Source organism: Strix aluco, chromosome 3 (genome assembly GCF_031877795.1).
Source record: "Strix aluco isolate bStrAlu1 chromosome 3, bStrAlu1.hap1, whole genome shotgun sequence".
Lineage (NCBI taxonomy): Eukaryota > Metazoa > Chordata > Aves > Strigiformes > Strigidae > Strix > Strix aluco.
Genome location: NC_133933.1, coordinates 21,693,780 through 21,764,861, shown reverse-complemented (window position 1 = coordinate 21,764,861; position 71,082 = coordinate 21,693,780). Strand labels below are relative to the sequence as shown.

Sequence of the window (71,082 nt, the reverse complement as noted above, 5' to 3'; positions counted from 1 at the left end):
GGCATTGCTTCTACACTTTGGAAAGCCATTTTAACACCTGCAGCAGGCTTTCCTACGTTTCCTCCTCAGCAACCTTGCAGGGCTCCGGCACTACCTACCATTTTGTAGGTTCGCACAAGGCTCTGCTGCTCAGAGACAAAGCACCAAAGACTACATTTTTCTGAACAAGGAAGCGTGGATACTGCAGCACCAGAAGCGACGAGCAGTCCTAAGGTAGAGCGGCCTAGCATGTATGTTTAAAAAAAAAAAAAAGAAAAAAACCACAAACCCACAACCAACAATAAGATCCTTAAGAAATAGCTTATTCTATACAGATATGTGCTCTGTTTTTTACTTAACTGGGGGATTATCAGTATTTATTTTAACCCCTAAGCCCTCATGGAGCCGTTCGAAGGGCACCACTGGACGTGACCTAACCACGATGTATCACCGGCTCCCAGCTTGCCGAGAGGGGACGGCTGGAGGGATCTGTGGCCGCCTGCCCGCGGCGGGGACAGAAAACACCCCCCCGCCCCCTTCTCTCCTGAGGGAAAGGAGGCGCAGGGCCCTGCGGCCGCAAGGCCTGGGCTGAGAGAGGCCTCGGGGCCGGCCGCCCCCGGGGAGGCCTTCCCACCGCCCCAGCCCTCTGAAGATCAGCGCCGGGGGCGGGGAGCCCCGAACCGGGAGAGAAGCCGCCTTTGCTCCCCCGGCCCGTGTGTCACCGTGCAAACACGCCCGGGAGGTTCCCCCCATGACTAACAGTTTCTCCACGGCGGCGGGGGCGGCCGCCACCCCCCGGCTCCCCGACGACGCCCCCTCCTCCCCGCGACGGCCCCGTCCCGCCGCCCCTCCAGCGCGGGCGGGATGGTTTCACAGACCCTCTCCCGGGACCGACCACACCTCGGGGCGCCCCTGACCCCCCCAGCCCTGCGGAAGAGGCTATATTTGGGCCGGGAGGGGAGCGCGGACCCGCCCTGCCCCATCCAGTTTCGCCCAGGTGCGGGGGGAGGGGGTGGTTTAGCAGCGCGCCCGGCCGGCCCGGGAGGAGGAGCCGCCACCGCCACCGCTGCGCGTCCCAGGTGTAACCGGAGCCGGGAGGGCGCGGCGCAGCCACCAACACCTGCGGAACCTGTCGAGCGGCTCACTTGGGCTCGCCGCCGCGCACGCACCGCTCCCTCTCCTCCGCCCCGCGTCTCAGAGGACTCTTCTCCGGCCTCTCCGCGCCCCGCCGCCGGCCCCAGCCATGAAGCCGCTCTGTAGGGCAGCGCTGCTGCTCCTGCTGCTCTGCGCCGCCGTCTGCGCTCAGCAGAGCTGTGAGTGTCCGCACCCGTCTGTCCGCCCCGCGCTCTCCCCCTGAACTGCCCCCCCCGCCCCCCCCCCGCGACCCCTCCTGCAGCTCCCCTCGCCCTCCGCCACCCGCGGAGCCGCCCCGGTGGGCACCCCGCTCCGTGCCCCGCCACAAAATGGCGCCCCCTCTCCGCCGGGGGCGCGGGGCCGCGGGCGGGCGGGGAGGGGCCGCCCCGCGGGCGGGAGGGTGAGGAGGGGGCCGGGGCGTCTGCCCGCTGCGCCCCCGTCCCCGTCCCGGTAGCCCGCGGCGAGCCCGAGCGCTCGAGGGAAGTCCTCGCCCTCCTCCGGGGAAGGGCGGGCGGGTGGCGAGGTGGGAAGCTGGCTCCGTCCGGTCAGGGGCGGCTTTGTCTCCTCCCCGCCCGTGAAGCGGCGGTGCCCGGCGGCGGCCGCGCTCACGGCCGCGCTTCTCTTCCAGCCTGCATCTGCGAGAAGAACAAGCGTGTCATCAACTGCAGGGTGGTCAACGGCGTCTGCTGGTGCGACTCGGTGGGATCCCGCGTGTCCGTGAACTGCGAAACTTGTGAGTAAAGGCCGCGTGTGGGCTGCGGCGTGGCCGGGGTGCGCTCCCTGGTGCGGGGCAGCAGGCGAGGTGCTGGCTGAGCTCAAGGGAGTGCGTGAAAACGGCCAGCGGCTTCCCAGCAAGTAATGGTAGCCAAGGAGGGAAACCTTTGTAGTCTTCCAGGTCAACTGGCGGTGGAAGATAAGCGTTTAGGATTCCTCCTGTGTAACTTGTGTGGATGTGCGTAGGCTTATTGATGCAGACTCCTCTATCCTCCTTAATATTCGGTCTCTACTGGCAAAGGTTTCTCCCAGATTAATTTTTAGCTTCCTCGTAAGCACACATGGTGACTTTTCCTACAAATCTGGAGGTGAAAGAGCCTTGTCTCAGGATCTTACTCTTAGTTTGGGCTCAGCTAAGCTGTAAATGATTCTCTCACTGTAAGACATGGAAGGTGGCTGAACTTCGTACGCATTTGCCTTGGGAAGCTGTACCCCAGCTGTGTTGACTTCCTGCACCACCTACACGTTAGGCACCTGTTCTTCCTTGTAAAGGCTTTAAGTGTAGTTGCTTGTGATGTAACCTTGTGTTTTTACAGACTAAGAGATCTCTTTTGAATGATGCTGCATAACATGACTTCCTGGTTATTTCTAGTGACTTCAAAATGCCTGTTGATGAAAGCAGAAATGACAAGCTCCAAGTCAGGTCGTCGTGAGAAACCAAAAGATGCATTTGAAGATACTGATGGCCTTTATGATCCTGAGTGTGAAAATACTGGTGTTTTCAAGGCGAAGCAGTGCAATGGAACTACCTGTTGGTGTGTGAATACGGCTGGTGTTAGAAGAACCGACAAGCATGACGAAGACTTGAAGTGCAATCAGTTAGTCAGAACGACGTAAGTCTTTCAGCAGGGTGTGCTGTGACATGAAAACGTTCCTGTAATAGGTTCTGTGTGGTAGAGGATTTATCTCCATGAATGATGCACTAGGGATGAATGAAGATGGAGCAATAAACGCTTGATTACAGCTTTTTTTTTTTCCTTCAGAAACCAGGAGGTGTGGAAGGGATTCGGAGGGGGATTTATTTTTGGTCTCACTGCTCTGTTTTTTTCCCCTGGGATTAGATTTTTAGTATGCATTATTATGTGTACGTGCTTTAAGAATATTCAATGTACTTGCCTTATTGCTTCAGGTGGATCATCATTGAAATGAAACATGCTGAAAGAAATTCTCCTCTGGACACCGAATCTTTAAAGAAGTAAGTGATGATAGTAAGGTGTCACAACATGCACTGCTGGATATCTAGTGTATCTCTAAACAGTTGCTTAAAAGCATTGTCAAACCTGTGAACTCGTTTGTAAGACCTCAGAAGTGACCTACAGATCCTTCAAGAATTGCTTTAATTTTTATTGGAAATAAATTAACTGGTAATAAGATTCACTTCCATTTAAAATTGATCGCTACTTTTTTTTAATCAAGTCAATATATTGAAGTAAATGGAAGGTAGAAAGGTGAAACTGCCCAAAAAGTAAACTAACAAAGATGGCAGAGGGACTGCATAGAAGCAGCAGGAGAAAAACAAGAGTTTAGCTGGTTTTTGGGTAGAATAAAATCCTACTCCTCTCTGTCAGAGGTCATGCAAGAAGAAAAATGTGCTTGTAGCTATTAGATTCCCCCCTGCCCCTGGAACAAAAGCTGCTACTCTCTAGCTCCTCTTCTGAACTCTCAAAACTGTTCAGACTTCAGTAAGTGCACCTTCACTGTTGGGAATTAACAGAGCTCTGGTATAATTGAGTAATAGGATTGTACTGTGTGTGGTTGGGATGGTAGCAGTCGGTATGGTTTTGGACTGGTGACCACAACAGTGTCGATAAGTCACCGATGTTTTAGCTGTTGGTAAAACATGGCATAGTTGCTTAGTGTTGAGGCTTTCTCAGATTCTCTCACTCTGCTGCCCTAGTGAGTAGGTTGGGGGTGGGCAAGAGGTTGGGAAGGGGACATGACAGAGGCAGCTGCCCTGAATTGACCAAAGAGATATCCCATATTATATAATGTCATGCTTAGCAATAGATCTCAGGGGAAGTTTTTCCTGAGTAGCCATTGCTCAGAGATTGGCTGGGCATCAGTCTGCTAGTGGCAAGTGATTGCTTTTGCATCCTTTGGGGTTATTTCCCCCACCCAACCCTTTCACATTAGACTTTTTATCTTGGTCCGTGAGGGTTTTTTTCTTGCTTTTGCCCTTCTGATTGTTTTCCTAATCTTGCTAGGGGGAAGTGAGAGACTAGGTGAGGGTTTAGCTGCCAGCTAGGGACAACCTGCCACAGAGAGACTGCAGGAAAAATACCTAATTATACGTCTCCCCTGCTTCTGAAAATAGATGTGTAAAATGGCACTGTTTTTAACAACTATTGCTTTAATACCCTTACAGGTTCTTCAAGGACACAATTACCAGTCGTTACATGCTGGATGGACGCTATATAACTGGTGTTGTGGTAAGAGGCAGATAAGTTTTAATAAAGTATTGGAATTTTATTTTGCTGTGGATAACTTTTAACACTCTTGTTTGACTAATGCAGTACAGCACGGATCTTATTAGAAGCTCTCAAAATAGTGACATCAAGCAGCTAGCAAATAGCTGTATCTGAACTGAAATACTGAGGAATTACATACTGCTCTCCTCAGTCTGTAGAAGAATTCTTTGCTTCACTAAAAATTGAATTTGAATTGTATTGTAAGCAGTTGACTTGAGAACAAGTACATAAACTTGATTGGGGATGTGAGTTCACAAGTTGGATCATAATATTTTGCTGTGTATTTGATAGTGGGATTTGTACTAGACCCTTCTTAATATACCATACTATATTTTTTTCAGTACGAAAACCCTTACATTACTATTGATTTGAAGCAAAATTCCTCAGACAAATCTCCTGGAGATGTGGATATAGCTGATGTGGCCTACTACTTTGAAAAAGATGTAAGTGTGTCATGGGTAAAGTCTGCCAAAGGCATAAGTGTGTACATTGCATTGCATTTAGTAGTCTTACTGTGTACTGGCTAAAGCAGGATGAATTATTGCAGTGCCTAGATGAATGCCTATTACAACATGAAATAGCAAGTCTCTTTTTCTCCTGTCTGTTCTTAGGTAAAAGGTGACTCCATCTTTCATAATAACATACTAAACGTCAGCATTGATAATGAAGCGCTGAAGTTTGAAAAGACAGTGGTCTACTATGTTGATGAAATAGCACCAGAGTTTTCCATGAAGTCTCTGGCTCCCGGCCTCATTGCTGTCATTGTAGTAGTAATAGTAGCAATAGTTGCTGCCATTGTTGTTCTGGTAAGTTCTAAAAAAGCTTTGAAGCAGAATGGGTAACTAATTTGGCAGAAAGCAACATACCAGGCTAATTGGACTCTGATAGAAACAGTCTTCTGAGATTTGGGAGGTGGGAAAGAACTGTTGTACTGTCACTGTTCAGGTTATGACTGAAGGGTGTTGCATGGAAAATGAAAGTATTAAGAGAAATTGAGGTGAAGAAAGGACCTGTCTTGCCTCCTGGTTTAAAGTGGTCGACAGGGATAGGCAGCCTCTTGTGTACCTCACTTTGTAAGGATGGGGAAGGGACCGCTTCAAGTTTGGAGTTTTAAAGTCACAACATGTAAGGTCAAGACTTAAATAAAAATTCACAATTATTCTGTCCTCTTGCAGGTCTTCACAAGGAGGAGAAAAGGGAAGTACATGAAAGCAGAAGTAATTAATTTCTATTTATGGTATATGTGTGGGGAGGGGGTTGGCCAGAATGCAGGAACTTATAAATTTGCTGTAGGTTAAAAACTTGCTTTGGGTGCTTCAGATCTGTTCAAGGAATCTGAAAGTATTGAAATTCTGTAACTAGCTTTCATCTCTGTGTAGTTCACCATGCTCATCCTGCACTAATTTCAAAGGCAACTGGTGATCTGCTGCATTCCCCAGGGTGGGAGGCGGTGCTGCCAGCAAGTGCTATTTTTACATATCTATAGCAAGGGCTATACAATCCACAGGAAATACTGATAGTCTTGTTCTGTCGGGAAGACCTTTACTTGAGGTATTTGCATGGAGCTTGCAGTTTCTATTGAAGAGCTGCTTTCCAATGGAAGAGTAACAAATGGTACTAGTGCATGGTGCTTCACCCCCAGTGTAGAACTTTGTAAAGAAATCCGAAGGGTGTTGTAGCTAAATAATAAAGTGTGTTCCCTGGACACACCCCAGAGTGCTGTGGGTTTTTTTAAAAAAAAAAAAAAAAAAGCTGAAGAGTTACAGTTGGACTTGGCATGTTTGATTCTTTTAGTGTTACATCAAATCCCTTTGCTAATGAAAATTTGGATTGTTAAACCCTATTGACCACTTGAGTTTCATGTTGAAAAGTAGCACAAAATGTTGATTTCCTCCTGCTTCTTCCCCTCCAGGTAAAGGAAATGAACGAAATGCATAGAGGACTGAATGCATAACTAAATCGGCTGAAGACAGAGTAAGATTCAAACACAAACATAATGGAAACATTGGAGGCATGGATCTTAACTCTTAAAGATTCCTCCTGAAAGAGAGGCAATTGTGCTCACTAATGATTGTTAATAACAGCCAAGACTGGTAACCATGCTACTACTTTTACTATTTGTTGAGAGTTAAATCTTAAACGCCCCATCTTACACAAGTCAAACTTAACTATTGCTCCCTGATTTTATGTTTTTTATTATGATGAAATGAGTTGACAACTGCTGTTACTAGGGTTTTGCAGCATACATGCTTAAATGGTTATTTTACCCTTGTGGGAGGTCTATTGAAAGTAATGATTTTTGTAGCCATGTTTTAACGAGACTATCTCCTGTATAACTGAACGTGATGTTTTTATGGCTGTTTGTACATATTTGAAGTTGCTGTAACTTTTTTTATAACTTGAATTAATAGAACTTTGAAATGGGCTTCTACTTCTTTCATGTTGAAATGATGAAGATCTGCTAAGCTACTGTGCTTAAAAGATTCAGCAGTGTAGTATTTCCTTAAAACACCAGCCTCAGCGTAGGTGAAAATAATTCTAGAACTGTAACAAAGTTTGTATTGAGTTTGTATCTCACTAGCATGATATTTTTCTTAAAGCTGTGAAAAGTATGCTTTATCCTATTTTCCACTCTTAATGTGCAACAGGAGTAAAATAAAATATGGATTGTTTGTATAAAAAATAAACATGCTGTGAATGTAGTAATTTCAGGAATGCATAGACTGCTCTTTCGAATGCTAGGTAAGTATTTATAATAAAAGAAGCCTCTAATCTAGAACATCTCGTGCAGGGTTGGGGGTGGGTAGCCTTGACATCTGACTGGAGCTGGGGAAGAGCTATTGCACCATTACCCTGATTTACATAACTATTCATTGCAAAGGTGTTGCACGGGGAGAATCTGTTTCTGCTGCTTTTACTGTGACTGTTACGGAGGTTGATGAAACTTAGCCTCTCTACCTCCCAGAACTTTGGTTAAAAGAGCTTGCTTTGGCAGTCAGTAACCTATGTAATGTATATTGACTAGCAAGTAAATACGTGCTGGACAGGGATGCAACTCTGTTGCCAAAGAAATACTGAGATACAAGATAAGGAACTGAATGACAAATCTTACTACTAATGTGGTGTTGGTTTTGATCCACCTGCCTAAATCAGGCAAAGTAGGATAAACAGTTAACTGAGAGGATATCCTGCATGTGGTGTTAATAAAATTGAATGTGAAACATAGTCCATGAGAGAGCTTGTATGTGTCTGCTGCGTGCAACAGGGAAGTGAATGGACTGCATTGAATGTACCTCTGATGTCAGAGATCGCCAGTACCCCTTTCCTCTTTGAACGAGGTGGTAGCTGACATACATGTGTTGCTGTATTGGATGTTGAAATGTAGGCTGCGACTGTTCGCTTGGGTCTTCCAGCATCTGGTGCTACGACCTTAAGGGTGTGTGTGTGTGCTGAGCTGCTGCAGCGCCCAGGTTCTGTAGACTCAGGAGAAATTTAGTAAGCTTTGGGAAGCAGAGACATACACATCGATTTGCACTGTCAAGTTGCTGTTCTTGTTAAGCACAAAAATCCTGAAGTGGGGAATTCACTGGAGTGCTTTGCAGCCTTTTCAGGTGGATTTGTCAGTGACAACTGTAGGGCAGTCTCTCCCTCTGTCAATATATGCCACTCCCTTTCTCCCCAGGTATGCAGGCAGTCTGCTGAGGTATACTGAATTTCATACAATTCTGTAAGCTGTTAAACAAGGCCTAGTTTTCAGGAAGGTTGTCTTCTGCTGAGTTGTGTATTACGGTCTTCCCCAATTCTTCACGCTCCATATCCTATACTTTCTTAAACATCTGCAATGTGGTATCCTTGCCACTACTTTCTTCTCCCCAGAAACATAATGCTATTGTTTCTTCTCCTCCTCCTCCTCTTCCTACCCTCCCCATCTCCATTTCATACCTTATGAAAGAGGTGTTGTGTGCTGTGGCTGGGCTGGAGCTACACATGTGCTGACTTGACCGGCTGGTACATACCTGCTGTGTGGCCTGGACCTTGTCCCAGTCGATTTGTTTGAACGTCGTTTTCTCCCTAGTTTTCCCACAGGAGAGGAAGGCATTTACATACTTTTCAATTTTTTTACCTAATGGAACTTTTCATGTTAGATACTTGCAAAAGTTTAGTGTCTCTAATTCCACCTTATCCCTTGTCAAATTTGACTGAAACTAGCCGAGGAGTTAGGAAACTACAAAGTTTACAGAAATTAACTAAAAAATAGAAGACACTTTAACTATATCCACAACTTGAGGGGATTGTACTTTTTCTAAACTCATTTACTATGGTATAAACATGCTGCTCAGCTCTCAAAGTGGTGGTCAATAATAGTTTTTTCCCTAAGTTTCCTTTTCTAAGTAGTTTAATTGACTTTTATTGGGTTTTGGTTTTGTTTACAAAACACTGCACTTGTGCAGCTGCATAAAAGTGTGTATTTATGGGGAAAAGGAAAAAGATGAGGGGGACAAGAGTTAAGAAACTAGTGTATCGGCCTCCTGCAGCTTTATTGTGTTTTATATGGTTTTTTATAGCTAGAGGAGACTAATGTACTGAAATTAAAAAAAAAAAACCAACACTATGAGATAGTGTCAACTTTCCACATACGCATGTGATGTTTCTTCTCATATATAGAGCAGATTTGAACTACTGGCAAAAATGATTGCTGATGAAAAATAATATGGTATTAGATAGCAAAATACTAAGTGTTCTCTATTTTAATACTTTGGAAGTATTCAGCAAAGTTAAAAAACAAGTTTCCTGTAAAAGAAACAAACCAATAGAACTTAATAAAAGAGTATTAGTCACTGCATGAATTTTTGACAAGGTAAATATTTTAATGCTTCCATTTGCCTAATTCATTAACTTCCTTCTGTGAAGGAGCATGTTTTTTAAATCTAAAGTTCTACATAAAGTTGTGATACCATGTTCTCTCTCTTTTAATGTAGAGTAACGTCAATTGTGATAAAGGATATGAAGGGCAGACTGAAGATTGATTAAAGAATTTGAGACTGAATAAATATTTTTTACAGAGAGGGGATGGACACAAACTACAACTAACCCTAGTAATAATATCTGTCTTGATGCCTGTGTACAACATGGAAAAATAGTGTTTGTACAGGCAAGTGGAAATCTATCACTCCCTTATGAGTTATTAGTTAATTTTGCTCAGCAGTAATAATAAATGTTTATGCAAACATGAGAGACTTTTTAGAAAAGGATATGCAAATAACACATTTGAGAAAGCATGACCAAAAAAGTCTATAAAGCTTTCTTCCAAAGATCTAAGTAATCCCTAAGTGTAGTTTCCACAAAACTACAAAAGGGAAGGTTGGAGTGTTGCATACATAGGGTCTTTTGACACTGGCATGCTCATTACGCTCCTGAACAATCATAGTAAGTTCGGTAAGAGAAATAACATTGTTTATGAACCATGTTTATTTATATCCTTACCTGCTGGACTTTGCTGTAATATACAGTGACTTTGGATTACAGACTGCTTGAAATAACCCGAAAAATATTCTAGGAATCTAAAAATACTTGCAACTCTGCTGCCCTAAGTTTACAACTGCTAGTTACTGAATTTTAGCAACTCCCAGGAGAGGCTGTGGTCTCATATTAATTACAAAGGTCCATTGCTGGGCATACAGGCAGTCAGGCACGCTATAGGGGTGGCTTGTATGTAAGGGATAGTCGGGCCCATCCCTGCAGAATTTTATGAACTTTGCTAAAAACTTTTTCCTCCTTGTCTTAGCAGTGACATGCAATGGCAGACGTATGCAAGGGAGAGGGTGGTAGTTAAAAAGGAGGTGGTGTGTAATGTTAGAGGCAACACTTCCCCAGATCATAGCATGTAAAAACTTGATACAGGTAAGAAGTGTTTTTTCTCTAACAGCACAATCCTTGTGCATTCAGAAGTAAAGCATGGCTGTGCCAAATTGATCTGAGTGAAAAAAGTGCATACAAGAAAGCGAAAAGGTCCTTTACAAGCCAATAGCCACATTTTCTGATTTCAAACTTACATTAACTAAATATTCTTATCTTGTTAATATTATCTTAAGTCTCTGCTGCGTTATACACACAGACCAGTCTAATGCAAAATTTTCTGGGGGCATTCCCCAAAAGTGTTAGAGCTGCCGCTGATCACACTTGAATGCTAAGTAAACTTTGGTGAAAAAGGATTTTTTTCTTTTTTTTTCCTGTAGAGTGGTTAAAGGACACCATTTTCTTAACTGAAAAGGCATTGCAACTTTTCTGTGTATGCTAGTTATCCATAAAAAGGCAACAAAATTAATTAAAGTCTAGATTAGCATCCACTTCCCGTCTGCCATGTGTGTAGCAATTACAGCCATCTTCTCATTCCAGACACTCCCGGTAGGCAAGGGAGACAGCCAGAAGTGCTCTGTTAGCAAGGGCATGGTGAAGCAACCAAGCCTGGCAACTGGGAGCTGGTCCCCACGCAGAGTTGGACCTGTGCGGATCAGCTGGGACACCGAGCTGCCCTGGAAGAACAGATGGGGGCGGGGGGGGGGCAGAGAAAACTGCAGAAGCTCAGAGGAAAGGAGATCGATCCCGTGGTATTTTGTACAAGAGATGTCACAACATAAACATTTTTTGTGGACTGTGGTCACCATGTTAAGAGTGGTGGTGGCTTTCTGTAAATGGGAGCCTGCAGCTCAGCAGAGCTGCCTTGAGCAAACTGCTGAGTGAAGAGGTGTAACCAGCCCGGAGGAGAGAGAAGGAAGCACTACAACATGCAGCAATTACAGCTTAGCAGGCCTTATTTTATTTCTTTTGAAGGTGGTAATGAGGTCCCTGGAGCCCACCTCTGCTGTAGCTGTTTGTACAGGACACTTTTTTCCTTTCCTATCCTTTGCCTTATCTGTAGTCATTGGTATGTACAAAGACAAGCACTCCCAGTTATTCATAATGTGTATTTTGGGCTCACCTGGTATTATCACCTCTTGGCAAGGTTGCCTGACATTATGAGTGCCTCCAGAAGGTTATGTATTTGCTAAAGGACAATTATTTAGGCTGGATTTTCCTACGTGAGTACTGCCACAAGCAAAGACTTTTGGTGGAGGGAAGTGTCAGACCAGATAGTTTAGCCACTTCCAAAAATAAAGTTAGGAAAAGTACACTTATTGATACTGAAAATAAGTCCAACTGCCCTGCTGATACAATTTTTACAACTGTTATGGAGGTAAGAGGAAGATTTGGGGTAGCTACAAAGCTGTCAAAGCTGTAATGACCTTATGCTTTGCTTCATCCTTACTAAGTCAAATGAAGGCAGGTTGGACTTTCTCTTCTCCGTGAGAACTGCCTGTGGTCCTTCAGCGAGCGTATTTGCAAAAGGGCTTTGAAGGCCTTTTCTGGAAAAGCTGTGTTACCTCAGGGGTACAGGAGTGGGGTTTGGGTGGGGAAGGCTGAGGTGGGGACAGGCAGCCCAAGGTGACACTGGGCAGGAATAGGGCATAGGTGGGACACCAAAACATTCCCTGTGGAGGGACAGCCAGCACATGGCAAGGCCTTCAAACAGAGGTATCAGGGTGGCCCTAGTGGTAAAAGGATAGTTTAGTGTGAAAACCTGAAACAGTCCTTATGTGGGCCTCTGAGGGCCTTTTGGGAAGTACCTGCTGAGACCAAAAAATATTAAAGATGAACACATTGATTCACTGAGTGGAAAGAAGACAGAAGACAGGTGAGAAATCTAGGGAAGGAGATCCCAAAAGCTTTCCATAGCTGGAACTAGGGGTGGGCCAGGAGAAAGAAGGCAAGGGTGGGAGATGAGGTTGAAGAAGCTAAGAGAGAGAGCAATGGGATGCAGACAAGGGGATGTTCTGAAGCAGCAAGGTACACAAACCCAAAGAAGGGATAAGCATTTATGTAAGAAATGCTAAGGCATGTAAAATCTAAGATATGTTTTGTCTGTAGGTGATAGGGTGCAGGCAGCTGAACTGGGGTACAAGAATCATGATTTAGAACTGACTGGAAAAAAGAAAAATGTCATGAGACAAGAGAAGCTCCCAAGACGACTTGATTTAGCTGATGAAATCTGGGATTTCCCATTATACTTAAACAATAATCACTAAATGCAAGATTGTCAGCTATGCTGTTTCTATTCCTTTGCATCTTTACAGCAGAAGGAAAAACAAAAAAATGGAAAATGCTTAGGGCAGTGAAAGAAAAAATGACAAATCAAAAAACCGAAGCACTCTGAGCATGGGCAGCACCCTGTAACCAGGGCTCAGGATCCCTCTGAGCACTGCAGGGCAGTCAGTGTCCTTTCTGTCCCTGAGCTGGGTGACCCCAGTGTGTAAATGGGGATCAGCTCTTGATTTTTTTAGCCATTTGCCATGTGCTGCCTGGGAGGAGTGACCCCCCCCTTGTAAGGAGGATGAGAGCTGCTTTCTCTTTGCCCGAGGGAGCGCATGGGGTGTCTGGACACCATTCCCTCTGTAATCAGAGGAGGGCCCGTTACCCCACAGTCCTCTGCCTCCCGGCAGTCCGAGCACGGTGACAGGCCTGTACTCAGGCTGCGTTACAGCATTTGCCTTCTGGCAGCCTGTGAAGCTCCTCGGCACCCCGAGCCCGGCGGCCCTCCGTGCTCCTGCGCACACGCTGCGCCCTCTCCGCCTCATGGCGTTAAGTGCAGCGACCCCCTCAGCATGGCTGCCTGGGGCACCCTTCCCCTTCTGGGAAGCCCTTTGACGGCCGTGCTGCCTCTGTGAGCGGGCCCTGCGCGCCTCGGCTGCCCCGGGGGCTGTACGCACACACACGCTATTACCATGGCCTGGAGCTCAGCGCTGAGGTTCGGGCAGCACCGAGCGCTGGCGCTGCGCCCCCGGGGAGCCCCTGCGGGTGGGGGTCAGCCCGGCGGGCCGCTCTGCGCGCAGGGCTGTGCCTCCCGCCGGCCCCAGGCTCTGCCCGCCTCACCGGCGACCACCGGCTGCGAGCAGCGAGCGGCGCCGGGGCCCGCCGGCAGGCAGGAAGCAGCGGCGGCCCCCCCGCCCCGGCATCGCCATGGCAGCGTACGGCGCGCGGAAAGGCCCAGCCTAGCCCGCCCCGCTCCCGCAGCGCGGGAGGCCGCGCGCCGTGTAGGGGCGGGACGGGCGTGACGCGCCGCGCAGGCCCCGCGGCGATTGGGTGCCGCCGCTGGTGCGCGTGCGCCGTGGGCGGGCCGGTCGGTGCGCGCGCGCGCGCGCGGCGGCTGTTGGCGGGAGGCGGCGGCAGCATCGTCCGCATCGTCAGCATGGCGGTGGAGCCGCCGCGGGAGGCCGTGTGGCCTGAGGGCGCGGGGGCCGAGGCGGGCTTCGTGCGCGCCGTGCTCTCGCTGCCTGAGAAGCCCGACACCACCGTGCGCTTCTTCGAGCGCGGCGACTACTACACGGCGCACGGGGCGGACGCGCGGCTGGCCGCCCGCGAGCTCTTCCGCACCCGCGCCGTCATCCGCCAGCTGGCGGGAGCACCGGGTGGGTGCGGCGGCGGCGGCGGTGGAGGCCGGGCCCGGCGGCCTGAGGGGCAGCGGGGGGGGCCCGGCGGCGGGTTGGACTCGTGTCGTGTGTGTGTCTCCCCCGTCCCGGCCTGGGGCGGGCGGTGTCGGCCTGAGGGGGGAGCGGGGAAGGAGGGAGCGGGAGGGCCGCCCGCGGCGAGGCGGCGGCGGGTGCCGGCGGCAGCGGCTGCCCCTGGTCGCCGGTGCAGCAGCGAGGTGTGCTCAAGGGCGAAGTCGCCGAGGCGTGTTTTCGCGTCCAGTCGTGGTGTTTCGTGGCTGCCTTGGACTTAAGCTCTCCGTGGCGTCGTTTTTCAAAGAGCGGGACCTCGCCAGGGCGAGAGAGCGGGAGGGGCCGGTGCTTGCTGCCCGCGCTGGGTCAGGGCCTGGCTGCTGGCGGGCAGCGGGCTGCTGGAGCCTGCAGCACCCCGGGCGTTGCCGAGGGGGCAGCTCGTCTCGGTGCTGATGAATGTGGGAAGGGAGATACTAAGAGGTCTCTGGATTTTAATGCCCGCTCTGATTCATTGCGGCTTGGGAGCAAGCATAACTGAATGCAAATCTTCAGCCTCTCACAGCTTTGAAATGATAATTAGTAGCCGTTCTGAGTAGGATGTGTGTGACAGATGTAGGTGTACAAACGTAGGAAGGTATCTACAGCAGAAAGCACGGTTCTCAGTATATACTTCTCGTCACATAAGCTCATACTACAGGACTGTCGGATGTGGCTAGTTAATTGAACACAACACGTTGCATAGGCTAACAGCAGCTAGTAACGTTTTCCCAGTGCATTGGTAGATTTCCATTTGTGAAAATGACTGTATGATGTTTTCTGTGATAACTGAGGGTGGGAATCATACCATTCTATAGTGCAGGTGATAGGTAAACAATGGTAACGTCATGCTTGATTAATGATGGCTGCAGAAGTAAATAACATATAATTATGTCTTGCATAAGATTTTCTCTTCCATCCACCCCATTGCTTTTTATTTATCTCTTGGTATAAGATGGTGGAGCTTGCAGACGTCAGATGCAAGAGCATTGAGATAAACTATCTTGTCAGAAGAGGCAAACCTTAGTATTATCCTTAATCTCGAGGAACATAAGGTTGCGAACTAATTGGCTCATACTTAGCAAAATAAACCTGTTTGTTATGAATTAATTTTTTGAGTGTGTGCAATGGCATTAAAAGAGAATGCCATTCTCATATACTTTTCACTTTCTATTGCAAGTGATGAGCTAATATGTAAAAAAACCCCCCAAAACCTCAACCCCTCCCTAAAACCACAAAAAACCCAACTCGTGGAAAAGTTCTAGAGCTTCATAGTTTCAAGTGTAGAATTTGATACGTCTTCCAGACTAGAAACATGTGCATCAGTATTTTTGTGCCTATGACTGTCAGCTGTGGTTTTAATAAAGCCTTATCTAGCATATCCCACTAAAAGTAAGCATAAAACTACATTTTTTGCTTTCAGTGTGGTTTCAAAGCTCACATCAGCTTCAGCTGCTCCCCCCCGCAGTGTATTATGTGTAGTCTCAGCTAAAAAAAGAAAAAATGTGTTTTGTTGAACTAGGAAAGAGAACCCAGTTATGTGGAATTAGTTTTTTTTACCTGCTTCCAAAAATAGTCTTACTAGGGATTTGAGGAAAGAAGAGGCAAGAAAATGAGAAAATCATATTTAAAATAAACCCATAAGTTCTTCTGGGTGTGGGAATTCGTTGTATAACATCTTTCATGTAATGGAAGAGCCTCAAATGTGACAAAGGCATACTACTGAAAAGACATCCCTATCTATTGCTTGTGCTTACTTTATATGTCATCTAGCTCTTATATATCTGAACCAGTCTTGAGTTAATTCCACTTGCTGATCTGGCAGACGGCTTAATATACCCACCTGAAACCCCAATTTGTTTAGTAGTGGAATTTTCTTATTCTGTGAGTAGGCTGGTTCCAGAAGGTGGCATGGGAAGGGGGGAGGTAGAAGTGGTACTGCTCTTCTTGGCAGCTGTATGGATTTAAGTTTGTTCAACTGTGTCATTTGCCTTCACCGTTACAGGAACAGAAGCAAGAAGTTTGTCAGGCACTTTTAAAGTTAGGTTTTAATGTAAACTTTTAAAATTTTTTGAGAATATGTGTTTTTTACAGAATATATTGTGATAAAAGGGAAATGTCTTGGCATGTGTGTCTTGCCATCTTCTGAGTGTCAATAGGGTGACAGCCTGTTCTGTCAACAGAAGTGGCTTATCCAGGAAAGAAAAGATGTTATCCAGAAGGAAAAGCTGTCCCAGGCTTCCACCACCTATTAGATTAAAATGTGTGAAACATTAATTAGAAAACCAAATCAAGACTATTGTAAGGAGAGGGGAAAGGTGAGAGGAACAGATCTCTTTGTGTATATGTACGTATAGATTTAGTGAAATTTGGAAGTGAACATTGTTTTTATTTGGATATGGAGTATGCTTTTTTCATTCTTAATCAGTTGAATGTTGTGGTTTTGTGTTGTTTCATGGGTTTTAGATGTTTGCGTCTGATATTAGAATAATGTCCTTCCTGAAGGCTGTTTTTGGGGACTTTGATTCAGAAAATAAACTTTATGAAGAAATTCAGGTATCTCATAATTTTCTTTTTTCCTTTTTTGTAGGAACTCAAAAGCTTGAGAGTGTTGTGCTCAGTAAGATGAACTTTGAATCTTTTGTGAGAGATCTGCTTCTGGTTCGTCATTACAGAGTTGAAGTTTACAAGAACAAAGCAGGGAGTAAATCTACCAAAGAAAATGACTGGTATTTAGCATACAAGGTACAGTTTTCAACCTTTCTTTATAACTGTGAGATGAAAGAAAAAAAAACCCCATAACTCTTTCCTGAGCCCCTCAGCTTGATGTTTTGGGATTTGCAGGGACTAGCTTTGGTGGTATGATGGTATATTGTGCGGTCTGTTATGTATCCCTGTATTTTCTACTGCTCTGAGGCTGAAAGAGCTGCTTATGTATCTTTTGTGTAGGTTGGGAAATAAAGAAAACCTGAAGTAGTTAACTTTGTGTAGATGATGTGTAAAAATTTAATGGTTAAAAAACCCAGAACAGCTGTATGTTTTATATTAATGGATTGTTTGGTACTTAGCTTTATCAGTTGTTGTCCTTTTTAAAAGAAATAAAAAGTATGTGTGTATATATGCACTCCTTAAAAGTATATTTCTTTTCTAAATAGGGTTCTCCAGGAAATCTTGCCCAGTTTGAGGAAGTGCTCTTTGCCAACAATGATATGTCAACAGCCATTGGGGTTGTGGGGGTTAAGCTGTCTACTACTGATGGACAAAGACTAGTAGGAGTGGGGTATGTCGACACTACACTGAGAAAACTGAGCGTCTGTGAGTTTCCAGATAATGATCAGTTCTCAAACCTTGAAGCTCTACTGGTTCAACTAGGACCAAAGGAGTGTGTGCTACCAGGAGGAGAGACTGCAGGAGAGATGGGAAAACTACGACAAGTAAGGGAACCATTGTGACTTAGTTACACAAAACTTTTCTCTAAAAAGCTGTATTCTGCCTTATTAGCTAGGTTCCATGATTTAAGGAAAAATGAAGGCGCAATATGTTAATTCGAAGAAGTTTTGATTTAGGCATCCAAAACATACTATTTGTCTGTTGACTCATTTACATTTTAATCCACAAAAGTTGTTCTAGGGGTAAAATCTTGTCTGTCATTCTCTCTGCAACCTAACAATAAACGAATATCTCTTCAGCGTTTGCTTCTGTGTGATGAACATCTGTCCCCTGAATACTGAAAGTAATTGATAACTGTGTGTGTTTATGGACAACAGGTCATTCAGAGGGGAGGAATCCTGATTACAGACAGGAAAAAGGCAGATTTCACAACAAAAGATATTGTTCAGGATCTCAATCGCTTGTTAAAATCAAAGAAAGAAGAACAAATGAATAGCGCAGCCTTGCCAGAGATGGAAAAGCAGGTGAGCACAGAGCGATGTTTAATATGCTTCTGTTTTTTAGAGGCAGAGTGGCGTGTGCAGCTGTTGTGAGCTGATCTCGTCTATCCTCACTCATCCTGTTTTATGCTGGATTCCCATACTTCTGGGAGAGTACATTGTACAACCCATGGTATATTAAGCTACATTCTTGCTGAAGTGTTTAGCAGTTCTGCTCAGCTTGAGTCTGTGTCACAGTTGGATTCCAGGGGTCCTGGAAAAAAAGAGAAAACCCTTCACTTAAAGTAGCAAACTCTGGTAAGCAAATAGACTGTGCACAAGAGGTCCTTCCTATTCATAATCTGTCTAGCCTAAGGACTGAAGTACAGTACTTTGATTATTTTGCATGACAGGAAAATTGATATTTGAAAACAAAGTAATGTTTATGATAATATTTTTGTGTTTTATATCGTCTTATGGCTCAATCATATGATTTAGTGCCTGCATGTGAACTGGACATGTTTGTTCTTAGCTGCAAATGAGGTAATTTGTTGAAGATGAACACGTTTTAAAATGCCCTTCACTGCTGATGCTAACTGCAGGTGTAAGGTACAGAGTTATTCTCCTTTAATATGTGATTTCATAACAGGTCAAAATTGTTTGAAGTGTGTTGCAGCTGAACAAGTCAGTCGTGCTGCTGCCTCTTTTGTGCTGGTACTAGTGTTTGTAATGCCATACAGTGAGTCAGATCAGATCCTTGTTCTGGCTGAAAACTAACCCTGAAACCATGTCCTGAGATGATCCATGCTATCTCCTTTATCTGCAATAACTTGTTTGTGTTCCTGAGCCAGAAACATCCTGATAACAACTTTGGAAAGCTGGCGAGGCATGCACTTCACATTTTGTTTATCAGATTATGCAAATGTTTAGTTCGTTGTTCTTACACCTACCTAGAAAGATGTGCAGTGACATAGAATGGCCCTATGAAAATGAAGTCTTGTGAAAAAGTATGAGTCTCTCAGCCCTGCTGGAATTAACATGGCTCAAAGTCTTCCCTGATTGTGATTTTTTAGGGGCATTTATCAAATACTTCCTGATTCAGGAGTGTTTCTAACTAGAATGTGGTGGGTTTTTTTTTTTTTTTTTTTTTTTAAACTTCAGGTTGCTGTTTCATCTTTGTCGGCCATTATCAAGTTTTTAGAGTTGTTGTCAGATGAGTCTAATTTTGGACAATTTGAGCTGACTACTTTTGATCTTAGTCAATATATGGTTCTAGATAATGCAGCTGTTGAAGCCCTCAACCTTTTTCAGGTAAGAAATGCACACTTGAATTGGTAAGTGTTTTGCAATATACTTATTCAGCTGCTTGATAAGTAGCCTGACTGCCCAGTCACAGCTCCCCAGATCCTGATTAATGGCAACTTCTACATTTTGGCTTTGTTTTCAGCTACTCCTGTACAGTCTATGTTTTAAACACTGTTAGCCACTGTTACCACCTTTTTTGCCTTTTTTTTTTGTTGTTGTTAGCTTACTTTGAATGTAGAAGAGAAGATCATCAAGGAGGTAGGATACAGACACAAACAAGTGTCTATGTAGAATGCAGATACGGGAAGAGCCGTAGAAGTACCTCATGGTTGTAGTTGCCGAGGAGTCTGGCTAAGCAGTGCGGGGAATGCTTTGTCTTTCCTTGGTTTTCATCAGAGAAGTTCACATGTCCAGTGGCAGGAGCAGAGTTGGAGTGTGAGAGGGGAGGAGAGTTTTGTAGTTTTGTGGTATGATAGGGAACTCCAAAGCACAGTTGCTTTATGCAGTAGTGCCATTTTGGGGAAAGAGAATAGCAGCCTGAATTAGGTAGTATTAGGGGAACAGGAAGCATACGGCAGGAGCACTGCTGTTGGTGGTGAAAAGGGAGGGCTGCCTGCAGCAGGCAGGGTGATAAACAGGACAGTACTTAAGAACATTCTGAAAGCACTGTGGCGTGCTACCTGGCCAGTGTTAATCTTACTTTTTACACCCATTTTCTACAAGCCGGTTACCAGTTTCCTCCATACATCCCACTATGTCTGTTTTTCTGCTTTGCCCATTTTTATAGTTGTAGGAAAACATGGACTCAAAGTGGTGTGCTGTGTCAGCTTTTCTCTTTTGTTTTTGTGTTAGTAGACCCTGCTTAGTGATCTTTGCTTGGAGCTAATCCACTTAAGTTTCAGATTTATAGGAAGAAATCACAAACGTGGTCCCCTGTTTACCTTGGAGGGATTTCTGGAGGAAAAAAGAGCATATATTCAGCGTCTGAGCTGGGTAACCCTGGAGAGGGATGTTCTGGTGTTTTTTTCCCTTTATTTCCTGATTCTGTGCCATTGTCTAGGGAACGAAGCAAAAATTATATCTCTTCTTAAGCTTTATGGAGGTGTTCTAGGTAGTTCAACACTGTCTTACCTACATCCCTTTGTAAGTCCTTGCAGTTGTTAAGTGTTTTGTGATAGGAAATACACTGCCAAGTCTGCCTTTAGGGGCTGTTGTAAGCTTTGGAACAAGGGGTTTGCCATGTAGCAGGGAGCTGTGTTGTTGCCTATGTGGTGAGCTGTCGGTAGGGAGGTTTTTGGGCAGGCACTAAAGCAAAGGCAAAATATTTTGTAATTGGAGTTGCTCTGTGAGGTATGCAGGTAAAGTTCTTGTGGTACAGCAGATGCAGTTGATTATATGAAATTGTAGCTTTCCAGCTTGGATGTGCTGAAACAGGTTATTCATGTATAATACGTGTACTCTGTGACACTTCCTTGGATTCAGAAGTTTTTCATATGCAATACTGTCCAGAACACTGAAAATAGGCACATCCACTTTAGATATTAGATTTTTCAGGGGTTAAATGTGTCAGTCTGCCTTCTCACTGCATTCGTTTCTGGTTGTGGTGATGCTAGTTCTACATCCCAGTTGTTTACAGGCATCCAGACCCACTCCTGGTTGAATGCTTGCCTGCTGTTTTAATTGCAGGTGTTCTTGGATCGAGAAGGTTGAGATTTTCATTTCAAAGTTATGAGTTGAAACAAGCTTGTTTGCTGTTTTTCAATGTTAAACAGAATATTTGCTTCCTAGCTGTTTTTTGCAAAAAACAAACGCAACTCCAAGAAAAATGTCCAAAAGGCTGTCTTGAGTCTAGTTAATATTAAACCTAAAGTATAGATAGTAAACTGTAATCTGAACAGAGTAAGTTTAGAGATGTTTATAGTGCTCCAAAGATGATCTGATGAAGCTTGAGAGAGTTTGGATAACTGTACTCTTTCCCATTGCCTCATTCTGTTGTGCACCCCTCAAAGATCAACCCAAAAACCCTTGAACCCAAGTCCTGGTTCTTGCTGCTTTTTTTTGATAGACAGGATCCCTATTTTTTGACCTTACAAAGGGCAAACTAGCCAATGTCTAGGTATATTTCCACTTCTATTCAAAGGACAAACTGCCCAGTGACTAGGTATGTTTCTAACTTTCCTGTTCAGTCAGGATTAGTTTCAAAATAGACGAACCTGTTCCTTGCTGCCATGTTCCAGGGACCAGACTGTAAGTGCTTTAATGCTGTCTGTTTCATTTGTCTTTTTTGATGGGTGCCAAGTTGACTACAGAAAAAACACTGATCTGTTCCTAGATAGTAGAGTTGAGTGCCATTCAGTGGGCGTCAATAAACTTCACTAACTTTTTTTTTTTCCCCTCAGAGTTCTGTGGAAAATGCTAATACTGCACAGTCTCTAGCTGGTTTACTAAATAAATGCAGAACCCCTCAAGGACAAAGACTTGTTAATCAGTGGATCAAACAACCACTTATGGACAAGAATAGAATTGAAGAAAGGTAACAGTATGATGTGTTTGATAGACTTACACAAGTTAGTAACTATTTTACAGGAGGCTCTTTTTAAGCACAAAATACTACAGCCAATTAATAATGGTGGAGGTTTTTGCGTGCTATCCTGTAATACATTGTAGTTAAACAGAGCAGAAAATATTGTTTTCCTGAGATGCAAATTGGCAGGTTACGGTTAGATTAAATACTTTTTACCATTATGACATTTTAAAGAGGAGGTATGACATGTTTAGATGGTCAATTGATTCATGCTACAGGCTAAGGTAGTGTAGCAGCTGCTTCCTAACTACTATCCATACTGCAAATGCTCAGTTTGTATAATAATGTTTTGATGTCACTTCCAGTTTACCAGTTAAAAAAAAAAATCTTCAACAGAATACCCAGAGATACAAGCAGTAGTGACTTCTTCCCGTTTCCAGAAAAAAAACTACCTTTGGTTGCAGTGGGTCACTCTTATCATATCTTGCCTAGATATTGTGCCCCAAATATGAGTGGTCTTTTGCTTCCTTGCTCTTTCATACTGCTGCCTGTCACCATGCATCTGCCCGACCAGTAGATAGCAGTATCAGTCGATACGAAGCCTTAGAGAATCTGGCAAGTCTCTGCTGAGAATGTACAGATAATTCTCAGTCCTTCAGAAGAGAAAACCGCAAAGGCCATATTCCTACTGTGTGTATTTACCTCTTGATTATGTTCACCATGCAAACAAAAGTTACACTTCTTTTAAACTCATGCTAAGTATAGCTATATTCTTATAATATAAAACTAAACTTCATGCAACTCAAGTTGAATGCATTGCAAAATGTATGTTAATGTGTATCTTGACAAGACAGAAGAGGCTAGAAAATGAAATTTAACTTTGTCTTCTCTCAGGCTCATATTTCACATATGGTGTTACAGGTATGTCTGTATACGCTGTTGGGCTTTAGCACAGATTACTACTACCAAAAAAGAAATTTTGGCTTGGGCATGCTGATATTTAAAGAAGTTATGCAAAGAATAGTTTTCTCTCGAGATTTCTGGAGACTGTTCTGGAGTTATTCTGCTTTTCTTCAACAAAATTTTTTACTTTTTCTAATCATTTGCAGAATGGTGCCTAGTAACTTGGTCAGAGTCCACTTAAAAATGTTATTAGTGTGACACTGAAATATTTGTCCCCGGGTTTATTGAATGCTGTATCCTACTCTTGTGTCTATTACAAGAGTTTTCATCATTAGTTTTTGATTATGTACTCAGGGTATTCTACTTCTGTCAGTTTTGGATCCTAAGATCTGAGCCAAAGAAAGCTATTGCTCCCATTCGTAGTTTTCTTAAGGCATAGTAAACATTGGAAACTTCAACTTTTGTGTTAGAGTTGCTTGCTAGTTACTGTGCATCAGAAGTCCTTCAAGTTTGGAAGAGAGATGGTCTTTTCTTTATAAAACCAGGGTTAAATTACAGGCAGAAAATTTAACTTGAATTGTTTTGTAGAGTTATGATCATCTCTGCATTTTGTGTTGCGATTCTGTATGGCTAATGTTGACTGTATTTGGGAAAAGCTGTATTTAAAGGAGCGAGTAATTAAATGGAGTTAAGCCTTAGTGAAGCTGGTAAAGGTTGGTGTATCCAAGTGTTACAAAGTTGAAAGAGGTCCATTGATAACCTGTATCTTGCCCAGCCACAGAATCAATGGGGCTGCAATTTGTTAAAAGTAGTTTGTTTTGATGTGAACTTAGAGACACTGAAATACTCTAGTCATACTGTTTCAGTTTATTTTGCAGCATGGCTGAGCCTGTCGGAATGCAGCTTGCTTTCCAGTACTATGATAAATATAATTCTTTGGGATAAAAGCAATGTATTTTACTCATAAGCTGTTGGTGTGCCATCCTCCCAATCTTAATGCTTTTCAAAGTGTGTAGGACTGTTCTTTTTTTTAATCTGAAGGAACAAGCATAATAAGAGAAGCTGTTAGCAGGACTGATGAGATGTATTGACAGATTCAAATATGTTTTGAAAGATACGCAGTCGCCCAGTTGTTTTCTATATGCTTTACAGTATATTGTAGCTGTTTTAAGAATTACGAACTGTAATTTAGAACATATAGGTGGTTTGAGAAGGAAATACCTGGACTGCTGTTCTTTTATGTTTCCTCTGTCGTCAACGGAAGTTACTGATTATTTCTTAGCTTGAAGTGTACCACATTAAAGGACCCCATTTAACACTAACCAGTGCAAAACTCTTATCAAACTAGGCTGAACTACCCAAGTTGAACTGATGTTAGGCGGCAGTGTTTTGAAGTAAGCCTGTTGTTTTGCTTATCCAGGAGGTATTTTGACTTTTATTCCAGTAGTGTAGAATTGGATGTCTGAAAGTTTATTTTAAAAAGTTAGACTCTTGTAACCCTCTGCTAAGACCTGTAGGTGGTGCAAGTCATCTTTTTGAGCTGAACGAATCCATTTCTTTCAGTAGTTTGTAAACTGCAACGTGTTGTTAACATTTATGGATAAATAGAACACAATGTTACATCACTAGTGCATATTAACCATCGATAGAAACACAAATGTACATAGGTAAAATAAAGTTTATCTACTGGAACAGCTCCTAATGAGGACTGAGAAAACATGGGTTCCTGATACTTGCCTGTCTTGAAAGACTTGGGGTTCTGCACGTCTGGCTGGTTTTCCATGATTAAAAAATAATTATCAGTCATAAGTATACAAGAGACAGCCCTACTTCTCCCATGTGGTGTGTTCAGAAGGCAAGTACATGAGGTTCTTGCTCCTTGCCTTATAGTCAGCATATTTCTAAAATTAAAATGTAGTTGCAGAGACAGGAAGTGCAAATACGTATATTAATTGTGTAACAGAATTGACTAATACAGTAAGCAACTTCAATATGTAATGTTTGTTCTTCAGATACAGGGAAGTCTGAGAAGTGTGGCACAGCGTAAAACAGTGCTTGTTCTGTTATGCCCTGAGAGGAGTGTTCATGCTGAATATATTTAATTTTTTTCTATTTTTGGGGGGAAACTCTATCTGACATTTAGATACAGCACAAGTACAAGATTCCAGCTCACCTTTTTAGTCTTCTATACATACTGTAGCTGAACCTCTTATATGTCTGTGTCCCATGATAGAAGAGATGTGGGAGTCTCAGAGGAGTTAAAGGCTGTACTCCAACACTTGTTCTGATTCAAGCCTGTTTTGAACTTTTCTCCTCTGTTCCTAAATATCATGCTGCGTGGAGGCCACATTGTAGAAACAAGTCCTGTCTCTAGCATAGTCAGAATGTAATAGATTCAGGAAGCTTGAGGTGAATAAATGGCTAGCAGGGTAAAATTTCCAAGTTTGTAGAACATTCTCATGAATCAGTCTTGAATGACAATTAAAGTAGCAGCTTGTTTAAAAATGAAAAAAACCCAACTTGTTGTTAGCTAGTGTAGGCAGGCTTGCATGCCTTTACAGTGCTTTATTTAGCAGTAAGTTAACTAACATATGCTTTCTCTAGCGGATAAATGGAGGGACAGTGTGGGGTAATGCATATGGGATAGCTCAGAAGCTGTGTGACTGGGGGCTCATCTCAGGTGCACATGAATACACAACATGGATGAGAAACGGCCAGGTGAAATGAGAAGTCAGTGCATTGTAGGCCTGTGATCGCCCTTGGATTGCAGAAATGTGATCATGCAACTGGAGTTCTGTAGTGCCTGCTCTTTGAGAAGGCCAGGCAGGGAAGGTGGAGGGAGGGGTTGTGTTTCTGCAAAGGCGTGGCTTGAATGTGCAGAGCTCTGCTGCGGAAGGGTCAGCGGGCCTACCATGAGCTTACAGGTCAGAATTAAGAGAAGGGACAGCAAAGCAGGGGGCATTACAGTGAGCATCTGCAGCACACCTGCCCCATCAACATGAGGAAGTGGACAAAGCCACCTTGAGACAACAAGAAGAGACATAATCATAGGCCCTGGCTCTCTTGGAGGACTTGAGCCACCCCAGCACCTGCTGGAGTGAAGCCTGATACTTGCATCTTTGCATATGCTGGCAGACGAGTCAGCAGTGTGCCCTTGCAGCAGCACAGGGTGATCATGTACTGGGCTCCACTAGTAAGAGCAGGTTCAGAAACATGATTGTTCAGATCTACTTGGTAGCAGTGAGGCTGCATCTAGAGTACTGTATCCAGTGCAGGGCTTTGCAGTACAGATAGATGGACAAACAGGAGCCTGTCCAGCAGAAAGGCACTGAGCAGGATCGTGGGCTGCAGCACGATGTATGTGTATGAGGAGAGACTGAGGGAGCTGGGTTTGTAGCCTGGAGAAGAGAAGACTTCAGGGGCAGAGCTAACTGCTGGTTTCAGCTGCCTAGTGGGTGGGAGTTACAGAGAAGGTGAAGCCAGGTGCTTCTTGCAAGGGCACAGTGAAACACGAGATAAAACAGACACTGTCTTCACCAAAGGACCCTTCAGCTGGATATAAAGAAAAAAATCTTGCCATGAGAATGGTCAGCCTCTGGAATGTGTGTTCAGAGGGATGGAGGGATCTCTGTTCTTGTTCTGCATTCAGCTGAAATTAGCCCTGTTTTGAGCAAGATCTGGAACTAGAGGTCTTGAGTTCCTTTCCAACGTAAATTGTTCTGCATTAAGTTTTCACCATTTTTGTGTTCTTTTCCAACCTGCAGCTATCCCTGCAAAGCATTGCATATAGGCTTTGTTGCTTCTGTCATTGTGGTTAGCAGCTCTGGGAAGACCTTCAGTACTTTTCTGAGTACAGGTCAGTACTTCACAGCAACACACTGATTTCAGGCAGTTAAATTGGTAGGTGGTGGCCTGCGTCCTCAGTAAGGGAGGGGAAAATGGAACCAACTTGGAGGTTTGTCTAAATGGCTTAATTAAAATGCACTTTAAATGCTGGGAGTGCCCCTAATACCTGTAAAGAAGCTTCTGAAATACAGGTTGAATCTGAACTGGTTGGAAGACAGAAATGTGGTTTGTTATTGTCATGTAGTTCATGATGCAATAAATATTTCACATGAAAGAAGTTGTCATTCCAGTGACATGAAAATGGTGTTGGCTTCCCAATAAGCCTCTAGAAATGTTAGAAAAATGTCACCTTTGTCATTCCAAAAGTTATCATCTCTAGGTTCCCTAGAGAAATGTTTGGAGCTTGAAGCTCTCAATGCTTATTCTTTAACCCTCTCCCCTTCTTTCACCTGTGTTTACTGTTTTCAAAACTACTAGATCACCTGTATTTTCATTTGGGTTTGTAAAACTGAGGTTGACAGTGAGTGCTGTGTGGAAACAAACAAAAACTTTACTAGTCAACCACATATCAGACAGGCCATGTCTCTAGGAAGGTATTTCCATCAAAATCCCAGGCACTTGAAACCTATTAAAAAGCTTAGATTCTTGTGTTGCAAGAGACTTATTTTTAGTTTTCTTGTTTGAGGAGCGAACAGGAGGGTGTAAATAGGAGCTGAAAAGACTCCTTGACACCTTCAAGTGTGAGAAAGACAACGTTGCTGTTTGATCTGGAGAAGTGCCTAAAAGCTGTTTGTATTCTGCATGTTATCCAAATCATTTGTCTTCTAGGTCAAGGATCAGCAATCAGTGTTGCAAATCTGTAAATTATAGGTGGCATTCAGTGGTGCAGCACTGGAGCAGGTAGTCATAGTATCTCCTAGTTGATACTTCCAGCTCACCCACTTCATCCTGACAAGTCCTCACTTGGTGCAAAATAAATAGAATGATTAAGCTTTTAGTCAGTTTCTTTTGCGTCTGAATTTTGAGGCTCAAGGGAAATGAAAATTCAAGTAAAATTTGGTTGAAACGTCAAATTGGTTTCCAGATTTTTAAGAAATAATCAAATTGCTATTTATTTAGGGATATGTGAATCTGTAGCTGTCATACTGCTCTCAGCCTGCCAAAAGGACATGGATGGTAATTACTGTGGTAGTTAAATTTTACTTGGAATCTCTAATTATTCAGTTAATGAAGTTTCCAGTTAAAGAGTGTGACCGTATGAAAACTTTTACTATGTGTGTGTGCAAAGCTTTCTGGTTTGTCATAGTATCCTTGGTGGTCATTATTTTGAACATTGTATACAGGAATATGGTATATTCTCCATGAAAGAACAGTGAACACATTGTTTCTGCTCTGTTTAATTTATATCCAGAAACATTAGAAAGGTAACATGTTAGGAAACTGTGGCAGAAGTTCTTGGCAAGAAAACTTGTAATTTGATTTCATTTATCATATATAGGGGTTGTGAAAGTATTTTGTTTATGTACAGTTTTGAGTTTCTTCTCTGTACAGAATGAATGCAAATTAAGAAATATTTGTGTTTTACAGCAAAGAAATAGAACCTGTTCAGTATGCTCTTAGTCTGCACAAGTTTAAGCAAATGCACAAGTTAGCAATTTAAAAGAGTATTAGTGTTGATGGAGTAGTGTAATAAACTTAACCTCTTAATTTTAATAATGTATGGAAACTTGTAAGAAATAAAATGCTTACAAAAAAACCAATAATGGAAATACCTTTCCTCAGCTGTCTCTAGTCTTTGAAGACCATGCAGTAATATTATCACCGGATTCCAAAATGCAGTATTTAATTAAAAAGGAAGACTGGCACAAAACCTCCGCAGTGTAAGGCATTATGCTGGGAAGCAGCCTTAGCTGCTTTCCATCTTCAGTTTCTCTGGATGGTTTTGGGTGGGGCGGTTTCACTCTATGGAGTTTACAGACTTGCCCATGACTATACAATACTTGATGAGTTCTTGCTCTGTTGTCTTCATTGTTCTTTGTTATCATATAACGAATGGAGGTTATTAGTAATTCTTAAAATATGGCCATTTGTTTTCCAGAAGCCTAAATACTATGTTGATGGAATGGCAATGTTCAAAAAAAGGTGAAACTGGTTGTTCTTGTCTTTATTTAAATTAGTATATTTTTGCCTTCATCTCCTTGACACTTGCTCACACCAGCTGTTCGGTATGTAGGATTTCCTTGGTCTTCAGTGCTCAGAATTCAGTGTGAAGGTGTTTTGTTTGATTTTGACTCTTATGCATCATGCAGAAACCTGTGACACTGGGTTGTTCCATAGTTGGCTGACACTGTCTATAACCACTTTTAAATCAAAAGGTGTAGTCATGCTTTCCTGACCATGGATTTTCACCAGTTCCCTTGTTACTGGCACTAGTGTTCATGTAGCTGCTTGGTTCATCTTTTGATGGGGAATTTAGCATGCTAAAATAATCACAGGTGTAATGTCGTATAGCATCTAATCCAGTAAAACTGGGCGGTTGCCAAAAGGAACAATCCCAGTTGCCCTTTCTGGCCTTCAGCTCCTGCTGCTCTGTTGGTTTTGGTCTCATAGCTGCAGAATTTGGTTTGGCTTGTTCACTTGATGAAAACTAACCCATGAAAAAGGGGAAAATTGCTATCTGAAATTAATCCTTTTGCTCCTTTGTAGCTGGTCCATGACCTGCTATTGTCATAAACATGAGAAGATTAACATCTTCTTAAATGCAGATCAAGCAATACTAAAAACCTGCGCTTCACATTTAATAATCTGACTTGTAAGTGTTTGCTTTCTGTTGGTATCTTCACTTTTTTAGAGTTTACGCTAATTAATTTATGTTGTGAGTTGGATTACCAACTTGTTCCAGGAGGATAAATGGAATATCTGCCTATCCTCGAACTGGGAAGTGTCTGAATCTGTGAAATGGAGCTATTCACTACCACTGCTCAAGAAACTGCTGCCTTTCTGACAAATTCACTGTGAAGATGCTACTTGAATATTTTTAGCTCCTATGGAAGACAGACTATGGAAATTTTACAAAAAATAACGTATGCATGGAAATAAATTAATAAATCAAGTCTTTAGTAACATTGGAAAGAGAGAAAACATGTCTCTGATTAAGTGTTTGGGAGATACTTAGAGAATCTTGTTTTATGAAATCCCCTCTTATCACTTCTGTCTGTACAGTTCCTTGAAGATAAGAGACTGTTTAGTCCAGCAAGATTGTGCTGGGTTTTTGAGGTGAGAGAGGATTTGCTGTGTAAAACATCTTATATTCAAAATTCAGCTTTGCTGATGGATCTTCTATGTGTTTTTGCTTCTGTAAGCATGCATGTTTGAAAGTTGGGAACAGTGTTTATCGTTCCATAAAGTAGCAGGTTGCTCTAAGGTGAGAATTTTCCCTTTTTATCCCAGGTTCTCTTCTGTGGAGCTGTTTAATTCGTTAAGGGTAATAATTTTGTTATTTCTTAACTGAGAATGAGGAGGAGTGCAGAATCAAATCTAAATAGTGCTGTTACATAAAACTCTAGTCTGAATGCAGTTCTCAGTAATAATTAAAAATAAACTTTTATTTGAGAAACATAAGTAAAGGTTAATTTTTATTTTCTATAACTTGGATAGCTGACTGTTACTGTAAGTAATATACCCAGGCTGTGGAATGGGAAATAAAGACACTTGGTTTTGGTTTTAACTGTGACTGGGGTAATTGTGTATGTGTAGGTTGGATGCACAGTTGTATGAAAGTTTCTTTAGACAGGAACAGTACTTTCTGATTTAAATGTTTTAATACTTTTAGGACCCAGGTCTTGTAGAGCAGGGCTGGTCTGCCATGGGGGTGTGGAGTAGTCCCAACTGCAAAGTAAACTATCAGCGGGAGCTGGTGAGAGGGAGATGCCTCTTTGGGCCCATGCTACGGGGCATAGGTGGCTTTCTGTCCTATCTGCAGAGAAACAGTGGGACCCTTAACAAGCTCTGGTCATCACCTGCTGGTAGAAACACACCTGAAGATCCCTCTCTTTATTGCTCTGAAACACCGCTTGCAGCCTGCAGCTCTTGGTCATGTGAAGAGATAGGTGTATGATGGTACCATCAGGAATGCTGCCAGACTTGCCATATAAATGAAGAAAAAATGTTTCCTTTCTGCTTCTCTTACTTTTTGTTGGGAATGTGTGTGCATGCCTCAGCCCTGCAGTTCTTCGCTTTTGACATGCTTTCTGGCTAGAGGAGGCGAAGCAGAGCTTTGCTTGTGTTCTGCTGCTTTATTTGCATATGCTTCAGAACGAATCCAGGCACTCCCTTCCCTCAGGGTCTAAAAATATTGCTGTTGCAGCAGTCTGCTTCAGGAGCAAGATCTTAATTGCATCAAGTGGTACCTTGCTGGCAAGGATAAGACCCAAGATTTTATTTTTCTGCTGAAGAATTGTTTTCTTCTTTACCTTGCCTGATCTGCTGGGGTTGGAAAATGTTAAACAGTTGTGCAAAAATAATGAATTATTGGTAACCTATTTCAGAATACTTAAGACTGCAATAAGTATCTTTGGGGGAAAAAAAACCACATATTGGATTTAATAGTGCTTTTTCTGATAATAACATTTTGTTTTTTATTTGGAGCTCATTAGCTTGCAGCATCACAGTCAATACATACAGCTTCCAAAGCTTTGCTTGGTTGGTTTAGAAAGTAGTTATTTTGTACCTAGTACCTCTGATACATTCGCAGGGCTTTAATTTATTATCTAGACTTTGACATAATACTCAAATGGTATATGCAGGAATTCATGTAGAGTGGGAAAGAGTCTGTTGCTTCCCTGATATATATTAATTTTGTGTTAGATAAATGTAACTGATGTAGAGGAGTGAACTCTGATTATTTGGATTTTGGATATTTGGATTTATTGAATTTAAAAATTTCTCTATAAGTGGACTGTTCTGAGGTTAGAAATATCCAGTATTGTTTTCATGGTAGGATGGTTTGGGGACTAATTAAGAAAATTAGAAAAGGCAGGAGTCTGATGTTTGGATATGGCTTTCTGTTAGGTTGCTTAATCTTTCAGGTTAAACAGCAGGGAGCCTGATGAGGAGCACTCTTGTCCGTCTGCTTAGTAGCACACTTTGTGTACCCAGTGCTCTGGAAGTGTGTGCCATGTGATTTCTGTGGCTCACCTGTTACCATAAGTTTGGTCTCAAAAGAACCCTCTAAGACTTAGTTTGACATTTTTAGAAGGCAGGCATTCTGTATTGCAGTGCTGGATGCACGGGGGATCATTCCACCTAAGGTGCATGCTGAAAAACAAAAGCACACTTATTATATACAATAAAAGGAATGACTATTCATGTAATTTCTGAGAAGTACACACCTATTTCCAGAGGATCTAATGCATATATTAATATATTGCGGAAGCGTACTAAAATTTGGGGAAGGGTCTCTGAGGGGCTTCCATGGGGGTTTTCAGTGGTCTGTGGTGGACCCAAGTGGTTGTTGAAGAGGTGCTCTTAGTGTCCTTTCCAAGAACTCTGTTTTTTGGTTTTTTTTCCATATAAGGACTTGTCTTGGCTCATTGCTTTGTCTGTAAAGTTTCTCAGCTTTCTTATCTTTGACTACCACAGGTGTCTGTTGGTTTCTCTACCCTCCCTGGGATGTACCCATCACAGTTGCAAAAATTATGTCCCTGGGTGCATTCTTGTCTGAGGCCCCTTACAGCAGTTAGCACCAGCTGCTTGCAGGCATCAGCTACAGGCATCACACCTAGGGTCTAAAGCTGCCCTTCAAACCTTGCACTCTGTATTGCAAGGGACCACTTCAACAGAGCTGCAAAAAATAGTCAGCATATTCATGGTTGCTTCAGGTTATACGTTTGAGATTAAAAGGCAGTAGTAGTGAGTTCAGTCCAAAGACCTGCCCTGTAATAGTGGAATGAAGGCCAGTTTCTGATACTAAATACATCCTGAGGGCGTTGGATCACTTGATTTAGTTCACGTTTGACTTGAGGGAGAAAGTATGGTAGGGTGGAGGAGAGCTGCAGGTAGCAATACTACCTCACACTTTCTGTGGTGGCAGTGCTGGTTTCTGCTAGTTTAGAAGTGTTTGTGGGACTGTGGCTTGAGGGCATAATTTCCTAGCCAGTTTAAGCCAACATCAAGATACAACAGGGCTTGTCCACAGCTGGCAGGGCCACCCCAGAGCAAGAGAGTTCAGGGGAGCCTTACTGGTGGAAAGCTAACGCAGCCACAGGAAACGAAGATGTGTGTTTAAGGAGGGGGCTGCAACTGGGAGCATCACCTTCAGTGTCAACCTGAGGTGCCTGCAGCTACCTTTACCAGACTACCAGTTTTTCTTCCTGATGCTGTGTGGAAGAGCCTGTGTTAAAGAGCAGGACAGCTTTCAAGTAGTACTACTGAACCAGGTCATGCTTGGTCTCTGACTTCTTTGCTTCTGCAGAGGGGAAGTGTTGAAACTGTCTGTTGGGGTCTAGAACTGTGAATCATCACAAAGTCTTTTAAGCCTGGAAGATCATTAGAGTACAAGGATTGCTCTAATCTTACAGGGATGACAGCATTGCCTTTGTGAGAATACAGACATGACAGGTAAACTGTAAGATGCATCACCATGGGGCTGTTTGTTCCTGGTTTGCTGTTTCTGTTAATCTAATCTATTATACAGTATTTTTTAATTGCTAGAAGCCTGTAATTTCAGATCCCCCGCATAAAACAGTAATGCACTTTAAATTCTGAATTGAGGATGTATGTATACTGTTGTACTCCTCACTGTCATCTTGAAAGTTTTGTTATGTAGGCAAGCTTTATCTTTTAGCTTTTTTTTTTTAGGTTGTAACAGTGGTTTTCAGAGGGAAGCTGTGAAGCCATTTGATATTACAGAAGCATTTATAGCATGTTCTTAACTGAGGAAACAAAACCAACTTTGTGCTAGCATGCTATGAAGAAATAATAACAGGTCACACAGTTTGGGCAAGAGCAGGTGGGAAGCAGAAGAACTTCTTGAGCTGTTTAGCATGGAGGGGAATACATGTGAAGGTGCAGGCTGCTTTTTTGGCAGACAGAGTAGGAAGAAGCCTTGCTTACCTGGCCACAAGCCTCTCACACAGGCCTGTTGGAATGGGCTGGGTTGTCTGCTTCTGAACTACAGGCCATTGTGCATGCACATGTGTTTGGGAGAGCTGAAATAGAGCTTACTCAGATGAACAACCTGTGACACTCACTCAGACATAAGATTTTGGACCCCAATGATATTGTAGGGCCAAATTGTACCAATTTAATTAAAATAACAAAGATTTTTGACTCCTTGTTTGGGATATTCTCTCTCATATGTATGATGTGCTAGGGAGGTATGTGTACAACTCATCCAGAGAGCAATGTCCTGAGTTGTTGATGAAATGAAAACCTGGATTCAAATCTTGTGTCTTCAAAGTACTGGAAGAACTGGTGCTTATGGTGAGTCCCCTGCAAGGCTACTCCTGCTGCTCAGGTAAATATTGCCACCAGCTGGCTGGAGGCTTGCTGTCAGAAATCAGAGCAACTTCTGTCTCTGCATAGTGTCTGCTGTGAGCTGAGTGTGTAAGCCAAGTGGGGTATTAAGAAAATCAATTATACTAAGCCTATGGTGTATAAGCGAAATAAAATGGCTTTTGATGGTATTGGTGTCTCTAAAGCTGCTGGTTCCTTATTCCTCAGGTTTTGCGTTATTTTTCTTTCAAGTTGTTTACAAAGATTCCTCTAGTTGCATAACAAAATCTTTTGTGCATAACTAAGCACTTCAGAAGTATGTGTGGGTTGCCTAGACATTTTGCATTGTTACTTCTTTGTGCTTGTCTGAGAAATTTTGGATGTTATTTTTATAAATGCATGTAAGAACTTCAGTTGTATTGGCCAAAATGACCTGAGATGGTCAGTGTGATCTTCTGCTGCTCAGATGTGTGCTGGAGTAGTCTTTCTCAATATCAGGGTTCAGATATCAGATCTAGGCTCCTGTGAGCCCATCTTAGGTGTCTGAATACTTCAAAGGCTGTTAAGTTTACTGGGGTTCTTTGTCACTAAAAGTGGTTTGCAAGTTTAAGGTGGTATTTACTGCTTACCTTAGGTGGTGACAACTGGACTCTGACTGAATTTTGTGAGAGAGAAGATGTTTGTCTAGGGAACGATTAGGTCACCAGGGAGAACTTTATATAAGGAGTTTAGGACAGTGCCTTGCTTACTTCTGGCTGGAAAACACAAATGCTGGTATTTAATCAACTACAGCAATTTGTTCTAGTGTGGACTTCCTCTAGGGTGTTAAAATCCCAAGTGCTTTGTGTGGAAAAGAAAACCCAATTAGAACAGGTAAGATAGTGGCTTGGCTTTGCCCTGCCCTCTTATTGAGGAGGCAGTGCCCGAGGCTGTAGTTTACTATGTTATTCTGGTAATTTCTGTAGGATTAGAAAAAATGACTTTATTGGTTTTACATGTCTGAGTTAAGTGAGTCCAGGGAGGGTTTACCTCAGCTACATTGGATTAAGAAGAGATCTGAGTTTGAAAGAAACCCGAGGGAAACCAAAATAATGGTACATGAAGTGTTTTCCACTTCCTTTTGTATAAAGGAAATATGAAATTAAACTGGTATAACTGTGCATGTTCTGAAACTTTTGTGGTGAGATGGAAGTCTTAGCATATCTTAAAGCAGTCCTTAATATGCTGCTTTTGTAAGTGGCGATTCTCTGATAAAATTCTCTGTAATCAAGTTAAACAGTTGGACAGAAAAGTTGATCTTAATTCTACAGTCATGGAATACCTTTAGCAGGCAGAGAATACAAATGTATGCTCTTCAGAAGGCTTGGCTGTTGTATACTTTTAAGAAGATCTTAAAGGTTGTAAGTCAGCTTTTCCTGTAAAAGATTGCATCCTTAATTTGATTTCCTTGCCTCATGTGGAATTTTTAGTTAGTACAGTTTTTCCCCATGAAAATATCGACCAGAATTTGGGATTTCAAGTTACTACTTTGTAGTAGTAATTAAATATAATATATTGCTAACTATTAAATACATATATTACTGGTTATATATAGATCCAAGTTTCATAATATGATAAAAAAACCAGCCCTTTTTCTGAGCAGAGGTGCTCCGAGGAAGCGTTCTCCTTCCTGCATGCATGGAGAGGTACAGAGCTGCCCAAGGTTTTGCAGGATGTTGGTGGAGGAGATTAAAACTGGAGTGCTTTAGAACTCAGCTTGTTGTACAGCTCACTGTTTGTTAGTGGGTTTTTTGTGCTGGCCAATCCTGGTCAGGCATTAAAAATATTCTAGTAATTCTAGCTCTGGTCTTTTATTTTAATCTGTTAATTATTATTTCTACAGACAGAATTATTTTCATATTTCTATGAAATCTGTATACAAATCAGGCTTGATCAATGTTTTCCCGTTAAATTAAACTCCTATATCTAGCTCTGTAAAAGCCCAGAAATATAATTAAACCCTCCTGACAACCTCTGTGCTGTGGCAGTATTGAGTGCAGTAACCTTAAAATTGTGATGAAAAATGCTGCATAGATGTAGCAAAGGAAGAAGCAATCTTCTCTGATGTCAAACGAGATTTAAATCTTGGTGGAATGGAAGTATTGTGGTGAGACTTGGGAAAGTGTGTGCCATTTATTAGATCAAAACCAGATTTTTGTGGTCTTTTTTTGGTGTGGAGTGTTAGTCTTTTGTCTGTTAATAGGAGGTCTGAGAGATGCCTCTTATCAAACAATAAAACACGGGAAAAGATGAAATGCTTTCAGTTGGGTTCCAGAATATCCAACAGACTTGGAGATAGGTGGTGTTTTTTATCCTCTCTCTCAAAGAGCACTCTAAGCCTGATGTTACTTGTTATTGCACAGAATCCAAAGCTGATAAATAGCCGTGATTTCGAATAGCAGGGGAAAAAATGGGGTTATAATTTCCAAGTTCAAGAAAAGTACTGTTGTTGGTTTTCAGTTATATTAGCTGAAATTTTGTTTGCTGCTTTTGTGGTTTAGTTTGCAAATTTAAATAACCCTCTTGAAACAGATTTCATTTATGTTCTAGTGTGGTTTCACTAGTTGTTGTTTCTGTTATCTTGACTGTGCTGCCTTAGATCTGAGGTGGAAAGTTTTGCCTTATTTTCTTTCCCCTTTTGGCTGTGTGGCAGAAACAAGTTATCCAGTCTTGTCAGCTGTTGTTTGATTACACTTTCTTAGATTTTTTTGTTTTGTTTTGTATTTTCATTTTTTGTTTCCTCAGTCAAGCTTTGTACTAAAAACAACCTGTCACTTGATTTATTATTATTTGTGACCATTAGGCATGGCTTATAGTTGCATTATCTTAATGTAGCCCTTTCTATTCAGCAACTTTGTATGTATTGCTACCATACAGGAAATTGTTATGCAAAGTGTGGCATGAACACAAACCTGTCAGCCTTATATTCGTGGTTGGCAAATATAGGCAGGAGGGAAGGTAGAACAGTACTAGGAAGGTCATGAGATGTTAGTCTAATTAGCATGGTTTTGGCAGGGAAAAACTGTGTCATGTTGATCTGAGAAGTCTTTGAACTTGTCATTGTTGTGGACAAAGAAAAAAAAAAAGAATAAATTAGAGCTTTCAAAACACCTTTGACAAGTTCTTATCCAAGAGGCTGTTGAACAAGCTGAGGGAGTCATGGGATGAAAGTGAAAGGTTGGTTTGTGTAAAAGGCACAAGCCAAAAAAAAAAGGTTTTAATCTTGGCAAATGTAAGCTCAAGAATCCAGAAGCTGCGCTTGAGATATTCTCTAATGATCAAAATAGCAGCTGGCTAGTAAGGTACTGACACTTCTATAGGAGACACAAGTAAGGACCAAACTTTTAAGGAAAACCAAAACAGGCTGACTGATTAGAACAGGGATAGTTTGGATTTTAATGAGAGTAAGTATAAAGCAATGTGTATAGAAAGAATTAATGTGATCTGCCTGTGCCTTACAGATCTTTACATGGAGTCAGAAAGGGTGTTGGGCATCTGTGTGTCAGGTTGAAGGCAAGTCTCTGTGCAGTTGGGTTTTAAAGATAAGGTACGGTGGCATTGTAGAAACTATTGCTGCTGGTCTTTTACAAGTGCAAAATTTAGTAAGTTTCAGGAAGTGATTCCATGTGTGTGTATATATACATATGCCAGTATTATTGATTGTGTAAGGACCTCTTGGAAGAGAAACTAAATGCTCTGGCTTTAAACACAAGCTATCAGAGGGCAAGGTGGGATCTAATATAGAGGACAAACCTGAATTTTGCACATTTTTACATGTCTGAGATCGATCATCAGAATCAGAAAAAATAGTCTTATAATGGAAATTTTAATGTGGAAATCATGGAGTAGTCTGTAGCTTAAGCAGGTTGGATAAAACCACCAAAACCTGGTTTCCTACCCCAGGCAAGAGTAGTATTTTTCTAGATTAAAATTCACTTTTATAATTGGATAAAAACTCCAAATATGTCTTGCTTTCTTCCTAGTACTTCTTTTAAGTGAAGAAAGGGTATTTTAATCCAGAACTTCATGCAATATGGCAGGTAATAAAACTTGAAGGTATTTGCAACTACTGCCTCTTTATGGATTGATGTGTGGTGTTATTTTCATAATTGAGAAGTAATGAATAGGTTTACAAATCTTGCATATCTCCTGGGAAGTGGGAGGACATAACATCAGAAGAGTACAACCTCATGTGTGTTTGACATGACCGTAACTGCTAAAGATCAAGGTAACAGTAAGAACACATGGGTAAGCTTTATGGACAAGTTTTCAGTGAATCCTGTCTTGTTTTAGCCAAAGGAATTGTTTCCAGATTACATGAATAAAAATGATGAAGTTACTTTGTTCCTCTGAAGAAGAACAAGTTGGCAGATACTGCCCCTAGTTTCAATAAGCTCTGGTAGAGGGAGAAGATACTTTGAGGGCAAGACCTGCAGATGGGACTTCTTCCTTCTGTAATCCCCTGGGGAAGGTAGGCAGACATCTGGTTAGTGGGCTTATATTTAGGATGTTAAGTAGTTGCATCAGGTATCTTTTTTGTTGTTGTTTTTTTACTATTAAAAAAATCTGGTCATTACAAAATGTGTTTGGTCACCAGTTGCTGCTTGTGCTTTTGAGAAAACAGATTGTGATGTGAGTCATAAGTCAGGTCTGCTGGGTAGATTGTAGGGGTTTTTAATAAACATAGCAATGTATCTGTTGGGACAAGATAATGTAATTCTTGTTATTCCTCTGAACCATTTGACAGAAGCCTGAAAGCTAGAAACTGCACTCAGAAACACCATCAGGGATCAGAATTGGAAATTATTTGGCTATTATGACACTTATTACACAAATCTTGTTCTGTGTTCTTGCAGTGGGTATCTTTAGTATATTCCTGTCTACTTCTCACAAGCTCTGTATGCATGCTAAAACTTTAATGTATCTTTTAGAGATTCTCCATGTTTCCTAACTTTCTTGGCAATAAAGCACCATTAGGCGTCAGTAATGTCAGTCTTTAAACTTATTTCAGGCAATAGTTGAATGGATAAATGTAGAGGTAGGATTATTCTCTTGTCTTTTTCATTGACTTTGTTAGGTATAATGCAGAAGGTTCATGCCTTCCAAATTTTTTATATACAGGGGTGTGTGTCTTGTGTGTTTCTTGAGTGACTGTCTTTACTAATTAGCTGAGGCAGTGTACCATGTTAACCTCTGCGTACCGTTTCCAGTGTCTAGCACTTTCTGCAGAACACTGCATGGTGTAATGTAAAAAATTTGTCATTTCTAACGCAGTTTGCAAATGCACATGTTCCTGTTATTGAACCTGATGCATTTTTCTGCCAGTAAGCAAAACAGTGGAAATAATGTGGTGAAAGCTGTCCTTTCTCTGCTTGCATGTCTCTAAATGAGATTAACTTCCCTGCTGAAGCCAGGCTATTGATAGATAGCACGTTAATGTGATTAACCAGAAATCAACACAGTATATCATGTGTGGAGGTTTCTGAAGGGGGCAGAGTTCTTCCTTCATATTTCTGAAGTGTGACCAAGGAACACTGACCTCTCTGGTGTTCCAAAATAAACAATACCTGACTTCTTTGTTTAACTGTGAATGCAAAGTAATGCAAAATATGTAAAGATGGCGATGTTAACTGATGCAAAAAAGAAAGCAAGAAATGTATGAAAGTTTGCCTGCGTTCTAGTGGGGAAAATATGATTTAATGCTCTGTCACTTCTCATTGAGATTTATGCTTGCTTGCAGCACTTAAAAAAATATTTATTTCACTGTTAAAAAAACAAAACAAACCAAACAAATGTCAGGGAGGAGCAGCAACGACAGGCTGAAGGAAAGGCAAGCTGGGAGTCAGTGGTCATAACAAGGCAGGTAGAGACAGTTACCCTCATTGATAAGGGCATAGTCCCCCAGCACTTTGCCTGAGGCAAACAAGTTATATCTGGTGGCAGTAACCAGGTTTGGCCAACAGTCTGGGCCTCCAGGCAAGTCTATAGTGATGATCTGAGGTGAAGCAAGGAAGACAATGGGCCACGGTCTGGATCAGTGGGGTGCATGGCCAGGCACAGGTATGGCTGTAGCATAGCTCAGGTGAGAACCAAGGACAAATGCCTTAGTTTGAATGCAGCTCTTGAGTGAGGGTGAGGAGACCCCGACAAGACTTCTCACACCTCTTTTTTACACAACTCTTCACAATGGTCTTTACTGGTAAGATTTGCCTTCAGGAATCCCAAGCACCTGAAACCAGTGGCAAAGTCTGGAGCAAAGACACAACCTCATTAGAGGAGGACCAGATTAGCAAACATTTAAACAAACTGAACATTGTGGGATCAGTCTTGTGATTGTCTCAGAAAGGTCATGATGGTTGGAGGAGACTTCTGAAGGTAGGAGTGGCGTTTGCTTTCTTGCAATCCTCAAGTAGGGCAAAAAGGACTATCCAGAGAATTACAGGATGGTCAGCCTCATCTTCATCCTTGGGAAGGTGATTGAGCAAATAGTACATTTAGCAATACTCTACAGGGCAGGATGGTGATTTGAAGTAGTTTGCATGGATTTACAAAGGGAAGATCATGCCTGACCAACCTGAAAGTCTTCTACAACAAATTGACTCAGTTGTTGGATAAGGGGAGAGCAGTGAATATTGTTTATCTTGACTTGAGCAAGCTTCTGTCACTGTCTTCCGTTACATCTGGTGAAGTATGGACTAGATAAGTAGACAGTGAGGTGGGCTGAAAACTAGCTGAACTGCCATGCTCAAAGGATTGTGATCAGGGACATCAAATCCATCTGGAGGCCAGCCACTAGTGATGTATCCCAGGGGTACTGAGGCCAGCCTTGGAGATACCCAAAATGTGACTGGACAGCTGGCTCTCGCTGATCCTACTTTGAGCAAAAGGGTTGGAGTAGTCAATGTCCAGAGGTGCCTTCCAACCTCAAGGATTCTGCTTCTGTGATCCAGGGTTGCACAGCTGCACAGTGCCAGTATTGACCTTGACCACAGGCAGCTGCCAAGAGTGGGTTTTTTCCTACAGTGTGAGTTTTAGTATCTGTTCTTTCATAGACTGCTGGATGACTTTTTGTATGGTGCAGGGAAAGGATTCATCTCAAAGTAGCTTCTGAGCTTCAGCATACCTACAGAGCAGATTTTAACATTTGTGTGAAAGTTTCAGTCCAATGCTGTTCACTGGATACTCCAACTGTTAAAAACTACCGAAGCATGGCATAGGCTAACTATCCTTGCTTTCTCAGCTCGTGCATTGTCCTAGTTTAATTAGTTCTTTTATCAGAAAAGTTGGCCAATGTATATAGCCATAGAGAAAGGGTAGATAGAACCTGTCAGATAAATATTTTCATTTTAAGTGACATAAAAGAATTATAGACCATGCCATGCTAATTATTGTTATGAACTTATTTAGGTTGAATTTGGTTGAAGCTTTTGTGGTGGATCCAGAACTACGTCAGTGCCTTCAGGAAGATCTCTTACGTCGCTTCCCCGATCTTAACCGGCTGGCAAAGAAATTTCAGAGACAAGCAGCAAACTTACAGGACTGTTACAGAATGTATCAGGCTATTAATCAACTGCCTAATGTTGTACAAGCACTAGAAAAACATGAAGGTAATGCTACCCCTGTCTATTTTCAATGTTTTATAATACTCTGATGATACAAAGAAATAGTGTGTAGAATTCCTAAGATTACTTTTTTCCTCTATAGTTCTGTTGCAGGAATAAAGCTTAAAGACATTTGAATTTGAAATGAGCTGAAATTCTGAAATGCTAATCAGATACTTAAACATAACCAAATCTTTACATGAAAAAGTGTTCCAATTAGTGTATAGTTGAAATACTTGAACTGTTGGGTGATGGTGTGGTAACCTTTGATGTTGACTTGTGTCTAAGAATTCTGGACCAATTGTGTGTGCATTAGGATCTTACAAACAAGACACCGTTCAGGACTGTTGTGTTCCTTTTGAAGACACTTTCCACTTTGGGTTGTAATTAAACACAAAAAAACCAGTTTAAGCATTATCAGTATAATTTGAATGGCTTGCTTTTTTTTTTAAATTGTAATGCTCCTGTATTTGATAAGAGTATCATGGCAGGGTCTCTTCTGATCTTCATTAGTAGGAAGCTTGATGCTATGACAGCCAAGTCTAGAAAATACAAAGGTTACTATTTCTTTTCCTTTTCTATGTGTTACTAAGAAAATGCAGAGTAAGATAGTGTCAGTGTAACAGGGGGGTGATTCAATACAGCAATAGCGGTCCTAGCCTGTCAGAAAACATATTTTTGTAGAAGCCCATTAATTTGTTTGAAAATCTCTTTGCATAATGCAAGTATGAAAGCCTTAAAGAGAAATATTTTCTTTCCTGTATTTGAGTAGACAGTAATATTACCCAGTATCTTATACTTTTCTGTACTGTAGTTTTAAGACTTCGAGTAATGAAACTTATCTTCTAAAATCTTAAATTATTTTTTGGTTGCTGGCTGTGTTATTTTCAAAAGCAGTTAAACTCTAAAACTGGTAAGAAACTGGCAGATAAATTTTTTTAAGAGCTGTGCCATGCTTTAGCTAGCTCAGTCATGTCCTTTTGGCTTTTCCAAACAGACTCTGCTTGGTTTTGCCTTGACATAGAGCTCTTGGATTTCCATCTTAAAATGAGGTATTAGTTCAAAATGCTTGCTTCCTGTCTTACTTCTTTTTCTATTAGTTGTCATTGGGATCAACAGAGTATCTCTGTCATAACATTGGGGTAGGAAAACAATTCCATTTTTAGAAGTTTTGAGGAGCAAGCTGTGTTAAGACGAACTGCTAAGCTCACCATATGGAAAAATTAATAGACTGCGAAAGGTTCTTGCTGTTTTCACATGAATTGGTTGGCCTTAGTAGGACATTCATCAGCAGTATATCTAAGATAATTTAAAACAGGTGAAATGTGTTATTTTTATTTTTCTTTGTACTTGTACACCCTTGTTTAAAGTACAGGAATGGTCTGGTAATTTTGAATGTATGTGACTGATTCAGACTGGATCTGATAATTTTCCTCTTTAAGACTGTACAAAATCTTTTAACTTGTCAAGAGATGGAAAGACAAAGTTTTTTGACAATTCTTACTATCTGCCAGTTTCAGAACTTTCTTTTCCCTGTGAATGGCTATGGGGAGATACAGCAACTACATTGCAAAATGATCAGCAGTGGTTGCCTTTCCCTTAGTATGAAGCATTGCTTTGAGATGCTTGTTTTTATGGATGATGAAAGCTGAAGACGGGGGGTAATGAGTGAAGAAGACTTTTTTATTTTTTTAAACATAAGAAACCTGCGTAAGATGGGAAAGGACTCTGAGTCAACAAATCATTTTGCTATAGTTGGCAAAAGGGAGCAGTTCATTACTCAAATTGCTGGGGCATAAAATCTAGGTACTTACAAGATGTCTGTCTTCAAGAAGCTGCTGAGGCATCTTCCTTCCCATCTCAGACTGACATTCTTTATTTTAAGCCTGTAAATATGCAGGATACAGGAATTGTGTGCTGGGTTCCAGGTGTATTTTTACCCTATTATATACAGTGGCTTGAATAACACTCTTTACTGCTTTTGGAAATGCCTCTTATGGCATGTTCCAGTACTGGTCTTTCCATGACTGTTGCACTGGTGTGTTATAACCATGTTGTGATTGAATTTGTCTTTCTCCCATCCTTTGTCGTTTCCAGCTGATTATTCCCCTACTCATAGTGGAAATTTGTTTATCTATCAATGCATGATCTTACTCACTGTTAAATTTTACTTCATTTCAGTTAGTCCAGTTTTCAAGGTCAGTTAGTTGAGTTTCTGATTTATTTTGTTCCAATTTCATCTACTGATATCTTCCACATTGATTATATTAGTGAATTTTATAAGCAGCCTTCTTTTGTACATCAATATTATTAATTCACCCATCTTAAAAAGATAAATGCTTGTATGAACCCTGGAGGAACTGTACTGCTGATGTCCTTACAGCTCATTCATCTTTTGCAAGTCAGTGATCTCCTCTTTATCAGTCTTCTGATCATTGTATTAATCATGAATATTTCATCTTAGTATTGCATATGATACCATATTGAATGCTTTAGAAGAGCCCAGATCAGGCCTACAGATTTCCGTTTGCGTTAGACAGTCAGTTATCTCAGCTGATGTTGCGCTATACAGACATGATCTGCCTCTAGTAAACCTGTACTATATTTTATCCCAATTTCCATTTTGCTCCTTGTTCTTTCCTCATAATTTTTTCTAAGACACTTTATACCATCAAAGTCGCTGGTTTAAGTGCATTTAGTTGTCGAGTTGTGTCTGTTTTCCCTTGATAGAATAGTGTCAGTTTTCATACTTCTGGTTGCTGCCAAACTAATTATATAAATGTTACAAGTTTGAAGATTAGTGCTTGATTTTTAATTTCTATACAACGGTTTAAACCATATTAATAGTAAAGTCTTTAATGCATATAATAAAGCGCTTATCTGCGCTTCAGGGTGGTTTAAATTAAAAATTAAATTAAAAACTGTACCTGGAAGCAGATAGGCTTTGTGATCAATATGCATCTCTGCTTTTGATGGTACATAGGTCTATTATTCTTTCTCTCAATGGTTAGCGTACATGCTGATAATGTTGAGTAGGTGCAGAATAGTTTTTTTACTATGCATCTTTTATGAGTTTGTGAATGCAGGTGCAAGACAAGTTGAAGTTTAATTTAGAATTTTTCAAGGGTGTTTCTTGATCATATTCTCTTTATGCCAAGTGTTACGCTTTCAAGAAAAGGATACACATGCAACTTTTATAAATCCTCAGTATTTACTGACTCCACTGTTTTACTTCCTTCAGGTGTTGGATACTGAATATGAAGTTGGATTGAAAGTGTAAATCAATTTTGTAATGTATCAATTTGAACCATATCATAAATATATGTAAATACATTAGTATTTTATTTACTTAACAAATTAATATTTTCTAATTCTTGAATGTGACATCTTCCTATGGTGTCTGAAGATGTACTGTTCAAAGTTAAACAATGAAATGGTGTCATGAAACTTTCCTACTCCTTTCAATAAAAAAAATTGTAATCACTACTTTAAGTTCAAGCACAATCATTTTTCATTAATTCAAGAATACTGAAGATCATTTCATTGTGTGCCATGCACTCTGTCAGCTGGTGCACTGGGAACTGCTAAGTTCACTCTGAAGAATGGATGTGAAACTTCTTTTCTGCTCTTCAGTCTCTTCCTTCTTTACTGTCTCCTTTTATTTTCTAGGTTAGTTTAGATGTGTCTTAAAGGAGGGGAAAAAAAAATGTGACAGAGCAAGCAAGAGATTTGGAATAAACTTATTTCAGATCTCTCTTAGTTTTGAAGATTTTTAGTTAGCCGAAGACTCCATTTTTACAAGTCCAATAATCTCTCAACAACACCTAATTTTTTTCTTTGTTAATAGATACTAATCAGTTAAGAGCTTTAACTTTAAAAGCTTGGGAGAGTGGGGAAGCAAAAAGGCACAGGAGGAAAAGGAAACAAACCAAACTTTTTCCTCTTGAGTTACAGGGCTAAGAAGAGAGATTCCCTTGGGTAATCATGTCCTCACTGTGTGACTTTGATAAATTTGTATGGCAGTTTTTTTTAAGAAAGATTCGGACTTTTTCCATAGTCTGGCAAGAAATTGGGAGGCTCTGGAATAGCCAGAGCTTAATTCTGTGTTTCTCTGTTAATGTGTAAAGCCTTGCCTGTAAACATTGGAGGCAAATATCATAATTCTGTACTTAATCCAACGATTTTATGCTCATAGCATGGGATTCTTTTTGAGGCATTTTGTGTAAATCAGTCAATAATGCTAATCTTTCTGAGATTAAATCATAACTTGAGGTGGCTGCAAATATGTAAACATTCATTTACTGACAGCATTTTCACAGCTGGCTGCTGGGTAGGTGCTTTTTTGTAGGCCTGAAGAAAATACTTCTTTCACAAAATTGGCAATATCTGTGCATGCTAAGTTAACTGTGAACTGCGTTTTGTGTTTGATGCTTACAATGTTCTATGGACTTCCAAGCAATATGTGTGCTATGCAGTTATATTTGGTGCTACATAGTATCTGTGCTAACGAAATATGTTGGAAAAGACTAATTTTGATGACTTCTTGCTTAGTGGAAAGATCAATGACTATAAAGATCTGGTTAGAGTAGATGGTCTTTATTTTAAGGAAAACAAACCCAAAACCCATACACCTCAATTTCTATTGATGTCCATATTGTAGCCTACCAAACATTCCCAATTTTTTGTAATTTTGAATTAAGAAAAATTTAAAACTGAGTGTGGATGATGAGACTTCCACTTTGTATCTTTAAAACTGGTTGCTGTAGAATATCTGTTCTTGCACATAAAAGGTCGAAATGGCTTTAGTAAAAAGTGTAATGTTCAGACAGCAGGTTTGCTTTCTAACTGTTGGCTCTAGTTTTACTCATACTAGAAGGGAATTAATACCACCAAATATGAACAAAGATGACAGAATAGGTACAAGCTTAATCAGAATATAAATTGCATAATGCCATTTTTAGAAAAAGATATGCATGTGTCAGTGAGATAATCATAACCAATCTTAATAAAAATTAATTGGCTATATAGTCATACTGTTCATCTTGGAGAAGTAAAGTTGTGGGGTTTTGTGAATGATAATTCTTGTTTGTTCTTAACAGGAGCTCACCAGATGTTGTTGTTGGCAGTGTTTATAACACCTCTTAATGATATCTACTCTGATTTCTCAAAGTTTCTGGAGATGATAGAAACAACATTGGACATGGATAAGGTATGTGCTGGTGTGTGGGAGGGGGTTTACTTAGCAATTAAAGTTTCTTATTGAACTTTGCAATCTGCTCTACACTCACTAAATTTAATTGATCATCTATATTAAGTAGTTAGAGATAGTTTAGCTGTGGAATATATGAAGACTGTTATTAGTATAGCAGTTGAATATCAAGAGAATATTCACCCACTGTCTGAAATTGTCTAGCTAATGAAAAAATGCTTTGGGTACCTGGATGCTGTGGACCTGAAACTATTTTTTAAAAACCTCACCAGTATTAAAAGTGGGGAGGTTATTTTGTCACTCTTCTACTTCTTTGTATTTTCAAAATTATTGTGGTATATCTCAAATTTGGAATGTAGCTAGAATATGTTTATTACATATTTCTCTGTTTCTATCAAGTTCATTAGACTTGGTTCTATTTGGTGGGATTGAGTCTTCATAACTAGCAGTTTGCCTCTCTGAAAAATGATTGACTAAGGTATAAAGACTGACTTTACTTTCCAGTGTAAAGACACATTTCTCACTAGAGAGAAAGCTACTGCAATGATCTTAGCCTTTCGTCTACACTTGCTTATAAAATATTACTGGTGATAGAACTATGCTTGCAAGGGAAAACTGGCATTTTTTTTCAGAGGAAAAATTGGCCAAAGAAAGCTGGAAGAAACATTCATATTCCTTAAATCTGTAGTGGAAGTGAGAAGGGATGAGTATGAATGAGTGATTTGTTGTTGTTTAACATTGGACACTTAGGATGCAGGCAAAAACGTGAACTGTTGCTTAACTGGTTGAGACGATGCCAAGGTTTTCAGTGAGTTTTTTCCTATTATATTTGTTAGAGAATTGGGGAGACTCATTTTGAAATGTACATGCTTGGTTAGAAACATACTTAATGTTCCTTTCTCCATAAGATGTTTCAGTCATTTTGGAAAACTTGGGAGGCTTTTATGATTGTTGTGTCAGTCTGTATGAGATCTACCTAACCACCTGCCAAGCATGGTAGTAAGGGCAAAAGGAACTTTTGAAACTGCGATGGCTTTAAAATTTTGAACGTGCATATTTTTCTGCAAAGGCAGAAGCACTGCATTTTATCTCTTTGTATTGTGTATGCATTCATCCACTGCATTTTACTGTTTAAGGAAAGTCTGTTTGATTGACATATTGCTGCAATTTATGATATATGCTAATGAAGAAATTTATAGCTTTATACTAGTTACAGACCATCTGTTGATGCAGTTTGTATGCCCTGGTACTCTGTTTTCTTTAAAGCTAACAGCTGTTCTAAGCATTCACCCTTCATAGTCCAGCTCCTCAAATTTCTTTTCAGCTTCTACTTTAAAAATGTTTTGTTGTCCTTCTAAACAGAATAACAAGTCAGTTATTTTTAATCAAGTCTCATAGAATCCAGTGTGTCAGATTTGGTTTTTTTACCTTCAAGATACTGGAAAATGGCTCTAGATAAGCCAACACTGGTTTTACCAGAAGAATAAATGTTGTCCATATGAATGCTAAAACTTGAACTTTGACTTGAAATTCCTCTTAGATTTTTAGGGCGTTCAAACAAAATACCCAGCTCTATTCTGAGTGTGGTTGAAGGACAGGTTGTCATAGCAACTAAATTATGTCAATAATCCATTCTAATATAAAAAGAAACATCTAAGTTCAGAAAGTGTGGGATGTGGTTATTCATTTACCTAGCTGTAATAAAAGTTGAGAAACTGTCACTTCCATTTCTGTCTTTCATGGAATCATAAGGGGCCTTCGAAAAACCATCTACTCCAACCTCCTCCTCAAGTAAGGGCAACTTCAAAGTTTGTTAGTGCTTTCAGTATATAGTATTTTGGTTTGAGTATTAAGAGCACAGCCCTTTACAGAAGGACTTGTTTTTCAGATTAGCTAGCTAGCTCAACATAGTCCCAGAGTCTGCAAATTATTTACTGTCACCTCATTCATTTGAGCACCTCTTGAAAATGTGACTCACTTGGGTCTTATTTCATGTAAGTAAACATATGCAGGTATGCAAGTGTTGTCAATGATGTGATGTTAGCCTGCTACTTACCACGTTAAATATTTTATACTTTGAACATTCATTTCAGAGTAGCTCTGAGCAAAAACTGAACTCTAAAAAAATGCAGTGTGTTTAGTAGAACAAAAGGGAATGTCTAGCTGCTGCTTATCCATATTGCGTTAAAGGACTTGCTTTCATGATAACCCTTTGCATGACTCCTGCCAGTTAAAGGTTATATATAGAGTGAAGGTGGTAGCAAGAGTGTTCAGACCAATATGTTGTGCATGTCTGTTGCATTCCTTAATTTCTGAGGCAAATTTAATGTTTGTATTTAAGGCAGTACTGAGTTGTAGTTTAGACTTAAGTGCATTTCAGTAATCAATATATCAGTGAAATATCACAATGGTGATGAGTGTTTTTATTCTTCTTTTGGGGAGATGAGAGGAGAGTGAGTTGAGTTCACTGGTATTTCCTTCCATTTTTCTGGTGAGGTGTAGTCTTACTGGACCATAACTGATGGTAGATTCATTAGGTACAAAGCACCAAGAACTCAAATACCACATTCCTGTTAATGCTTGTCCTGCCAGATTGTTGGCGCTGTGGAAGAGAAAAGTAAAAATTTTCTTTAAGTGACTTACCTAATTATATCTGAGATACTGCTGTAGGAGGAGCACAGCTTGAGAAGAACGTTAGAGGGTAATATAGTTGTGGGTGCCTGATGGTTTTTATATATTAATTAGTAGCACAAGTTTTTAATATTTTTAGTAAACCATAATCATTTTACTTCCTTAGCAGCTTAGCTGAACTTTTAATTAAATTTTAAAATGCTTTCTATTCACTTGATCACGCTTGGCTTTCACTTGGGAGAGTGTGGTTAGATGAAGCAGTTCTGTTTGTCACCTGCTAAGGGTTACTTCATGAGGCCTGAATGAGGAAGGAGCTGCCCTATAATAGTTGGGGTGGGTAATGCAATAGATTAGAAGCTGTCTTCAAACCTGGATCTTACACATTTTTAAATTCAGATTTTCAGGCTGAGGTAATGGGATATAGACTGCTGGATGCCCTAAAGACTTGGTATCTACACCTGGAAAAGCCACTGGGTACTTACCCTGGGGCTGGAGTGCCTGGTCTGCTGCGAACTGCTTCTTGAACTGCTACAGTCCCTAGCCTAGCCTATTAATGTAAATAGAAGCTGAAGTAATTTTACTTTTAATGCTCCTGTCGTGAAACTTCACAGCAGTTTAAGTTTTATTTCTTGGGCACTAGCAGCTTCTGGGTTCATTTATCATCGCAAGTGTGTTGGAGCCGTAATGGAGTTAGCAATGAGCACAGGAAAATTAACTCCATCCCCGTGACTGCTGGACTGGGCGGTGGGTGGAGCAGTAGCATGACTTTTTTGCACATTATAAGCTCTAGCCACATATGGATCTTTGCTTGTAGTGAAATGGAAGCTTGCCTTCAGCAAGGAGGCCCTGAAGGGTGGAAGTGCCGGGCACAGCTTTGGTTCTGGTCAGCCTCTGACATGGCAGTCTGGGTGAAGGCTGGAACTGACAGCCAGGCTGGGTGGCCTTGCTGGGGCTGCCAGAGTGTTATGGGTCCTTGGGAATGATACCTTTCTTCTTCTGAGGTTATGGGATTTCTGCGGTTTATTCCAGGCTTCAAATAATTCTTTGAAGCTGTGAAACAAAATTACTTTTCATTTCAGTGTGAACCTTGGTCGTCTCATGAAACCAGTTGTGACAAGGGCTGGCGTGCATGGCATTTGCATCCCAGCATTTTTGGTTTCTATATTAGATCCAGAATCTGCCCTACAAAACCAGCAATGGTCTTTTCTGCTGTATGCTGTCATAAATGTTCATTGCTGTTCTTTTAGCAGAATTATTAAGGGATTGGGAGGAACAGGCCTATCAACAAGGACAGAACAGGGCATGAATTTGTTCGTATCCCTTTAACACCTCCAGGTTTCAAGATGGTCCTCTAAAATCTCATAATCCATTATTTTGTGGAGTCTACATCTCTGGTAAAGCAAGAGAACTTTGCCACTGCAGTGTGTTTGCACGCAACATGACTGGAACCAAAATGGCAGGCTGAGTATAATGCCTTGCAGTGCTGGTAATCACACAGAGAAGATAAGCACCAATGGTTCAGTTTTCCATGATGCAACTTCTGTGGAAGATCAAATTATCTGTTGGGAGAAGATCATTCTCAGAATAAAGTAGCGATCCTTTGAATATACAGTATGCTATGCAGTTTCTTCATATGATAATTTACTTCTCCCTCCATTTCAAATTCGAAATGTATAAGCCCTGTGGCTTTCCTGTCCAGATTGGATTCCCAGGTCTTTGTTCCAAGTTGCTGCAAAACCTGGGAGTCTTCAGTCTAATGCTTTTACAGTTGTTTTGATGCACAGCAGATTTGAAGTGCTTCTTGTGCTTAGTAGAACAAGATATATGTGGTGGTTCTTGCAGTTACAGTTCCTGTTGCTCAGTGCTTTCTGGAGTGACACTTTTGTTGTCTGGGAAGGAGTAAAGGAACTGTGAACCTCCCTTTCCTCTTCCTCCTCCTCTTGCTAACATATACTTGTGGGTAAAAGTGAAATTATATGTAAACCACCATTTTGTTTCAGTGTGTTTTGCAGAGTATTTGCAAAGTTTTTGCAGCTGCTTTGTGTACATCTTTGCAGATTGGTTTGAGTTTTTGAAACTTAATTAGATTAAATATATTACTAATATGAAAGCCAGTGCTTATGTTCCATGTTGGACAACAGTGCTAATATTTTGTTGATTGTAAAAGTTTGTATATTAAAAGTTGAGTTTCTTTTATTTAGCAGTTACAAGTTGTGCTTGTGAATTCAACTGGAGGCTTGTAAGGTCATCAGAAACACACACCTGGCAGTGGAAGCATGGGAAAAAGAGAGGAAAAAGATGAAATACAATTTATTTCATCTGTGCCTCTGAAAATGTTTAGCTTGGAAGGAAATGTGTATGCTTTTCAACTCAAGATAACTGGGTTGACAATGGGTAGGATTTTTGGTGATACTGTGTAGGCTTCTTCTGTAGTCTCCTGAGTGAGCTTTGGGATGAATTACTGTTTCAGAAACTTCTGTTTCCAAAGATTTCTTGTTCTGAAGCTCCCCATCCTTTTACACTCTGTCTTGATTAGATGTATAAGTCCAGACTGACATGCAGATTATGTACATAACAATTTTATTTCCTCTTGACTTCCCTTTTTTCCCTGCCTACTGCTCAGTTATTTGTGTGCAAATAAACGTGCAGACTCCATTTCAAAGTAAAGTCTATTAAATTGGCAGATTTTTGTATAAGTATCTTGTATAAAGTACCTTATTTGGGAAAACAGGTGTTTGAGATGTATTTGTTTTGTAGTTGAATCAGACACCAATTATCACAAACAGCATTGCATTACAAAATTATACATATTAAAAATAAATTGAATAAATGATTAAGTAAATTCATTTCACTGTCTATGATCAGGGAGGTGATTAGGTTTTTTTACTGCTTATGTTCATACGAATTTTTTCTTGTTATTCTTCCCTAGGTGGAGAATCATGAATTTCTTGTCAAGGCTTCTTTTGATCCTAATTTGACAGAATTAAGAGAGAAGATGAATGAACTGGAAGAAAAAATGCAGTCCTTCTTAAAGAGTGCAGCCAAAGAACTAGGTAGGATATGAAACTGCCTGTGATTCTTATCTCCTTTGAGTATGTTTTGAGATCAAGTGATGAAAACTGGTATAGAGTAGTTAAGGGATATTTGTATTATTTAATTATTAGTTTGGGTGACTTTAATTGTCACAGTACAATCTGTTGAAAACTGAGTGATTTTTGGTTTACAACTTGGCCGTTTTTTTTTTTTAAGGATGGCATTCCAGAAGTTATCGTGTATGTTGCAAGATGATACATAATTAATTTTGTAGAACTGTAACTCATCTAACTCTTGGCTAAGCCTAATTCTATTTCGTATTGTTTGAGGACATGCATTTGAAAATCTTTTTCCCTCTGTGCGTTCTCCTGAGTGTCCATTCAGGGCATGCTAGTTTTCTTCTGAAGTTCTTTGCAAAATGTAATGTGTAAGCAAATGAGACATTTAAGGAATTGATTACCCTATGCAAAAAATTCCATGTGCAGCTGATGAATCGGGCATTCAAAGAGCAACTTTAAAAAAATTTAATGCAAATATGGCAAAGAAAGCTGGCAACGCCATAGTTATTTTAGGTTATACCTTTAAGGGCTTGCATACTTTTTAGTCCTGATTTTTTTCAGGGTAAACAAGATACCTGGATGAAAAGAAGGAAAGACAAGATTGTGTAGGGATGGAATGAGAAATCTCACCAGCAGAAGTATGTGTTAGTAAAAGGATCACAGGACTACAGGTGCTGTGCTTACAGCAGGAATACAGAATGTCCTTGCAGTGTGCTATGAACATTTTTCACATTTCTGGAGAATATGTAGCGATACAATAATTGTGAACCTGATTTGAATATGCAGTTTGAGAGCATATCAAAGTAAGAGCAGAGAATGAATCAGTAAACTTCTGTTAGGTCTGGGCATTTCTCATACCTGTACAGAACCAAAATGAGTATACAGAATAACATATCTAAGAGAGGCTACATCATACAAACTGGGGATTAGTGAGCAGAAATAGTGCAGGCTGCAGGATTTTTGATAGTACAGTTGTTTTCTTTTTTCTTTTCATCTAAAAGGTTTGGAAGCTGGCAAAAGTATCAAACTGGAGACAAATTCACAGTTTGGACATCATTTTCGAATAACTTGCAAGGAGGAAAAAGTTCTCCGAAACAATTCAAAATACGGAATAGTTGATACACAGAAAAATGGTGTGAAATTTACTAACAGGTATGAGATCATCTTTCAAGCCTATTATGAAAGAAACAATGGTTCCTTTCTTTATAATTATGGTGATAAACTGGTTTCCCTACATCTCGAATGGCTGAATTTTCACCTTTTTAATTGGCTCACAGATTGAGATATTGAACAAAACTGGCATGAGGGAGGAGTAATCATACAGTTTCTGTTAAAAGCTGCATTCTCCATTTACTTTGCCAACTGTTAGCTATTTTCGGTCCTTTGACATGGGCTAATTTCTCTGTTTTAGCTGCTGTTAGTAGCATAATTGCATTCACTGTGAATATTTATACAGACACTTTCACAAGCTGCAATAGGAAAAGAGCTATTTATGTTTATCACCAAATATGACATGTAGCAGTTTGGTTGTTACCTTTTTCTGCTTCAAATTGCACTGTAATTTCTGTTGATCCTATGTATTGGACTTCAATTCTGTGGGCCTATAGATAAAGCTTTTTAAAAATGTCAATCTTCAGACTTATTGCACTGATGCTGTTTCAGTGTCCTCTTGTCTGGAGGGCAGTCCTGGCATAGGTCCACCAAGCAAAAAGTCTATACTTTGGTTGAATTTTTAGCTCTTCTAGAGCATTATAGAAGGAGCAAGGGCTACCTCGGTCATCAGATGTCTCTCTTTCTGTACTTCATTTTTTTTACACAGAGCAAACAAAATAGAAAGGTGCATATTCAGAATCAGGTAGTACCTTGGGTTGAAGGCAATCTCTTGAGGTTAACTGGTTGAACCTCCCAAAGCAGAGCCACCTTGAAAATTAGATCCGATCTCAGTTAGATGAGGTAGCTCAAGGCCTTGCCCAGGTGCCCATCCTCCAAGCATCCTTAACAGTCTGGTGGGACGCAAGTTCCAGTGCTGAACCACTCTGTCAAAACTTTCCTAATCAGGTCTAATGAGAATTTTCCTTGCAGAAGCTTGGGTTTTTAGTATCTCATTCTTTTGCTGTGCGCCTCCAAGAAGAGTCTGGTGCCTCTCTTCCAGGCTGATTTCAGACTCTCTCAGCCTGGGCAGGCATCTCGCTCAGCCTGTCCTTGTATGCCAGGTGCTCCAGCTCCAAATCTTTTGGTGGCCATATGCTCCAGGTTCGATGTCTCTTACACTGGGAAGGCAAAACTGGAGACAGCACTGCAGATGTGGTCTCACGAGGGCTGAATAGAGGGAAAAATTACTTCTTTCGACATACTGGCTATGCTCTTGCTAGTGCAGCCGGTATGGACTTGGCCTGCTCTGCCTCAGGGGCACACTTCTGGCTCGTGTTCAGCATCCTGTCCACTGGGTCCCTCAACTCTTCTATGAATAGCTGTTTTATAGCCATTTGGACACCAGTCTGTGCTGTTGCATGGAGTTGTTTCATGCCAGGTGGAGGACTTTGCATTTGCCTGTGTTGAAATTCTTGTCCACCTGTTTCTCTAGTCTGTAGATACCCCAGTGAATGGCAGCCCTGTCCTCTAGCATACTGACAGCTCCTCTTAATGTGGTATTGTTCACAGCCTTGCTGAGAGTGCATTCAGTCCCATTGTTTAGGTTGTTGATCAAGGCATTAATAGTAGCAACCCCCTGTACCAGCCCTGAGAAATGCTGCTAATAATCAGCTACTAATTGGTCTTCAATCTCCTGACAAGTTTGTCCTTGTCTGTCAGTGGCAGGTCGAGGAGAAAACTAGTCTTTAAGTCTCCTGCATGTATTATATACAGAAAGGTGAAAACAGCAGAGATTAATAAATTGTACAGTCTGTTCAGACAAACCATGCTGCTATTGCTGTATGTATAACAGTTCCTGCTGGAGTTAGCGTCGGAGAAGTGAGTTTATTGAGAGAGAGATCTTCACTGACAAATATGTACAAGGAGCACTGCTTGCAGGGCAAGGTTGGTTTCAAGCCAGTGCTATTACTAATAATGACTGTTTCTGTTAATCACTCACTTTCATAGTAATAAATCCTTCGCTTTGAAAAGGAGGGCAAACATATTGGTTCACGCCAACCAATATGTTGGTGTATTTTGCACCAATTTACTTAAATGAACAAAGTGTAAACCTTAATTGCATTTTGTTTTAACATTTAGTCAGAAGATATTTTTTCAAAACATCCCTGAAATTTAAAACAGCTTTTTTGGTTCTAAATATGTTATGAATCTAAACGTAATTATGAAGCTAGGCTTTTCTGTAACTGAGAAGATAGTACTTAGAAACTCTACTGTAAGTGTCATCTGTTACTTTCCCTTCGGGAAGAAGACCATGGATCACTAATAAAACAGACTTCTCTGTGCTTAGTTAAGTTATAGTTGCTTCTAGAAGCATAAGGCTGACTTCTGCTTGGAGTGTGGGTGCCGTACTTGGGTGTATTTCATATGCAATCCTGTATACTCTGCTCTGTGTTCAGAGATGAGCTTGAGAAGAATAAACACTTGTTTAAAGTCTCTTGATTTCAACTCACTGTATTTTGAAGACTAGAACCTATTCTTAGTGTTAATAGTTCACTGAGGTTTTTACTAAATAAAAGAAGTCATGCCTTCAGCTCTGATAAGCCTGTTGTAGGACTCTGGGCTAATTACACAGTTGCTTAGCAGCAGTTCTCCTCTGTCAGTTCTATAATGTGCCACGTCTAGTTGCAAAATGGCCAGAAATACAGTTTCAAGAGTAAGACCTTATCACATAGCATGTCTATAACAAACAACTACTGTAAGATTTTTAAGAATGATGTGTTCAGAGATGCGAGAATTGCTGGTTCGGCCCTTGTGCGTGATCTTCGATTTGGAATTAATTTTACTAATATCGTGGTGTGGATGAATCATAGATTAGTTGCTTTGTGGTCCTTGTGCTGAACCTGAGTGTTAAAACAGGTGGGGACAACTGGTATTGACTTATAGATGAGGAGGCCAGAAGTTTGGCATTGTACCAGTGAAGACAGAACATCACAGCTTCTAAACATTGTGGTTTTCTTCACAGCAAACTGAGCTCCGTCAATGACGAATACATAAAGAACAGAGAAGAGTATGAAGAGGCTCAGGATGCAATTGTTAAGGAAATCATTAACATTGCTTCAGGTGAATATGTCGATTTTGATGTGTATCAGTCTAGAATGCTGGGAGGACTTGAAGTTACTTTGTAGGTCCTTCTATAGAGAAGAACCGTAACATTCCCCAAAGAATTAGTGTGAAAAATGAGGTTTGGCTTTTAGTTGTTGAAAGTTTGAAATATTTTGTCTTCCGTGGTCAGACCTTTTCCTGGCATGGCTACAAATGTGAAGTTAGGGGGTGTGTGCAAATGCTAATCCCATAAACTGAACAAAAATATGCCCATAAAGGCCACATCTATCTTCCACCTATCTCCCTGACTCTGGGCATCTCCACCCAAATGGCAGACTAAGTAGAAGGCAGAAGAGACAAAGGACAACAGAGAACTGAGGGAGTGGGACCTGACATCTTTGAAAGATGGTGAAGAAAGAACATTAGTATGCAATGTAAGATCAAGTTAGTCATTGCTTATATGGTACAATAAAAAACTACTGTTTTCCTAATTAATTTCAATATATTTTGCTCTTAGATTGTCTGCTTACAGGGCATTCTTTACTATCCTTCACCAAAAGGAGAAGAGACATTGGGGAATTTGGGCTGGAGGATTCTGTAAATATTGCCTCTCTGAAAGGCACTAGTTCCAGCAGAACGAATCTTAGTTCTTTCAAAGATAGAGGTGGAGAGTGAGAGCACTAATGAAAATTAAGCTAGGAGTAAATGTTTTAAAGATTTAAAAAAACCCCACTTTTTAAGCTGATGTATTGATATTTGAGTGTGTATTAAGTTATGGTGGAAATCTTCATAAGCTTTGACCTGTTGTCACAATAAGGAATTTGCTAGTATATTGCTTGTTAAATTTTTCTTTTTTGTATCTTGCTAATTTTCAAGTGGTGTTTTTTGTGTGTAGCATACTAAGGTTTATATATTTATGTGGAAAGCTAATTGGTTATTATATAGCAGGATTAGCTTCAATATGCCATCTAAAAATACCTAGTATGTTTAATAAAGTCTTTTGCTGCTGCTTAAAGCTTCTGTGGTGTGCATAGACTTACAAGTGTATATGTGTAGTTAAAAAGCATTTTTCTTCCCTAAATGGAGGCAATTTAATGAAGAAAACTGGATTATATGTGTAATTCTTGAATGCAAGTGACTTTAAATCCTCTTAATGATCTATACCTAGCCAGTTCAAGAGATGGTGTTCGAACAGTTTATGTACTTTGTACAGGTAGGACTCTTTCTGCAGGTCACTGCTCACCTCTTCTGACACATGCATCCCATTAGCAGGTGTTTGATGCTTTACCTCTGTAAAGTCCTGTCCTTCATTCCTTTCACTGAAAAAACCCCTAACCCCAAAACTTAAAAAACTGGTACTGGAGATGCTGGGCCATCTAGTCTAGTTGTCGGGTGTCACAGGCACTGCATCTTACAGACCCCTCCATACTATCATTCACATTAACATAAATGGTTGCTGTGTCTGAATTGTCAGTGCCGTGTCTCTATTGTCTTTGCCTGTGTGAGCATCAAGATGCAGTATATTATTGAGGAAGGAAACTTACTGGATTTCCATCCATCTTGCCATTGTGAGGCTTTGCCTTCCTGTACCAAGATAAACAGTTTCTCATCTAGTTAAGGTAGAACAATCAACATGGCCTCACCTCTTCCTTTTCTTAATCTGAAGAAGTCCCCTTTGTAGTCAAAGCATGGAAACTTTAGGATTACATCTTTAGACTCTCACAGAAGCTGATTGCTATCTTGAATAAAATTGACTTTTAATGCAGATTAATTAATTTTATAGGCTTGCTATAAGCTTTAAGATACCTTTTCAGCAAGAACAAAAAAATTTCTTACTGTTATGAATTCGTGTATCTCTCTAATCAAAAACAGGTTATGCAGAACCAATACAGACGATGAATGATGTGATAGCTCAGTTAGATGGAATTGTCAGTTTTGCTCACGTGTCAAACGGAGCACCAGTGCCGTACGTCCGTCCTGTCATTCTGGAAAAAGGACAAGGAAGGATTGTGCTGAAAGGTGCCAGGCATCCTTGCATTGAAGTGCAAGATGAGGTGGCCTTCATCCCCAATGACATTACATTTGAGAAGGGCAAGCAGATGTTCCACATTATTACTGGTAAATGTTCTCTTTTTTATTTGTTATTTACGTTTTAAATGTCTCATGTATTTCCAATAATGATGTCTTTAAAAAACCAAACCAACAACCCAGTACAACTCTGTATAAACAATTACTCTAATCAGCAAAGGGTGAGCAACTAGTGAGTTACTAATTGTATGGGGGATAAGATTTAGCTCTGGTAAAGAAGGGAGGGTATTTGTAAGCTATTGTTTATTAAAAAAAGAAAGTGTCCGCACTGTTCTTGTGAAATGTTTCCTTTGATAGTGGATATTCTGCATGTTTATGCACAAACAGGCATATTTCTCATCCCAAACTAATAGTCATGGAATTAGTTGTTACAGTGCACTGTTTGGAAAAGGTGATCACTAATTTAGAAATAGTCATTTGGAAAGAAGAGGGAGGCTGTTAGGACAGTAGGAAGTAAGAAATCAGTTCTTCCTTAATGTATGCATTCTTTGCCTTAGTGAATGTAACTCCACAAGCCAGGCAGCTTCAGGAACTGGAGAACCCGAACTTGCTTAAGTGATTTGGAAAATTCCACTAGGCATCAGTTATACTGGTAGCCATGTAGGCACCTTCTGTGGGCAAGATTTTAAGCAGCCTCTATGTTAATGGTTTCTTTGTTTAGTATTAAAGTCAATTTTAGATGCAAAACATGTTTCAATGACTGTACCCTTTTTTCCTCCTATTCTCTGGTGTAATTAAGATAATTTTACTACACAGGAAAAAATATTTTTAGTGTTTATAGATTTAATTGAATTTTAATTTCCACTCAGATGTCCTTGACATACATTCTGAGTAGCAGAGATCTGAAATTAGAGAATTATTAATGAACACTTTTAACATAATCAAAAAGAAAAACTAAAAATCTGAATAAATGTGTGGGGTAACATGCTTGGTTTTCTGGTTAACAAAAGCATAAAATTGGTTTTAATGATCAGTTTTCTGGAAAATACTTTTTATTTCATTTGTACTTCAGTTAAAATGAACTTATTATCTGGTTCTGCTGATTCAGAATCCCTTCAGATTGTCATTTAAATCACCTGTTATCTTGTGCCCAGTCTGTAACTAAGCTATTTCATTTTTACAGACAGATTGTAATTGTTGTTTGAGGTGAAAGCAAATTATCTTCATTCTTAAGCAGCAATACTGATGACTTTAAATTAAAAGCTTATTAGTTTTAGGTATGTACATGTGTTTTAGCTGCTTATACTTCTGAAAAGTCCCAAAACTTATGAAGGCCCGTAATGCTCTCCAATCACATTTCTTTTGAAAAAGCAGCATTCAGTAAGATATACAAGCAAGCCTTGTTAGTAGTGGAGCTACTTGTTGCACCTCTTATGCAAGTCTGCTACTCTTTCTGGCAAGAGAGTAGTAAGTTTAAATTCTTTGTTTCAATTTAAAGCCTGTTCTCCTTTAAAAGAACTGTTGAATTGTAAAAGATGATGTTTAATCTGCAAAATTTCTTCTTTAGGCCCTAACATGGGGGGAAAATCAACCTACATCCGACAGACAGGGGTGATTGTTCTTATGGCCCAAATTGGGTGTTTTGTACCGTGCGACTCTGCAGAAATAACCATTGTGGATTGTATCCTGGCTCGGGTGGGAGCTGGAGACAGTCAGCTGAAAGGTGTGTCTACTTTCATGGCTGAAATGTTAGAAACTGCATCAATCCTTAGGTGAGTCCTGTGCTTATTTGATTTTGTTGGTTGGGGTTGATGGGAAATGAGGTGCCCTAAGAAAGATGCATTTAAGATTTCCTTTTATGTAGGATCTCGGTGGAGGATCTCAAGTCCTTTTTTTTTTTTTTTAGCAGGCTCCTAAGTTCTTGAAGTAGCCTTCTGTTTATTTCAGTGGTCATATAGAGCTGGTACCAGGAGGCCACAGTCTAAATCAGACAAAAGCTAATTTGGAATGATCTGTGTGACACTGTGTGCACTTTATTTGTATGTAGATAGGAAAGGTCTTTTGCCTCTTTTATGCTATGCCTCTACAACGTAACTTGTGGTACTCCAATATCCAGAGTTCATGCTGTTCTCAAACAATATTAAATGCTCTTGTGTTTTTAGGACAGCATCTGAAAACTCCTTGATAATCATTGATGAACTGGGAAGAGGAACTTCTACCTACGATGGCTTTGGCTTAGCATGGGCTATTTCTGAATACATTGCCAGCAAAATCTGTGCTTTCTGTATGTTTGCTACACATTTTCATGAACTGACAGCTCTTGCTGACCAAGTGCCAACAGTGAATAACCTACATGTCACTGCTCTGACCAGTGATGACACACTGACGATGCTTTATCGTGTCAAGGAAGGTAAGACTGTGTAAATGGTGAAGAGGGTAAACTTTATTTCACCCTGAGAGAGGAAGAAATCAATACGAAAAAACCTTTTTAAAAAAATTAATGTTGTACTCCAGGCTTAGGGTTTATAATAGACATGTTCTTCTCTGTCCATAGAGAGTGTGTATGGCAGGAGCAGCGTCCATATGTGAACACAGTTGGTGATGTTGATGGTTATTTGTTAAGACTTCTAGATTATTTCTGTCACTCAAGTCGATGGTTTTGAGGTCGGTCCCTCTTTGTTTTTTAAAGAGCAGAAAGAAGGTTTCCAAAAGGTTATCTTCTGTTTTCTCACATCAGCTATTTTAACCTGCTGATCGAAAAGACTTATGTTCTTTAAACTGTTCTTTTAAAAGAAATGAGTGCAACTTGAATGTGCTGACAGTTTTTAATAATGTCTATTTCACTGTAATAAGACTTAGTCATTGAAGAAGGATGTTGCCCAATTTATGCAGTAGTTTGATATAGGAAAAATAATCTGTTTAGTTTTTAGCAAATGGCATCATAATAAAACAATAAGTAGCCTGTTTTGTAAGATAAGTCAGACATATTTAATAAAAACCCTTTCGTGAATCCAGTTACTCCTTTTGGTATTAAATTAGACAATTTTTAATTAGGCATAAATTTAATCTGTTAACCACAATAAGCAGTTCCTCCTGCTTCTCTATATCCCCAATCATTTGTTCTTGCTCCTTTCAGCAAGAGTCTATTTATGCTAAATAAAGCAGGGCTGTGTAACTGTGACTTGCAAGGTATGGTCATTTATGTCTTTCTAATTTAGTTGTAAACTCTACAGTGATTTTGTTGTTCCTGTAAGAGCATTTCAGTCAGGTTGCCAACTTACAGAGTGAGATTCTGATTTAAAATATGGGCAGAGTAATGTTAAAAATACCTCTTAATTTTCCTTTTCCAAGTTCCACGATGAAGGAATGAGTCAGGTGACACTCAGATGGATAGAACATGGTTACTATAGAACCCTGTGGCTATACTGGATCTGATCAACAGCTTACCTTGTGGAATGTTTTTGTCTCAAATAAGGAATAACTGTTTGAGGAGTTAGGGTATTATATTTACTAAGTATCATCCATCCTTGTTCAGGTTAAGGAGCTAGTCCTTGTCTTGTATCTCAACTTCTGGAGACTGTTGTTTACTTATCTTTTTAGTTTAAGATTTAACCTTACAGGTACAATTGCTGAACTTCATTCCTCGTTTTAAAAGCTGTTTTGCCGTGTTGACACAATACTGAATACTTGCTTTTGCTTGCCTAGTTCATCCTAATAACTCTGCTTTTCGTGATCAGTGCATATTCAGTATGTGTTATCCTGGCGCGCTGTCCAATATTTCCCAATTTCTTTAGACAATTTAGGACTTTTCAGTTCATTCCTTCTGGCATATATTGTTCTGAAATGAATCTAATATTCTGTCCAATTACTAATTTTTACTGTTATGCTTTTAAAGGTAATTTTTATAATCTTCATAGGCTGTCACTATACCATTAAGTGTCTTTAGATAATTGGTAAATGTGTGTTTTACTGTATCCTGAGCTGAGCCTCACTGAAGTGGTACCAGGCTAGTTTTACTCCTATGATGTTACTAACCAACTATTTCTTACTCATTTCTTCTGGTTTTAAATCCATGACATTACTTTATTTCTTGCCCTTTGATTATTTGTATAACAACTTCTAATTTTGTAGTCCCCTATGGCTATAATCTTGCAATTAGTACTTGCAAGTACTTTCCTGTAAAGCTAGGAGACTGCTCTGAACAAGGGGAATCAAAGCATGACCAGAAGTACTGCTCTCTGGCTTTACTGAGAGTCTGCTTAAAGCTGGTTAGACTATCTCCAGCTGCCACAGTCTTGTTTCTTTTAACTCTGTGTCCTTGTCTTTTGAGATCTTTAGTCCTTAGAAATGGCCTCTGTTCTCCTTTCTGTTCATATGCTTTTCCTAGGCAATGGCCAGGCTTTGCTTCTGAGTATTAGTCCAAAGTGCCATGGCCCTGGTACTCAGCCTGTTCCCATGGAGAGGCAGTGTCTATGGCTCTTTAGTAGTTTGCTGCTTCCCATCTTCTCCAGCACATGTTGAGCTCCTTCCACCAAGTGAAGGCTCAGAGCCCTCTGAATGCCTTGCTCAAATCAATGCTTAAAATATGACTTAGTGTGGCATGAGAACTGAAGACAAGTATAGTCATAAATTGCTGCAAGCGTACATTGAAACTATGAGTGTTTTCAATGCAGCGAGAGCTGGCAATGTACAGTATCTTCAAACAAGCCATCTTTTTTTAGGTGCCTTATTTTGAGTGCTTAGGTTGGGGAGGGAAGTAGTATACACTAAATCTTAAACCTTCTACCTTCTAAATGCTTTGGAATAGCAACTCATGATAAAAACTAATATTCCCCAGATAGTTGAGTGAATTCTTTCTTTTCAAAACCCCCTTTCCCCCTCTTTTTTTTTTAGCCTGTATTAACTCACCTGTTCTGGTCCTGGTGAAAACTCTAGACGCCCAATATCATATTCTTCTTCAATCAGTTTTGCTGGCTTAGTCATACACATTTTTGATTTGTACATGCATTTTCGATCCATTTTCTAGGAAGTGCTATTGAGCATAGAGGCACAATAGTTCGTATCTATCTACTTAAGCCTCTGTCAGATGAGATACAACATTGTGAAATCATCTTAAAATACCTGGTCTCAAATTGTATGTCTTTCACATAAGTTTTTGCATTTACTGATGTGCTCTTTCCCTTTTGGAAGAACTGTGTTCAGGCAAGGATGGGAGTCTAAGCAGCTTGGATACAGCTGTGTTTTGAAACAAGTAACAGGTTTCATGTCATTTGAAATATATAACAATCTGAAATGCATGATAAGGAACTTTTATACAGTGTTCTCATCCCTGCTTCATGCTTCAAGAATGTGACAGAATCACGGGAAGAGAAGACACAAAGTACTGTTCTCAGGCCTCTGCTCAGGATTCTCTGAGCTGAGACCTAAGTTAGCTTTGTGTCTGGGAAGGTGTGTGTTTTAATATAAAATCAAGAAGACTAATTTCTGCTTTCAAATGTTAATTTCCTTTAGGAAACCTGAGATTACAAGGTTAATAAAACAAAAAATCTAAATGCTAAGTTTTCCGTTACCTGTTCTCCTGTTACCCAGTATTTAATAGATGATTAGTTAAGTATAGTTTTACATGTGTAATTCATTTATTCATAACTTCTTGCTGGAGACCAGAATTAAAAGGATGTAGTAATACATGTGGGTGGCCATTCGGAATTATGGTAATGTAAACAAATGGAGTTGACAGATTGTATCAGACGGCTTTTGATATTTAAGTGAAAATTATTTTATGTAACTGTGTATAATTGACATATTTTGAGCAATTATGAGAACTTCTCTTTCTCAACCAAATGTTATAAACAGTGTATTAATTGAAGCAACTGTAAAGTTAAAGTTGAAAGGTTTGATATAATTAAAGACAACTCCTGGAGACCGAGGAGTTGCATTGTACTGATGCAAAGGAGGAGGACGATGATTGAGGATGCAACATTTTTAATATTATTTATATATATATATATATATATATACACACACACGCACATATATATGTATTCATGTAAATATAAAAAATGTGAGAGATACATTAAAAAAGTGAATTACTGTATTCTACAAACTGTGATGAAGTACTTTAGTACTCGAATGAAACTGAATAATAGTTTTTATTAGAGGGAAATTCTTTCTGCCTGAAGAGTTTTCCCTTTCTTCCTGAAGCTCTTTTGGAGCTCTGCAGTTACTGCTCTAAGACAGCTTAAATAAGAGCATATTCTTTAGTCTGTGTTATTGTATGTAATTCAAAAGGTAAATTAAAAAATGTTGGGAGAACCAAATGACGTCACACACTTAATTCTTCAGAACAGAGAGCTATTATGAGTTTATTCATATAATCTCTGTGTAGCTGTATTATCTCTTGAGAATTCTTTAATGTTTTTTTTTCCTCTGCATTCAGGTGTTTGTGACCAGAGTTTTGGAATACATGTAGCAGAGTTGGCAGCTTTCCCAAAACATGTGATAGAAAGTGCAAGAGAGAAAGCACTGGAGCTGGAGGAGTTTCAAAATGTTGGCAAGTCCAAGGAATCTGAAGGAGAACCACCAGCCAAGAAATTCTACAGAGAAAGAGAGGTTTGCTATCAGGAGTGGTTTTCAAAATTTGTTTATCTGGAATAGCCCAAGCAAAATAATTTAAGGATACAGATTCTCCCAAAGCTTAATGATAATTAACTATAATCTCATTTTTCCATAACCAAATGTTTTAGCTATGAAGTTCATTAAGGAGTTGGAGATGTTCAAGGATAGTGGGGTTTGGTTTAGGTAAGAATTTTATCTATAAACATAGACATGACAATGAAACTAATTTTTTCTTAATAATGATTAGCAGTTAGTATGATTGACGTACAACTGGAGTCATACAAAGGGACCATGTCTCTAGCTGTCCTTTGGGGTTTTCTTTATTTTCTGAACCAAGTCAGAATTTTGTGTTCATCCCTTTTGTTGGCTACTTAATCTGTATGCAGTGTTTCTGGGGACTTAAGTTACAGCTTTTGTTTTAATTGTTGATTAGATTATTCTTTGCTCTGCAGGTAGGTTGCACCTGGTTTTGCTCTGCCTTATTTGAGGGCTCATCAGCACTGATATTTTGAAGCTCAACATGAGCATGTTCAGATTTGTTCACAGTAGAGAAAAGCTGAGTACACAGCTTTCTCCTTTGTGCCCTTCCATGTCCCATCAGTACTGACGGAGTGTCACAAGCTGATCGTATCAAAGGACATGGCAATTTGGTCCTGGAATATCCAATTCACAGACGTCATAAAGTTCTCATTTCATATGTGAGAATTTTAGCTTGGTTGTCTACTCAACTGAGAAGTAAAATGCTCTTGGCTTTGCACAGGCTTCAAGCACAAGTTGAGGAAACCCACATCTCAGTGTAGATCTGGTCATGTCTACATTGCATAATACAGATGTGTAAAGCCATTGGAGTGAACTGTTTTTTCTCTTCTTCCTTCACTTTGTCTTAAAAAAAGTTTCATTAACAGGTAGTGTAAAGGAAAACAATAGCTTGCAGGAAGCTTTTTCAGAATAGCCTGTGTTGTCTTGTTGCTGGATTAAGAGTCCTTACAGTGACATCTGTTGCAGCCTCCTAGGAAATCCGTATGCTGCTTTATGACTTGCATTTTTTTTTTTGCCAGTAGTGAGGCCCTCCTTGTGGCATGCATATCAATCTGCTTACAGATCTTAGTTCTGTGTCTCAGCAGTTGGTCTGAAACTTCACAGCCTTGTAACTCATTTATCTTCTATATATCAGTGGCAATCTCGGCAATACTCCAGTATATCATAGAATCACAGAATAGTTTGGGTTGGAAGCAGCCTTAAAGATCATCTAGTTCCAACCCCCTGCCATGGGCAGGGACACCGTCCACTAGACCAGGTTGCTCAAAGCCTCGTCCAACCTGGCCTTGAACACTGCCAGGGAGGGGGCAGCCACCACTGCTCTGGGCAACCTGTTCCAGCGTCTCACCACCCTCACAGTAAAGAATTTCTTCCTCATATCTAATCTAAATCTACCCTCTTCCAGTTTAAAACTGTTACCCCTCATCCTATCACTATTCCCTGATAGAGTCCCTCCCCATCTTTACTGTAGGCCCCTTTAAGCACTGGAAGGTCACTATAAGAGTCTCTCCCTTGATCTGCTGGTCATGCTTCTCTTGATGCAGCCCAGGATACAGTTGTCTTTCTGGGCTGCGAGTGCACATTGCTGGCTCATAGTCAGTTTTCCATCCACTAATACCCCCAGGTCCTTCTCCACAGGGCTGCCCTCAATCCTCTCCTCGCCCAGCCTGTATTTGTCCTTGGGATTGCCTCAACCCATGTGCAGAACCTTGCACTTGGCCTTGCTGAACTTCATGAGGTTTGCCCAGGCCCACCTCTCCAGCCTGTCCAAGGTCCCTCTGGATGGCACATCCCTTCCCTCCAGCGTGTTGACCGCACCACACAGCTTGGTGTTGTCGGTGAACTTGCTGAGGGTGCGCTCAATCCCACTGTCCATGTCGCCAACAAAGATGTTAAACAGCGCTGGTCCCAACACCGACCCCTGAGGAATGCCACTGGTCACTGCTCTCCACTTGGACATTGAGCTGTTGACCACAACTCTGAGTGCAACTGTCCAGACAATTCCTTATCCACCGAGTGGTCCATTTGTCAAATCCACATCTCTCCAATTTAGAGACAAGGACATCATGTAGGACAGTGTTAAATGCTTTGCACAAGTCCAGACAAATGATGTCAGTTGCTCTTCCCTTATCCACCAGTGCTGCAACCCCGTTGTAGGCCACTGAATTTGTCAGGCATGATTCTCCCTTAATGAAGCCATGTTGGTTGTCACCAATCACCTCCTTATTTTCCATGTGCTATAGCATAGTTTCCAGGAGGATCCACTCCATGATCTTGCCTGGCACAGAGGTGAGACTGGCTGGCCTGTAGTTCCCCAGGTCTTCCTTTTTTCACTTCTTAAAGATGGGGGTTACGTTTCCCCTTTTCCAGTCAGCAGGAACTTCACCAGACTGTCACGACTTCTCAGGTGTGATGGACAGTGGCTTAGTCACTTCATCTGCCAGTTCCCTCAGGACCTGCAGATGCATCTCATCAGGTCCCATGGAGTTGTGCACCTTCAGAATCCTTAGATATGGAATATATATCTGGATATATGGAAGCCTTGAAGTGTTATTCTATATCCAAAGCACTTTCTACATTTAAAAAGTCTTTGCTCTAGACAGAGGCTGTTACCTGTTACTTTATTTTCAGTTTCAGAGGTCTACTGCATTTGTTCCTGGCTCAGTAAGTGGATCTGATGTTGTGGATGAACAATCTTTGGTTTGTCCTGCCTTTTAGTGCCAGGAGGTTCCCCCTCTGACTACCTCAGTTCCTCCACTGTTACCTTTCTTTTGCCAGCTTGCTAGGTATTGTGGTGAAGTATTTTTCAGATTAGTTGGATCTGGCTGTGTGGTCTTAATTTGCTGTAAATTAAATTAATGTGACAAACATTTCTGACAAATACAGCATCACGTTTTGTTCTTGGATATTTCAGTAATACATATTTCATAAACTCTCTAGGCAATAGAATGGCATAGCTTTTAGCTGTCTTGCCCAGGCAATTTGTCTGCCTTTAACATCATGTTTAGAGAGAAAAGCATGGTATTACATTTCCAAGTCCTTTGGAGACTTCTTCACTGAAAGCATCCTGCATTAGTCTTAAATGATAAAACTAAAAAAACTTTGTGGTAGAGCTCTAAAATGCAAAATGCAGAGGACTAGACAGAATTTTGTATTCTGTGCAAATTGTTTTTAATACAAGGATTCTGAATACTGTTCATTGAAATGTTTGTTCTTGCTATTCAATTCAGATTGTTTAGAAGTTCCACTTTGCCTGTTTGTGTAAAAGCATATGTGTAAAGCTTAATTATCATCTGTTCTCCTTGGTGACGGCCACTCTCCAGTTGCTTGGTTACAATTTGTTCTTTCTTTTTGCATATTGAAGCATTGGTTTTGATTTAAAATTCCTCCAAAAAGTAACTAGTTTGGGTAATATGGCCATTCTGATTGTTAGCAATCCTCACCTGATGTGGTTGCTCACTGGACTTAAATGTCAACACATATAGGAGTTTTCAGTGTTAAATATTGTATTTTTGCTGATCAGCTGATGCTTTTTGCTCGTGGATTGAAAGGGGAAAGAACTCCTGATAGCGGTAAAACTGGGTTGTTCTGGTGTTGAGAACATGATAGCGAGTGCAAAAATAGCCATGGTTTTTGCCTGCAAAAAGTTTTGGGTGTTGAATAATACTTTGTATCTTTGGGGAATTTAGAAAAATTCTGCTTGCAATCCAAACATCCTTTCTGATTTTTTTTTTTTCCTTATCCCTCCATTTCAGGAAGGTGAAAAGATAATTCAGGATTTTCTTTGTCAAGTGAAAGCATTGCCCCTGACAGATATGTCAGAAGAAGACATCAAAATCAAGCTGAAACAGCTGAGAAATGATGTGTTGGCAAAGAACAACAGTTTTGTGAATGAAATCATTTCCCGAACGAAAGTTACATCATGAAAGGTGTGAGAACAGGATGCAGCTCCTGAAGCATGTTTTACATTACAAGAACTATCATTTTCTTGTCTTGTAGCTTTTATACTTTGATACTTGTACTGATTTATGCATTTTTTTTCTTGGTTTGTAATTATTTTGTAAAAAGTTCTGAGCACATTCTGTGCCAGATTCTGGCTTTAGTTGTGATTATTGTGTCCTTTTAGAAGTTTTCAATAAAATGCTTTTTCAGTATTGAGAGAATTACTGACTGTACACACAAAATGCGTAATATTTTACCAGTAAAGTATGCTAGAAAGTATCACAATCAAGATGGCATATAGCTACCACAGCCTTGAAAAGCAACAGCACATACACAAAATCTGCCTGTACCATGATTCTTTTTTGTATGATGCAATTATGTTAATTCAGGGAAGTTTTAGTAATGCTATATTAGCTCTCCATTAGAAAAAAGCATCTAATCCAAGCAATTTGTCATAAAATTTTTGCATGTGTACCTGCGTGGAGCTTGGTGGGGAGTGGGGGTGAGAGGACAGCAGTAAGATTTTTTTGTTGTTGTTTGCTGTGTGGATGGTAATGCTCAAGTCAAATATACTATATACAAATATACGCCTGCTCTTTTGTGCCTGAGTGGCGATAACTCTTGCATATTTTGGTGGTTTTGTAATGTAAGCAGAGGCAGGGGTGAAGTTACAGTTTAACTGGAACTTCTGAGTTGGTTGTGGTTTGTGAGGTCTGTATACGAAGAAAGAACGCATTGATTGTTATCTGATGTACTTCTCGCACTGAGACAGTTTGAAAGCATCCAGATACAAGTTTGTATTCTCCTTGAAATTTAGCATTTTAAATTGTAGCTCAAGAACACTTTACCTATATTTAAAACTGTCAGTGTTGAAAGATTAATGGGAAGAGGTGTTTATCGCATGAGACTGTAGGAATAAAACCATGCTGAAGATGCCATGCAAACTCTTGCTGTGTTCAGAGATTGCATCAGTGGGTGTATGCTGGGGACAGCAGTGCTGCTGTTAAAGCTGTGCTATAGCTCGGCGTCAGGGATTAGTGTGTTGCAGTGGTCTGCATTTTTAAACAGCAATAGTCATAAGAGGAGTGTTGTTCAACTTGCTGGTGGATAATGTTTGTTTGTAGTTAGACCCAAACTTGGGCATACTAGATATACTTCTCCACAGAAAAAGCTAAAGGCTTGTCCAAGAGGTTTGGGTTCTGCATAACACCTTTTTGGTCTTTAATTTAGAATGCATTCTACTTGTAAAGACAAAAATAGACTTGCATTTACGAACAGTACAGTTGATACATGTATTCAGTAGCTGTGTCTGGAAAAGTGTGTGAATGGAAAAATCTGTTACATAAAGTAATGAAAAATATAGCTGTTCTTGCAAATTCAATTGCTTCAAGCACAGGCTATCCAAAAATACAGAATTATACATAAAATAGACAATGAGAATCAACTTCGAGGATCAAATACTGCAGTGACACACAACTTGTATTGGATCAAATTGCTTTAACTGTTGCTAGAAACAGGCAGTTTGTGTAAGGGACTGGAATGGCTGGTACTTAGAGGCTCTTCCTACATATGCTGAGATATCTGTGGTCTGATCAAAGATGCCCCTTGCTCGGTCTCTTGTCCCTAACTGTGGGAACAGGCATAAAACCATTGGTAGTTTTCTCTTGCAGGAACTTCTCTGTTTTCTCCTGGACCCTGTGTGAACTTTCAGTGTCCGCAGCACTCTTAGCCAGGGAGTTCCTCACTGAGCTGCCCACCTGCAAGAGGGACTGCTTCTTTGTTGTGAACTTGATTCCTAGTTTCATTCAGTGCCTCTTGCTTTTATTG

At 40.4% G+C, this 71,082-nt stretch overlaps 2 protein-coding genes across 3 annotated transcripts; both read left to right on the top strand.

Moving 5' to 3' along the window:
- Positions 1 to 1,120: 1,120 nt before the first annotated feature.
- Positions 1,121 to 7,061, top strand: EPCAM (epithelial cell adhesion molecule). Its single transcript, XM_074820607.1, has 9 exons — positions 1,121 to 1,292; positions 1,742 to 1,846; positions 2,480 to 2,720; positions 3,017 to 3,082; positions 4,253 to 4,316; positions 4,697 to 4,798; positions 4,967 to 5,161; positions 5,531 to 5,572; positions 6,268 to 7,061. The coding sequence occupies exons 1-9, from the start codon at positions 1,223 to 1,225 to the stop codon at positions 6,307 to 6,309; spliced, it is 927 nt and encodes a 308-aa protein (XP_074676708.1). The 5' UTR covers positions 1,121 to 1,222; the 3' UTR covers positions 6,310 to 7,061.
- A 6,541-nt stretch (positions 7,062 to 13,602) lies between these two features.
- MSH2 (mutS homolog 2) lies at positions 13,603 to 69,476 on the top strand. 2 transcript variants are annotated; one of them, XM_074817698.1, is made up of 16 exons: positions 13,603 to 13,858; positions 16,515 to 16,669; positions 17,080 to 17,358; positions 17,692 to 17,838; positions 18,955 to 19,104; positions 21,498 to 21,631; positions 41,312 to 41,511; positions 46,605 to 46,714; positions 52,275 to 52,398; positions 53,439 to 53,589; positions 56,552 to 56,649; positions 58,504 to 58,749; positions 60,227 to 60,431; positions 60,822 to 61,069; positions 65,096 to 65,268; positions 69,069 to 69,476. In XM_074817698.1, the coding sequence occupies exons 1-16, from the start codon at positions 13,639 to 13,641 to the stop codon at positions 69,237 to 69,239; spliced, it is 2,811 nt and encodes a 936-aa protein (XP_074673799.1). In that variant the 5' UTR covers positions 13,603 to 13,638; the 3' UTR covers positions 69,240 to 69,476. The 2 variants fall into 2 exon arrangements, with proteins under 2 accessions (XP_074673799.1, XP_074673800.1); XM_074817699.1 differs by lacking the exons at positions 13,603 to 13,858; positions 16,515 to 16,669; positions 17,080 to 17,358; positions 17,692 to 17,838 and adding an exon at positions 17,908 to 18,111.
- The last annotated feature ends 1,606 nt before the right edge of the window (positions 69,477 to 71,082 follow it).

Bases quoted from the DNA above. Each gene is read 5' to 3' on its own strand.
- EPCAM (XM_074820607.1), top strand. From the start codon at position 1,223: ATGAAGCCGCTCTGTAGGGCAGCGCTGCTGCTCCTGCTGCTCTGCGCC. The intron at 1,847-2,479 runs GTGAGTAAAGGC...GGTTATTTCTAG, and splicing joins GTCCGTGAACTGCGAAACTT to TGACTTCAAAATGCCTGTTG. The intron at 4,317-4,696 runs GTAAGAGGCAGA...TATTTTTTTCAG, and splicing joins GCTATATAACTGGTGTTGTG to TACGAAAACCCTTACATTAC.
- MSH2 (XM_074817698.1), top strand. From the start codon at position 13,639: ATGGCGGTGGAGCCGCCGCGGGAGGCCGTGTGGCCTGAGGGCGCGGGG. The intron at 17,359-17,691 runs GTAAGGGAACCA...TATGGACAACAG, and splicing joins AGATGGGAAAACTACGACAA to GTCATTCAGAGGGGAGGAAT. The intron at 60,432-60,821 runs GTGAGTCCTGTG...TTGTGTTTTTAG, and splicing joins GAAACTGCATCAATCCTTAG to GACAGCATCTGAAAACTCCT.